We start from the raw sequence: 55427 nt of genomic DNA on the forward strand, positions 1-55427 counted from the left end.
ACAGACATTAAAATCAATGTTAAATTTAAAGTGTAGTCAAAAAAATATATATATCAATAAATTAATATTCTGACATCGCTTCATGGTGTTTTTAGGCTTAAATTACATATTATGCAGTACTGTTTATGCAGTAACATTATGACAGGGTCTACACCTATTTTGACCTCTACCAGTGCAGCAGGCTTGTATTTTGAAACTGCGGCTGGCTTGACCGCAATGACAAATCCACATACGTCAATAGAGTCTCAGCCAATGAGAGCGCTATAAGGTTTTAAACCCCTGTTGCTGTTTAAGTTATTCAAACATTGTGTTCTCTGTCAGTTTCGTTCTCACAACTCAAGTGGTTCGGTTAGTAAACTGTGAATTAAAGTCTTATAATCCTTAAAGTCTTACTATTCTTAAGTGTAAAATCTGCTCGATGGGACCCAAAGACAGCGGTGAGTTTGTGCTTCTGGGGTTGATGTATTTGAGTTAGCCGCATGCTAGTTAGTTAAGCTACGTCATTGCTTACATGTTATGGCTGTGTATTCTAATGATGGAAATCATATTCAAAAGAACTGCAGTTGTAAAATGCAGTCTGTAAACCGTAATTTAGTATTAGACCCAGGGTGGGTAAGCTACAATAATTGATATACCGTTAAATATAAAACATGCTTGTGCTCATAAAAAGATAATCGGTTAAATTATTATAAATTGTTTAACATAACATTAGTGTCTAAGTGTATAACCAAAGACTGAAACAAGCAAACTTGAAAGACTTCTTCTTTTCTTGAAAGCTGAGTTCCTTAAAAACTCTCTTTGTCTAAGAGGCTGAACGGCGCGCTTTAGAGCGCCAAAGTTAACTTCAAAACTACACATAACCTAGAACCCTTAAGTAAATGATATCATGCTGTATGCTTGGTTTAGCATTTGTGTAGTAGGTGTGAGAGAATGTTTTTATTGCTGAAACACTGTGTTTACATTGTCTTATGTACTGTTTTTGTGTAGATTGGGTGGACGTGGCAAACAATGTTTTGTTGAAATGTCACATTAACCTGAGGCTGGAAAGGATGTCGGAGTGTGATGCAAATGTGTTTGTGGCTTTGTATGAGGCGATCCTGGGAGAGAAAGTACCAGGTATAAATGTTGCTTCAGCTCTATGCAAATATCTGTCCGAAAGGTTTTGTGTTTTTGCACTACAACAATAAGAATGAACAGATTTCAAAGTTGCCAGTATATTCTCATCTCTACTTTTAAGTTTATGCAATTGGTGGAAAAACTCACTGCAATGTAAATCGCAGCTTCTCTAAATCTAAAAGAAACCATGTATTACCTCTAAAGCAGTATTGAAGCAAACAAAAACCTAAGATTTCCTGGTTGCAGAAATGTGTATATGCTATTATAATGGACCAATTATGTTCAAGTTCTTACTGAAAAGTAATAATTTCCCTCCGTTAATTTAAGTGACTGTACTTATACTTGGGATCTGTAGTGTTTTCTTGCCAATTTCTTGGTCCGTCTTATTTCTGAAGCTATAGCTTAGAATGTGTTGGGATCACAAGGATTATGTTTACATGGACATCAGTAATTTAATTATTTATTTTAATTTAAATGAGACGGTATTATTTTCACATAAATGGCTTTTAGAATATTTCTTTCATGTTCCTGTTTCTGTGCCATGAGTGGCAGAGAAACGATGCTTTCAGTCGGCCATACCACAGCAGGCTTGTTAGTACAAAAGAGCAAGTACAAAATAGTGTTTCCACTCACCATTCACACATTGACTGTATCGTGGTGATTTTGATTCAACTCTTACCATGTGAGAAACAAACTCAATAAATTGTCTTAAAGAGTTTATTCTTTGTAAAGAAGGTCAGACAGCCATACAGAAACAGTTTGAGGCAGAGTGCGATCAAGCGGGAGGGCAGTCCTCCACTTTTATATCTTGATCACAGCTTTACTTTTGCACATCCTTTTTTTTAAAGCCACATTCTTTTGTTTGCTGTGTTTGCAAATAGTTGACCACTGCCGTGTTTGTTCTGGCTCAAAAAGCATCAAAATGTCCTACACGATGGTAATAGTGTGGTTACGTTGTGTACATGTTTATACTGCACTTTGATAATACGACTAAACTAGGAATACTCCACATCTTAATTCGATTTCTGTTTACTTTGAGTATTACTTTAGTCAGATTAAGCTAATCAAAAATCTCTGTTTACATGGTCTTAATTATGTTAAAATGTAACTACATATACAACATAGGACATTACGTATCAACGAAGGACAGAAATGGTGGTTATTAAATTAGCCAACATGCCAAAGGAGAAAGTTTAATTTTGATATAAACAATGTCAACAAATAATAATTTATCATCTAAATTCAATCTTAGTCATTCCATATGTTACTGAAACTGTATTAAAATGTAATGTGAGTACCCCACCTTTCTGCCGCAATACCATGATGCAGTGCAAACACTTTTTTTAAAATAGGTACTGGATTCAAAAAATCCATGTAAAGCAGTACTGAGCTTTATTACAAAAAACAAACAATCAAATCAAAGCACTGAACAGTATAAAATAAGAGGGTACAATGATAAATAGCGACGAGATTGAACAATTTGTTATTAAATTCAGAGGTGATCTCTATAATCAATTTGACAATAATCACTAGAGATTAAGTGTCCCCAATTTAGCAAGACAGAAGTGACAGCAGCAAGGAACCAAAAAAAAAAACATGGGAGAAACCAGGCTCATGTGTATATAACTAATATATTCATATGAATATTTTAGTTATATAAAGAAATATTAAGATAATTTAAAGACATGCATTCAAACCAAAACAAAAAGTAACGTTCCAAATGAATAAACAACAAACTTGTAAAACAAGAGAAACAATCATTACATTAAACATTTGGCTCGGACTTGCATGTATTTTTCCTTTCAGCCTTGTCGGCAAACATACTGCTGTTCTTTGTAATATAATTGTGATGAATGAGGGGTCTGAGATGTGCGGATCCATTCGCAGGGCTTTATTCATAGACATGTTTGAAACAGGCAGGGTCGAGAGACGCTATACTTTTTATTTAGAAATCAACCAGTATTTTATATATCAGTATTTCTTCTCTCTAACCTGTTTCTCAAGAGAGTACTTTCATTAACATATCACAACAACAATAAAAAAATAAGTTCACATAATCTCACTAATTTGTCCACATTTATTTTTAAGCAGACTTTAAGTTGATCATAGATCAAATTGATCCACCATGAGAAACAGCAAATATATTTGCCGTTTAATGCATTAGAGACGTTGTGTTTTGCTCAGTGCATAACTGATATGTCAGAAGTATATTTTTCATCTATAAATGTTAGAAAGTCCAAAAATCCGTTCTGCTGTCAGGAGTGGGCGAGGCTTAAGGCTGGGACACACCAAGCCGACTCCAATCAACTCACCAACCAACTCAGACGAAAAAGCTGCTCTCAAACATACCGTACAAACTACAGCCAATGGCAAACTAGACCTGCATGAGATGAGTTAGCTCTCTATATTAAAGCTATCAATGGTAAATATTTATCATTCAAACTGAGACACTTGAAAAGGATATATGAGAGAAACCTTCATCCAGTAGTGTTGGCCCCCTTCCTGAATTGTTTGATGATCTGAAACATTGACTTCAATGTTTCAGATCATCAAACAAATTCATACTCACATGGTCCTGTGTGAAAAAAGTGTTTGCTTCCCAACCGGTAAAACCTAACTGTGGTTTATCATACCTGAGTTCATTTAATATCTCTAGCCACACCCAAGCCTGATTACTGCCACACCTGATCGCAATGAAGAAATAACTCAAATAGGACCTGCCTGGCAAAGTGAAGTAGACCAAAAGATCCTCAAAAGCTGTTGAGTTTAAAACAAATGCTGCCTCACTTGTAACCTCAGGGGCAAACATAGCAACTATATCCTGCTTATATTTGCGTTCTTGTTGAAACTATGGGTGAAGGTACTCAAAACCCCGCCAGCAGGAAAATGATCCAAAACACATCAGCAAGTCCACCTCTGAATGGCTAAAGAAAAACAAAATGAAAACGTTGGAGCAGCCTAGTCAAAATCCTGACCTGAATCCTGTTGAGATGCTTTGGCATCACCTTAAAAAGGCGCTTGATTCTCAAACCCTCCAGTGTGGCTTAATTGCAACAATTCAGTTGGCCTACTTCTAATTAAATAAAAAGTAAAATAGCCTACAGAAAAACATATTAGATTGTTTGTGATTAAATAAAACTGTAATGTCATAAAATTAGTATGTTTTGATTTAAAGCTTAAATGAAGAAAAAATATCAAAAGATGACACTATATTAAATAATTATCTGTATACTAATTTATTCATTAATATATTGTTTCATTTTTCTTTTTTTGCCCATTTACAACTTTAGACCAGGGTTTACACATGACACTGCTATTGATATATAGTTTATTTCTAGTTGTTTTAAATGCTTCAATGTACTGTCAAAAAAATAAATACACACACACACATATGTATATTGTATGTTTTACTTTTTTTTTTTTTTTTTTTTATAACATTAACAAAACCATTTGGTGTTATCCACCCAACTGGACCTACACAGACTGAATCAGTCGACTGTTTGTGCCTCAGCTTGGTTATTACAGAGAGATTGTAACCTGTTTGTATCATGATTATCATTTGTTGGGTCTTTTCTTCCACAGATTATGTACCTGTTGAGCGTCAGGAAGATGACATCCACAATGTGCAGTCTGTTATTGATTCACTGGCCTTAGACTACCTTCAGATTAGTTTATCTCACATCACAGGTTGGTCATGTTTCCTTGCGTCAATCTCTCTTCACGTGGTCTCTTCATTGGAGAATGAATGATGCAAAGTTATGTAAAAAGTGTCTATTTTACTATTACAATTTTAAATATGCCTGTTGAGAGCAGTAAGAGTACATGGTATACAAACTTTCATTGACTAGCTCTTTTTACAGTTACGCTTCATGCACATAACACATGCTTTCTGTATGTAGGTGAGAATATAGTTAGAGGAGAAAAGGAATCTATCAGAAACCTGTTGGAGATTTTTGATGGTCTTTTGGACTACCTTGTAGAACAGCAGAGTGACGAGGATCCCCAACATAAAGGTGATTTAAATCTGTCTGATAGAACAACCTTCTGTTTGCCAGTGCTCATTATTTGAACAGAAATGACTGGTATTCCTTATTTATGGGCTGCTGCTGCTGATTAATAATTTTGTGTCATGTTGTCTTCATGCACACTTTCAGGGCTCGATGGAAAGACCAGTGTTGCCAATGCAACATTTCAGCCTCAAAAGCAAGACACGAACGAGACGCAGACCATTCAGTAAGTCTTACACACATAGATAATTGAGGGATTTACTTTCTGAACTTTCTGCTTTTCTAAAGAGAGCTTGGTCTACCACACAGACTCGCCTGAGATCTGTTGGAGCCATTATATAGAGTTGTAATTTTGTTTTTTGGCACTAGAGGGCTTTTTGTTTTTAGTGTATTTAAGTAGTATTGATAAGTGACCTGTGGCACAATGGAAGATCAGCCAAACTTTTTGACTGTGCTATGTTGAGCATACCGTGACCCATAACAGTTTTTCTTGAAATAAAAAAAAAGAAATTTGTATGAAGACTAAGTAAAGTTTATTTTTTATTGTTTGCAATATGATAAATGGACAATAAATTGATTGGCATATCGAAATTAATCCCAAAGGTGGGGATGTATTTTTATTTTTTTTTCAATAAATCGTCTGCATCCCCACACATTTATATCAAAACTTTTGCGTGTGTTAGAAAACATAAAGGTCTGCAGTTTATTTACTAATCATTTAAATACATGCAATGGTCATCAGCCAGCAACAACAAAACACTTTCTCAACCCATTGGAGACATGACATGCAGTGCAAAAGGGTCTCTCGCTGTCGTTGCTTGTAGTGTCTTTCTCTGACACTTTTACATGCTTTTACGCAGCCAACTATAGCACTCGGCTATAGTTGATCACATCATGTTTATTTCCTTTGTGTGTATTGGAACACAAAAAAAGGGAGAGGAAAAAGCAAATTTGACATTGTCACACAAAACTCCAAAAATGAGCTGGACAAAATTATTATTAATATACAAAATGTAATACTTGGTTGCACAATAAGTGAAATCAGCTGCTTCTTAAAACCATCAATAAGCTTCTTACACCTCTCTTCCGGATTTTTGGACCACTCTTGTGCTCTAGGTCTCTCATATCGGAAGGGTGCCTTTTCCCAACAGCAATTTTAAGATCCCTCCACAGGTATTCAATGGGATTTAGATCTGCACTTCAGAACTCTCCAGCGCTTTGTTGCCATCCATTTCTGGGTGCTTTTTGAAGTATGTTTGGGGTCATTGTCCTGCTGGAAGACCCAAGATCTCGGATGCAAACCCATCTTTCTAACACTGGGCACTACATTGTTACCCAAAATCCTTTGGTAATCCTCAGATTTCATGATGCCTTGCACACAGTCTCCACCATATTTGACTATAAGTACTGTGTTCTTTCCTTTTGTAGGCCTCATTCCATTTTCGGTAAACAGTAGAGTGATATGATTTACCAAAAAGCCCTATCTTGATCTCATCTGTTCACAAGTAGTTTGCCCAGAAGGATTTTGGCTTACTCAAGTACATTTTGGCAAACTGTAGTCTGGATTTTTTTTGTCTCTGTGTCCGCAGTGGGTAAATGTTGACGGATAGTTCACGCTGACACTGACTCAAGTCCTCAGACAGTTCTCTTCTCTTCTCTTTCTGTTGTCCATGCTTAGTGTGGCAAACACAGACACACATGGCAAAGTCAACTTCTCTCCTTTATATCTACTTTCAGGTGTGATTTTTATTTTGCCCATACCTGTTACTTGCCCCAAGTGAGTTTAAAGGAGCATCACATGCTTGAAACAATTTTATTTATCCACAATTTTGAAAGGTGGCAACCTTAATAATTTTGTCCAGCCAATTTTTACAGTTTTGTGACATTGTCAAATTTGCTTTTTATATGCTATAAAAAACGTTAATGCACTACTTTTCTGTGAGAAATACTTGATTTTCTGGAAAAAAAATATATAATAGTTCCATTCCTGGATTCTGATTGATCAACAGCTGTCTTTCATTCACGATGCAGCACGGCTATAACACTTTACATTGTGTATTACTGATCAACACTCAACCACTGTTAGCAACGTAAACAATCAATACAGCATAAATCTTTTGTATTATGTATTTTGGCAAAATTAAATGTCTTATTTATTTAATGAGTTATGATTGACACCTTCTGGCGTTATATTGCATCTTTCATCTATAATTTTGAGACTAGCCCTTCCCTGACTAATAAAAGCTTCTTATGCTGATATGTTGTGTGTGTGTTTGTGAGACAGCTTGCATGCATTCATTACCAATAATAGCTTAGTAGCCTTGCCCGCCCATACTGCAGTAGTGATTACATGTGGGTCAAATGTCCACTCATTTTACCTTTCCAACAAGCATCTTACTTTAAATTTTGGCTTGCCCTGAAAATTTGGTTTGCTTTTTGGCACTGCTCCAGATTTTTTCAGAGCTGTTAGAATCTGCAATCAAAACATGCACAAGTTTTAAAGCTTTGCTTTCTGCTTGTGCTTCTCTTGCAATAATTAGCAATTTCTCAACAGTTATGTCGTAGTCTGTAGATGTCGTAGTCTAAAACAGTGGAGATTGCCAGCAATGAGATTTGTATATTAAAGAATTATGTTTAATTAATTATCGATAAGGTATTGCAAATGTTATTGTTACTTGTTCATCATTGTATCAGTGTTGCATTTGCAAAAACAGCATGTTTGTCCTGTTACTATACAAACATGTCAGAAGTCAGTTCAACACTGCCTTTTGCGGTCTTTTCTACCCAATGATTACAAGGTTTAAATAGAAAGGAGGACATAAGAGTAAAGATGAAAGATTGACAAGGTTCATTCACACCTGGCATGATAACTATCAAGGTTATGATAAAGACATACTTCTAAAAGTTGTTCTTAGTATTAAATAACAGCAGAATCCACACCCCAACAAAGGCACAGAGAAAAATATGGTTGGAATCACTTCCAGATTAATTTTTTTTCCAGTTGACAAACAATACAAACACTGACAGCTACTCAGAATCCATCCTGCTATCACATGCTCAATTATTTAAAGAGTGCTTAGAATAAACAGACAATGTCGTTAGTGTGCAGGGTTGACCTTGTTGCTATGGATGATGTCAGCATGCTTACTGACTATGCACACAAAGATTGGCTGATAGGGAAAGGGTCTTTGTCAGAGATTTTTCAATGGAAATATTGTTGAGCAAAAAATATTAATTGCCACATTCAAATAAAGATTTTAAAATGCAGGATTGAAGTACAATCAGGATATAAAATACAAGCAATAAGTATTTTTTATATATCACTTTTAACAATACATATTGTCAAAACACCGAGCAGTATAACATGGTGAATAGAGTGTCAGTAATGACCAGATTAAACACTCACTTTTTTTCAGCTAAAGGCCTTTTATTGAAAGCAAAGACATTGTCTAGATCAGCTCAGTTTCAGTAGGATCTTTAATCAAATCAATGATAATCACTGGAAATGAATTTTCTCTAACTAAGCAAGCCAGAGGGACAGCGGCAAGGACCCAAAACTCCTTCTTTGACAGAATGGAGAAAAAAACAGTTGGGGAGCCAGTTCTCCTCTGGCCAGATGGAACCAATACTTAAATTCCAGTTCAATTTTGTGTCTGTGCATGTGTGATTCCCATGATCTGTCTCTGGAGCTTATCTAGGTGTTCTGGTCTCCGTTGATGATCAGGGCTGTGGTCAGCATCTCTTGGTACTGGTCCACCATCTGATCTGGTGTATGGACTGAGAAACAGAATAAGAACGAAACAGACTAACGTTAACATAGATGCCATTCTTTTTATGATGTACCTAGTACATTGTGTGTTATGGGGAGTGTTGTTTCCGCTTTCAAAAATCTCACTGTGTGAGAGAGTAAGAGAAGAGCAGGTATATGAATAAATGTGACAATGCAAGAGAGAACTCAATTTAGTGCGCTTTCTGAGCACAGACACTGAAGTATGTACATACACAGTACTTTTGAATGGTGAACAAGCTGAGAATTTTGCACAAAATGATGTTGAATTGTCTGTTTTGTCAACCATTTATGTAAACAGAGCCTATTTTGTCTTAAGTGAACATAAATGGTAGGGAGAACATGTATCAGTACATTGCATCCATGAATTCGGTCATGAATAGTAACCTAATTTAATTGCAATTGTCCAAATCACTGATGTTAGTCAAGTTAATCACTCACTGCTCTTGACTGAATCACTTAGTAGTCCTAAAGATTAATCTAAATGTATTTATATAAATTAATATTTCTGCTTGAAATAATGAATCATATGGTAAACAAGTTGTTGCATAAGAATGCATAATTAGCCTATATAACATTGGTATTTTATAAAAAAAAAAGAAAACCATGTTCTTGTTTTTATAAGTGGGTATATTTAACATAATGGCATGTTGTGTGTCACCACAGTTATATCATTGTCTATTAAAAAAACCCTTAATGTCAAACATAATGAATTTGGAAATTTTTGAAAAAAGTAGCTAAATAAAGCAGCAGACGATGCATTTACTGAACATAAATATTAATCAAAGTTATTAAAGTAAATGTTAAACTGTTATCGTTATTGTGAAACGGAAGCTTATTTTTATAGCAAAATTATATAACCAGGAGAGTCTCTTTTTACGCAGAAGACAAAAACTTTAATCAAGTAATGTTATTTTATATTAAAATGTTAATGTGCTGATGTTTTGATGTTCAAATACGAACTTCATTAAGACAAAAAGATACCATACCTAGACTATTATGATTCTGTTATGATAAGAGGTGCATTTCCCAAACGCAACTATGGTTGCAAGTTTTGTCGCTGCCAATATAGTGCAGTAGAAATAACCAGAAAGACCATAGTTAGCTTATGATGGCCCTGCCACAAAACCCCCATGCTGAATTTGTCCCCATCCACCCCCAAAATTCTATCAATTTAACACTTTGACTGGCTAGCACTAAGCCAGAAAAAGACAAGCTCAGGAGAAAAAAAGACTCTGAATGACGTGGAAATAATAAAGTGATACGTACAGATTATTTAACTATTGAATAATCACAAATCAAAAATTCAATAAATAAAATCAAATGTAATTTAATGTAGGCTACTCTTGGGGGGCCTAATTTCACTTAACCCCCGGCCCAAGGCTTATGTCAAGGTATGAGAGGCTGTGCTGTATCTTGAATAAATCACAGCTGAAAGGTGATTTTACGCATGATGCGAAACAGTATTGAAATTTTTTCTTTTAAAACAAGTTTGTTAAATGCAGTTCTTCCACAAAAAAATAGTCCCTGACAGCAACGTTAAATGTTCTAAACATGCCTTTTATCTAATGCAGCTTAAATAAAAACAGAATAGTAGAGAGTAGCTTATCATCCACTGCATCATTTTTTTAAACACCACATATGTGGTCACACATATATCTGCTCAACTCTCAGCATGACAAAATGTATAGAGTAATTTTCCCTCCACATGTTAGAAACTGCAAGCTTTCAAACAGCTTCGCACACTCATCCACATGAGAATCTTTTTAGATTGGGAAGGGAGTGGTCTCAAAATAAAGATGCAACATAACGGCAGCAGGGGTCACTCATTCTTCATTTTAAAAAATAACATTTAATTTTACTGACATATTTGAATAAAACACAGCTGCTGACTAATCAAAATCCAGAAATGGAACTAACCATTTTATAAAAAAAAGCATGTTACATCTCTTACATGTATGCTTTTCAAAAAAAAAAAAAAATATATATGCATATACACTTACAACCTTTCAATTAAGAGTAGAATAATTATGGCTGATAGTAATACATGCAAGTGTAAAACAAACTATTGAGTCATTAACCAAGGTTAGAGTTTAGAAGTCCTAAAGTTTGGATTGACACGCCCATTATTTTTAAGACTACTTATATGATGTTTTGTGAATATGGGCCCTGGTGCACACAGGAACTTGGTGGAAAATAAGACTGAACAGCTTTCTCAGTTTGCGTTCAGTGGATGGTCTTCAAAATGGCACCACAGTAATGCGGAGGAGACCTCAAGATCTATTTTGGGGTTTAGTAACCCTTTAAACTTAAATACTGTCATTCACTGCTGTCACTTAGTTAGTGTACTTAATTGAGATATTACAAAGGTGATTTTAGTATTTTGTGACCTATTTCTCTTTCCCTCAGACTTATCAATAGAGAAAGTTCATTGTCTTGGCAGAGGAATAGAGAGGCAGAGCAAGAACTACATAAGATGTCGGAGAAACTATCACGTCGTTTGGAGGAACTTGACCTGGTGAGTAACTCAATTTGTGGATGTATATTCTATATATTCTATTGATCTTGTTTTTTTTTTTTTTTTTTTTTTTTTTTTTCAAACACCAACGGTACAACTACAATATGCCATCCTTCTAATGGTTGGGTGCTAACAGCAAATTGATGAGTCATTCTGAAAGTAATGGGTATAGAACATTTTAGTTTAATATTTTAATATTTGTTTTGTTGTTTTAATTGAACATTTATATTTGCCAATAATATTGAATAAAACTATTTAAGTTGCTTGACATTATTAAATATACAAATATTTAAAATGTAGAAACAATTTTGAGTCTTTGAGGATAACATATAATGTAATTTTATATGTTTAGTGTTGTTTGAATAATAAAACAAACACTTATGAACTACGTGTAACACATTCTAATATAACCTGACATCAGCTCAGAAGCACCCATAGAATAATTTATCTTTTCTAATCTTTAGTAATCATATCAAGGGGTGGACTGAGACCAAATTTTAGCCTGGGAAATCTCACACTCATCCAGGCCATCTCATAATTCCACAACAAATTTTGAAAAAAGTTTAGTTGTTTGCTTGTTTCATTAATTTTCTTGTTCCTGTCACTTTTTCATCAATACATCATGTTGCAGAACAATCACCTCATTGTAATTTGCACATAATACAAATTTATTTCAGAAAAAGTTGTATTAGAACCATATGTTATTGTTTTATCTTGACAAAATGTCAAAATTAGTACAATGATAGCTACGTCTTGAATATATCTTTACAGAAAAATCTTAAAACTGAACATATTTTTGCATGTCCTAAGTAAAAGTAAACAAGGTATTATTATGACTATGATAAAAGTATGGTAACCATGTGCTGCTTTTTTGGATTGATTAACAATTTGTTTAACTATAGTTTTACTACAATTACCATGGTGAAACATAGTGTGGCAAACCCATTGCTAATTTGTGGTTACACTCTATTAAAAATAAGAGTTTTGGTTCCACAAAGAACCATTCAGTCAAAGATTCTTTAACAAACTATCTTTTATTATCTTTTTAATAATCTGAAGAACCTTACTTAGTCACAAAGAACTATTTCTAAAGTGGAAAGGTTCTTTTATGGAAGCATGTAGATAAAAAGGGTTCTTCTGGTATCATGAATGAAGCACTTTTATTTTTAGTATACTTCAACTATGATGTAGGATCTCAGACTGAATCAGACACTTTAAGATTCAATTGGAACATTGAAACATGAGGAGACGAAATTGAACAAAGAGGACCATGACAACAGGATCTTGTAAATTTAGGGACTAGCAGATCCAACAGACTCTGTCACAGGACAGCTTGCAACATTAACACAGAGAACACTTATTGATAATACCAACTCTGGAAGGAGATTGTCAAATAAGGGTCAAAGACACAGCACATCATGGTAGTAATCAGGATCACAAACTCTTGAGATGGGCCACCCCCCACTCAGAGCCAGACTGAAATACCTTAAGAGACCTTTTAGCATCTGGTCTTTATAGAACTGCTGTTATGTTTGCAAACTAGCACAGGAACTGTCTTTTTCATGTATATACAGGCTCTAAACAGAACTTAATTCACATATATGCATAACTGCATATTATATATAACCCGCACATTTAAGAATCATGTGCTAATCACTCATTGCGTATGTATCTTTAATAACTGGAATGGTTTGCAAGGCCATTGATGTGTGAATTTTAATCTTCTTGCTTAAAACATTTCTTCCAATCAATTCTTAATCATATGTATCTCATTCTAGTTATAGAAATCCTGTCCAAAATTATTCTCTGCAAGAGTAGGAAAATCATCAGACCATATGGCTGATGAGATAACAATTATTGATTAATTTATATGATTTGGCATGAGAAGTATCGCCACACCCAAGCTAGAAGGATATCTTTTGGTTAAAACACCTTTCTAGGATATGGCTAAAACTGAGTTAAAATAGCTTAAGACACAACTCAAATTATGCTCTTAGCATGCTTTTATTCACTTTGGCTCTTAGTATGCTTTTCAGCTATGCTTTTAGTCATGCTGTTCATTGCTTTTTTTGCATTGTTTTTGAGAGCCGTTTCAGCATGCGCCAGCTTGCATGTCTGCTGCTACAGAGCCACAATGAGAAGAAAACCCATCTATTCTCGTTACTTTTATTTTTTTTAGTTCTTTAGTTCTTTTCTTTCCGTGAGAGTTTGTGTTAAGTTTTGCCTGCCATGTCTCCAAGTCTCTGACTGCACTACATCAAAACTTCAACCAGAATGCAACTTGGCTTCTCTAGCCATGGACTTTCTTCAAGGACAACAAAAAAAGGGAATCTAAACGTAATGCAAGTACAAACCTCCAGATTCAGGATGAACTGGTGAATTTAATATAAATCTTAACCTCACGTCAAGTCACTTTTATTGTCATTTCTGCTACATGTGTAGACATACAGTGAAATGAGATGTTGTGTTTCACAGGACCATGATGCTACATACTGGTTAACATAAGTAACATACAACAGTACAGAGAAAACAAAACAGAGTTATACAACAGTTAACCAACATACAGTATAAATACTATACCTAGTTGACATACTATAATTACTGTACCTAGTTGAGTACACATACACAAATGAGACTGTACAAGACATTTACATAAATACTGTACATAAGATTGTGCAGAAGACATATTTGTGCATGAAATAGAGAAAAATGGGGAGCAGCACATGATTTTTGTAGAGCAATGCTCAGTAAACATTTTGTAGTGCAGTGCTAAAGTAGACAATGTTATCTTGTTGTAGACTTTATTTACAAACTCCCTACTACAACGTGTCTTGTGTGCATATAGTGGGATGAGTGCCTTACTACAGGTGGTCTGAGTACACAATTGCACATAGGAAAATTGTCAAAATTGAGTTGGGGGAGAGGGGGGCTAAGGTGTTCATGATTTCAGAGAAGGGTATAAGGAGATTGGAGTTAAGACCTCTTACAACCTGGGGAAAAAAGCTGTTGAGCATGATGGCAGGAGCTGGAAGAGGTTGTGGGAAGGATGGGTGGGTTCCTTCACAATGCTGGAGGCCTTTCATGCAAGAAAATGTCCAGGATGGAGGGGAGAAGGGCACCAATTATCTCTGAGGTAGTGTTCACTGTCTGTTGTAGAGTATTGCGGTCAGCAGCACTTCAGTTCCCATACCAGACAGTGATGCAGGTTTTTTTTTTTTTTTTTTTTTAAGTAATTGACTGCAACTGCTAACATTTGCTAGCAGTTTAATGCTTAACTAAGTAAACAAAGAGACAAAACTACAATTGTCTATTTACAGATGTTACTGACCTGCACTTTAAATCCCAAACAGGACCGTTTTGCCTCTCTGCTATACCTGGACACATCAATACAATCTTCAGTCTTGCATCCTTCTGGCGGATACACAGAGCGCTTGCAAGGCGAATCGCATTGCCAGACAAGACTAGACTTTTATTATTGAATCGCAAATTCGGAAATAAAACCTTTAGTACATTTGGCAGGCAGTAAAAACATTTATTCTATGTTTGTGATTTTGCTACAGTTTTGCTACATTATAATATATGTGATGTATGATTAAAGGAATATTTGCAAGCAAAAGGAACATGCAAGCGTAGTGAACCAACAAATGTTTGTCAACTAGATGCAGAAACCAAAAGCAATGCATCATTTGGATTAATAATATAACTATTATTTATCTATAAAAGAAAATTCTTTTAAACTGTAACTCGGTCTATTACTGTAAAAGAAAACAAGTTTTTTTTCTCATGTAAAAATGTTGAATTTTGCATTACAAAAGCTTTTTATAGATTTCAGGCTCTAGTATAAAATATATAGTGTAAAATATGTTAGTTAATTTGTCTTTGTGGTACAGATGTTGAAGCGTGCTCTAAGTGAAACTGGGCAGACGTGTGAACCAGGGAAGGAAGAGTGTCATCATAGCGACAGCATCATGGACTGTGTCATAAGTATGTCAAGTACATTCTCTCCCACCACTGCCAACAAGTGACGGTACACAATGCAAATAACAGACTTGTGTTTTCTATCCAGGTTCATGTCATTCCAGAGCTCATGAAAACTCATTGCCTCCCTTCCTTTCACCTGTACAGCACTCTATTCAGCAAGATGCTCTGACCAGAGACTCCTACAATACCAGTCACAGCCAACTACAGCACAGAAGCAGCCAGGTACATTCCACACACCAAAATGCATCTGCATACACTTAAGCATTAATAGCCTGATCATCTTGACTGTGTTTTTATTTTCTTTGTGCAGGAGCAAGCAGAAATTACCACTGAGAGACTCGGTGCTCAGAAAACAGTAATTGTTTTTGACTTGTTTTCATTTGTGGTGCAGTTTTTTTTTTTTTTTTTTTTTTTGTACTATTGTTTTTTTTCAAAATACAGTACTATGGAAAGCATTTGCTTTAAGATGGTAATTTAATTTTTCATCTTTTTTTCAGCTGTCCTTAAATGCAACAAGCTATGAATATATTTAACACCAATGAATAGAACAAGCTTATACTTGTCTACTGCTTTAAATTCTGCTTTAAATGCTTGAACTCTTTACAGCAGTGCAGATTCTGATTGGCTGCTAATGTTTATATTATTCATCAACTGAACAAAAAAAAATTGAGTTAATTTTGTTGTTTTTAGCCTTTATGGAGACAGCACAGATCAGAATTGACAGGAGGGAAGAGGGAGAGATAGAAAAAACGGGAAAGGTCCTTGAGTTGGGATTCAAACAATGGACACCCAAAGCACAACAGCACTATATGTTGCCGCACTTCCAAAAAATGTTTTAAAAATGATTCCAACAATATCTTTCTTTGTGCCTTTATTGTTATTTTTGTATTTGGACTCTGCTATTCTTTAATATTGAGAATGAGCCTCCCGACTGAGGCGATGAGCAACACTGCAACAAGTCTTGCATGGAGAGCCTTGTTTGGCAGAAAGAACGGCAGTCAGATCTCTCTATCCTCCCCCTCCTATTACGATTCAGCTTCTTTTTTTTTATACTGATATTGCTGAGTATCATTATCGTTTAAAGCAACTTGCTCATTTAAACAAAACTAAAGCTGAAAACCTTAAACATACCTCTACAAATCTAGTTATCGCTACTGTTTTATGATATTACTGTTTTATGTGTCTGCGTAGGAGATTGAATACCACCAAGCTTTGTGTAGAGAAGCTCCTTCTGTTCACCGATACTACACCAAGTCATCTTGTTCTCGATCTTCTGGAACTAAATTACAACAGACAGCCAGAGGAGATACATATTCCAGTAAGACAGCAACCAGTTGCAAAGCACACGCACATAGACAAACTGGCATATTTTGCAAACTGACACGTGACAGGGGAACTTATTATTATATGTATAGGGAATTTTGACAATCAGTGTTTCCCAGCTGATCAGTTGAATTGCCATAAGTAACAACTATTAAACATTATATAGTAATACCTAATAGTAATATACAAAATACAGTGAAAACACTATTTATTAGTGCATTAACACTAAACAATTTGTAAGCACGAACATTTTTTCAAAACATTTTTCTTTAAATACAAATTGAAATTCATATTTCTATCGAACCGCAAGCTCAGGCTATCTAGGACTTCTGCTGTATAATGTCATGCTTGAAGTTCATAAATAAAGGATAGACTACAAGTTATGGAGCAGTTTCACTGGTCTATGCAATTATGTTGAGCAGACCAGAATATTGTCACTTAAAGCTGTTTTAGGACCACAAGCAGCTGCCGGCATGACTGAAAAGTAGCATTAAATTCATTTTAAACAGCCTTTGGCTGAAAGGTGGTAGTCCTTCCTCTTTACAAGGACCCATAGTGCCTACCTCACACAGGCGCTAGCCCTCTCATAGACAGACAGGATCATGGCTATCTTTAGTAGATGCTTTATCAACCAGCTGTAGACTGTATATGTATAAAATACATATTGTGTATATATAAAACGTCTTTAATATATACAACAGGAATTAAAATATATATACAGTGGCAAGAAAAAGTATGTGAACCTTTTGGAATTTCATGGTTTTCTGAATAAATTTGTCATAAAATTTTATCTGATCTTCATCTAATTCATTGGTATTGACAAACACAATGTGTCTAAAAGTAATAACACAAAAAAATTCTGATCTTGTCTTTATTGAACACAATCATTCAACATTCAAAATGGCAGTGGAAAAAGTAAGTGAAACCTTGAGTTAATGACCTCAAAACAGCTAATTGAACACACCTGGAGTCTTGTTAAGATAATAAGTTTGGAGGTGTGGACTACAGCTACTTTGACTGATAAAAACCCCTCAAACCTTTGGAGTTTGCTCTGCACAAGAAGAACATGATTATGTGAGCCATGCCTCGCCAAAAAGAGCTTTCAGAGGACCTACGATCAAGAATTGTTGATTTACATGAAGCTGGCAAGGGTTACAAAGTTATTTCAAAGACTTTAGAAATTCACCAGTCTACAGTTAGGCAAACAATCTACAAATGGAGACAATTTGGGACTGTTGCTACTCTACCTAGAAGTGGGCGCCCCGTCAAAATGACACCAAGAGCACAACGAACACTCATCAATGAGGTAAAGAAACAACCCCGAATGACAGCCAAAGGTTTGCAGGCATCATTGGAACTTGCTAACATATCTGTTCATGAGTCTACATTACATAAAACACTGAACAAGCAGGGTATCCACGGCAGGACACCGCTGCTTACTAAAAAGAACATTGCTGCATGCCTTAAGTTTACAAAAGAGCACATTGACACTCCACAGCGGTATTGGCAAAATGTTTTGTGGACTGATGAAACTAAGATTGAACTATTTGGAAAAAACACACAGCACTACATCTGGCGTAGAAAGGGCATGGCATATCGTCATGAAAACATCATCCCATCTGTAAAGTATGGTGGAGAAAGCATCATGATTTGGGCCTGCTTTGCTGCATCAGGGCCTGGCCAGCTTGCAATCATTGAGGGGAAGAGGAATTCCCAAGTATATCAGACAATTCTTCAGGATAATGTGAGAATGTCTGTACATCAGCTGAAACTGTGTAGAAAGTGGGTGATGCAACAGGACAACGACCCAAAACACCGGAGCAAGTCCACAACAGAATGGCTTCAGAAAAACAAAATCTGCCTTTTGGAGTGGCCAAGTCAGAGCCCAGACCTCAACCCAATAGAGATGCTATGGATTGACTTGAAGAGGGCCATACACATGAGACGTCCAAAGAATATGACAGAGCTAAAGCAGTTCTGCCAGGAAGAATGGCCTAAAATTCCTCCTCTGCGATGTGCAGGTCTGATCCACAGCTACAGGAAGCGTTTGGTTGAGGTTATTGCTGCCAGGGGGGGTCAACCAGTTATTAATTCTAACGTTTCACTTACTTTTTCCACTGCCATTTTGAATGTTGAATGATTGTGTTCAATAAAGACAAGAAAGATCAGACTTTTTGTGTTATTACTTTTAGACACATTGTGTTTGTCAATACCAATGAATTAGATGAAGATCAGATAAAATTTTATGACAAATTTATTCAGAAAACCATGAAATTCCAAAAGGTTCACATACTTTTTCTTGCCACTGTATATCATCATATAAAATCAAATATGATCTTCTAATATTTGTAGTTCTTAATTATGGTGTTTAGCTTTAGCACTTGCATAGCTAATAATTTCTCCCCTTATGTAAGCCTTAAGTGCTTCCCATCTGATACTTGCTGTAGTTTCATCTGTATTTAGTTACAATACAACTCTCCACAAATATAATAAATGCTGGGTCCTGTAACAAATAAGTTTGTAGCCACCATTTAGGACAATGCTTGAATCTGCCTAAATGAATCTCCATAGATACTGCTGTATGGTCACTAATTACTATACTACTGTACCAGCAATCTTTTACATTAGACAATAAGTCTGCAGATATTATAAAATAATCAATTTGTGAGTGAGTTTTATATGAGCTTGAATAACAAGAATATTTTAATTAATATTTTCCTAGTTTGTATATGAGTTGTAGCTATTTGAGTGGATCTGTCCAATATTGGGTCGAGGGTACAGTTAAAATCACCTCCAATTATATTAAATCCCTCCAAATCAGAAACAGTTCAAAATAATTTCACAAAAAATGATGGGCTGTCTTAATTGGGACTATAAATCAGATTTTTCTTTGTTGTATAATATAATGAAGAAATTAATATATAATGAAATGTAACAATTTGCTTCAAAAATGTCTTGTACATTTTACCTAGTGAGAGTGAAAGACTACAATCTTCTTCCCATTCTGCTGGAGGAGCTACCACAATTGCAGCTCTCTCCTCATACTGTGTCCAGTTTATGGAAACAACAGCTCCGACAGATTGACCAGCTCAGCTCCACCCAAAACCAAAATAGACAGACTCAGTCTAAACTTCTAAAACAAGTGAGACATCACACACACACACACACACACACACACATAGACAGCGAGAGAGAGACACTGTTTTTATGGTCCATATGCTGCTAAATGTAAACTTTTTATTAAACCATTTACATTACATTTACGTAATATTATGAGCATATTGTCAGAATGTCAAGAGCTGCCATCTGCCAGAGCTCTTAACATTTGCTGATACACATATATTGACATGCTGTTGTAGTAAGTAATATATATTGTATAGTCATATGTTGTTATAATAAGCAATAAATCTGGAGAAAGGTTACAGATTTATTTTTACCAAATTGTTACGTGTTGGCTCAATACTGATCAGTGTGCACAAGTTCTTTGTGTTTCAGCACTGAATGGGTTCACTTTGTTTATATTTTTAGCTAGAAGAAGCTCGTAAAAGACATGGCATGTTGGTGCAGATAATCCAGAAAGAAAAAGAACACAACCGTCGCCTGGTAAGGGCATACTTATAATACACAGAAAACATAGACTAAATCACACAAAATTAAAAGCAACTTAGAATCTTATGTCTGTATATTTTTCAGAGAGAGTTCAGGCAGCGGATCCAACAGCAGAAGTTGGCTCAAAATAAGCTTAAAGAACAGAGGCGACAGGTTGCTTGTGCTAAAAAATATTACAGCATCTTTCATGCTCAGCTACGTGCTAGACTGATGCAAACAAAGACACAAGAAGACCAAGTAAGTGCTGAATTTTCAATTAATTAATTAATTAATGTTGTGACTCTATATATCCATTCCAATAGTTAAATGCAAATTCATGATATTAGGAATTCAATTTCAACTAGTAAAAAATATATTTCCTGATATCTGTAATTGTGTTTTCACTAGTTAAATGTCACTGTAGGATGCCATTCCAATTTAATGAGTACAGTTCTTATTAGTTAAAGCCCTTATTTTTTATATAAGAACTCATGTGGGTACTGGTGCAAATGTCTATTCTTGATATCCGCTAGTAAAAATTTTGATAGCATAAAATTCATAGCTTTTGTCATTTATGTCAATATCAAACTAATACAAGCCTAAAAAGAAAAAAAACTCATACTCTGTGAAGATAAATAAACAGTCAGTGATGAAATAAGGTAAGAAAATAATTGCAAGCAATATGACAAAACACTATAATTAATTCATTTACAGTGTAAAGTGTTTTTTATTAGTCTTCACTATGTTAATTATATGCATATATTTTAGATGGAAACAGATTGTGCACGCATATAGCTCTGTAAACAATATCTTAGAATCATTTTACAGCAATTGTTTCAATGGCTTGTAAGCAATTGTTTTAAAATTGCAGAGCTTAGAAATGTGTAAAAAAATGTTTGAATATTTAGGGAAAGTCCATTTCTTTCAATGATCTATTTCAAAAAGTGAAACGTGTATGTTATATTAGTTCACTACACACAAAACATAATATTTCAAGCCTTTATTTGTTTAAATTTGAATGATTTATGGATTAAAGATAAAAAAAATACAAATCCAGTATTTGAGACTTTTCCTCCTTATGGAGGGTGTCAATGAAGGTCTTCTGCGCAACTGTCAAGTCAGCAGCCTTGAAATTGTCTCTGTTTGGCTTTGTAGGTTTCACAATCATGGGGTAGACTGCTGACTTGACGGTTGTGAAGAAGACCTTTATTGACATCCTCCATAAGGAGGAAAAGTCTCAAAAGGCAATTACAAAAGTCGATCAATCAGTGTAGTGACAGAGTGTTAAGAGGAAGGGAGTATTGTGGCCGGAAAAAGGTGCACAAATGACAGGGATCTGGGGGAGCTTCATAAGGAGTGGACTGAAGCTGGTATCAGTGCATCAAGAACCACCACATACAGACGTCAGCATGACATGGGCTACATCTGTAGAATTCCATGCATCAAGCCATCAGAAGCGTCTTTGCTGGGCTACGGAAAAAAAGTACTGGTCTGTTGCCCCAAGTCCAGTTTTCAGATTAAAGCAAATTAAGCATCTTGGGCTACCATAACATTTCATCTGTGTCAAAGACTGATCACCTCCATGCCACACCACCTTGATGCTGTAGTGCAAAATGATAAAACATAAAACAGTACATTAACACACTTTTTTTTTTTCAGCATGTTTCACTTTTTCTATTGACTTTCCCTCAATATTCAAATTTTTTGGCATGTACTTGTACACATCTCTTTTTATTTTATTAATTTTTTTCGCAGTTCATGATGAAATGAGAAGGCTAAATTATTCAAACACTGGCTACGAACATCTCACTGTCGCTGGCCACAATAAAATGTGTACCCCTAGATGAAATCCTGCAGGCTCCCCTGCCGCTGAACGCACCTCTTTAAATGGTTTAAATGGCATGTGAAGCTGTAACACACGGTCAGTGATATGTTTTCAAAATCTCCGGCGATGTAACAGTAAAGCACAATGTTACCCGTCTGAAACTTTTTAATGTGAATATTTAGTGAGCTACAAAGTTTCGTTAATAAAAGAAACAATTGCTTAGCCGTCAAATGTTACATTCCGACCATGCTTTTGCATTTATGCCAATTTGAGTGAATCCATTTTAATCAAGCCATAAGGGGCTTTGTGTTCTGTTTTGCTGGATGGTAACAATAATATTCAATATTTATTGTATAATATTATAGCCGTGTTTTTCAAATGAGTCACACGTACCCTAAAATTAAACTTGGCTTTAATCAATTTGCATTTCTTATCGTCAATTAATTATTCATTAATTAATTGTTCACATCCCTAGTTTAGAGAGCTTAATTGATTATAAAGGAATATGGTGAGATTGTGATCGAGTGACAGCTTTTTCGTGATTTACATGGAAGCACCATTTCCTCGCTTTCTATACTATATTTAAGAAAAGTGTTTATTTTTAATTTTTTTTACATGCTGCTAACAGGACCTAAATACAGGATTCACTTTTGAAATAGCTTGTTTTCATTCAGGGTATAGCCGCCTATACACTACATGATTTTTGCCCCAATTTACCTTAGATTTTAAGTTTGAACAAGTTGACGATTGTTGATGAAAGTGAGAGCCAGTTTGCAGATTAAAGCTGACAGATTACACAGAAAATTGGTTAGTGTATGATAGTCACAGATACACTAATATTTTTAGCTCCAGACTTCTATCCAGTCAGAGGTTATCAGACATTTTTCCATATTTTCAGCCGATTTTAGAGCACATTTGTATTCATGTCACGCATCTCTTAGCAACAAGGCACACGTTTCTGCATCAGTTTGTATTCTAGCATTAAGTTGCTTAGCCTTTCCAAAATTCAATTTTATTTATGCCTTTCTTTTGTTTTAGCACCTAATATCTTATCTGTCGTAGTGAACTTCACTTTTGCCAACCTGGGGGCTCTAACTTGTAGAACCTTTTCTTGATCATTAACACAAGAAGACACAAGTGTAATAAAATAGATTTTATTAACAAAAGAGAGACAAAGGTAATCAACAACTAATGGCAACATCCAACATAATTACTTGCGTTTTATACATCTTACGCACGATTGCTTTGTCAGAGCTACGCTATCTGGAAGGATAAAATGTTGCTACTTACAAAAAGAAATTAGGTGAATAACCTTATTTTGCATCTAACAAATACCTGAAAGTCCGGTGGTAGTGACTTCATCCAATGGGTTGTGCTAGTAACAATGCGGTGGGGAAAGGAGCAGGAATACATTTTTACAGCCCCGAACATAAGGAGATGCTGATCTCCTGGAGCACCAAAGGTTCCTTAAACCTGGAACACACAGATAAGGCCCTGGAGTCGGTGCAGAAGGTAATTGCCTGGAACATGCAAGCAAAGGTGCCTTTAAGATTTGCTCCGTAAATTTTAACCTTGCTGCTGATTTCTGTACGTCTTCTGCCTCCCTGGGCTTGAGACTCAGAACTTGGTTGATCAGCTTTGACTCAGGACGTGCTTGTATCTGTTGCTGCCGTAAAGTTGGAGACCCATGTACCCATGTACTGGATGCTCTGTTAGTGTCTCACACTTGCAGGCCCAAGCTTAGAACCTGGATGATCTGTGTTTGGCCTGCTCATCCTGCCAGAAACAAAGTTAGAAAACTTTCACAAAAGTTTTACCGATGCATTTCTTACTTAACAAATCACAACCAGAATACATTTGGCAATGTTACGAACACATGAAAACATGATGGAAGTAGATTGAACTGTCATACATGCATTAATTTGTTCGTTAACAACTGAGTTTGTGTAAGATGTTGCACTCCACGCCATTGTCACTAATCTGAATGAAGGCGCACCAGTTCCCCAGCTACCTAATTCTACCTAAGTCATTCTATTAATTGCTGCTAACGCACCAATGCTTTAGTGAAATGATGAATTCTATCGCCCACACTGGGGAAAGAGGCTGCCTTGATGGGATTCTTGTGTCTGGAGTCTCCTGCCCACATTCTCCACCAATGTAGCACTCCACTATGGGGAAAAAAAGGAGAACAGTCATAAAATGCAGTGAAGCACCACCCTGGTAGGTGTCTTTATTATCTTCAAGCAGTGCAAATTTAGGTGCAGTCAAACTTAAAACTCTGTGCGTGGTGTAAGTGAGGTGTTCTGTGATGAGTAGAATAGTTTTTCCTTGTTCAGTGATGATAGGGGATAAACCTAAGACACATTAACTAAGACATTAAACACACGCATTCACACATCAGAGTTACCGGAAGAAACTGAGAAAAGAATGAGTTCAAGAGAATGAAAATGTAAAATCCCAAGTTTACATAAATGTGCAATTGTATAGATCTGAAAAATCATCAATCACTTGATTAACCCTCACATTAAGTTATTCAGTGTGGTTTAACAGTGATTAGCACATGATGGTTAATGTGTGGGTTACATCAATCAGTCAATCACTTTATGGTGCTTTTAACAACACTGATTGCATCAAAGCACTGATCAGTATGAAATAAGAGAGCAGAGTGATAGTAATGTATTAATGTAGAGACAGTCTCTGTAATTAAATCAACACTACAGTGGCAAGGAACAAAAAAACCCATCATTGACAGAATGAAGAAAGAAAAAACCTTGGGAGATACCAGGCTTGGTTGAGGCCAGTTCTCTGACTGGACACCCAGCACTTCATTACCGGTTCAATTTTAAGCACAGGATTGTGCAAAGGATCTGTGTGTGTGTATGTGCGTCTGGTCCGTATGTGCGTTATCAGTGATGTCCGACTGGCAATGAACATCATTTTGCCCAATTTGAAAAGCAATCTTACTGAATTTACATTTAGCATTAGCCAACACTTTTAAATTTGCAAAGATGTCAGGTGCTCTGGCTCCTGGTAAACGCTGAACTGTGGTGGCTGGTGTCTGTACAAAACAATGTCTGTACGATTCTATTTTGTACTACAGAATCGCCAGTTACTACAGCACTTTCATAAGGTTTCTCCGTGGGTGCATCACTTAGTGGGGAGAACCTGATTGGTGTTCTGATCAACACAAAAGAAAACTTATTGATTATACCAAATCAGGAAGAAGACTTTCAATTTGGGGCACATAACCAAGATTAATGGTCAAGGACATATTGAGCATCACATGGGTAACCAGACTTAAATTCCTTAAAGAACCTTTTAGCTTTGGGTCTTCACAGAACTGCTTTTACGTTTACAGAAATGGCACAGAACTGCATTTCCATGCATATACTTGCACAGAAACATCTTAAAAAGACTGAGCACCTGCTCACTTATGCATAATTGCATATATATATATCCTGAAGAGGGTATAGAGCTGGTCCAGTGTTCCACGTCCAGGACGAAACCCGCATTGTTCCTCTTGAAGCTGAGGTTCAACTATCGGACGGATTCTCCTCTCCAGTACCCTGGCATAGACTTTCCCAGGGAGGCTGAGGAGTGTGATCCCCCTATAGTTGGAGCACACCCTCCGGTCCCCCTTCTCAACAACCTCAACAACCGCCTTCGACTGCCACCCAAACCACAAGGCACCGGCTCCTTACGGTCCTTCCTGCAGGTGCCGCTGTTTCGGGCTGAGCCCGGCCGGGTCCCGTGGGGCAAGACCCGGCCACCAGGCGCTCGCATGCTGGCCCCGGCCCCAGGCCTGGCTCCATGGCGGGGCCCCGGCTGCGCCATACCGGGCGACGTCACGACTCCGTTTATGTTGTTCTCCATAAGGGGTGATGTGGACCGCTCTTTGTCTGGCTTGTCACCTAGGACCTGTTTGCCTTGGGAGACCCTACCAGGAGCATATAGCCCCGGACAACCTAGCTCCTAGGGTCTGTGAGGCCTTGATGAACAGACACGAACCATAAAAGGGGAAATCGCTCTAAAACCAGGTCGTAAAATCGCGCATCCTCCGCACCCCGGACCATAAAGGCAATCAAGATGGTCCGCAGAGCGATTCAGAGCGCCGCAAAGTCTACCAAACATTCTCAAGGGACTGTCGCTGCAGTGAGCTCGGCCAATCCGAGAGTACCCACGTCAAGATTGGGATGATTGAAACTGCAACATCTGGTCGACAGCCCGATAACCCGTTCGGTGCACTGACCTGGGACCAGTTCTACCAAGTCAAAAGGTGATGAGACTCCCGCCGTGAATCAACGTGTGTTCAGGACAACCTTACACTTTCAACCCCCACAGGGAGGTTGGCTCTGTCCCAACATACATTCCTTAAAAGCGCGCCTTTTCCTTTTCGCTACAACAAAGAAACTGCCAGGACACACGTAAAACTACTAAATGGGGGTGGGGAATTTACAGTGTAAACGCACTATTTATTACAACAATCTAAATGCCTTCCTTTCAAACAAATATAGGTTTATTTGTAAATAACTGTTTAATAAATGTTTTGGGATGTATGTAGGAACCGCTATATACTCTTGGAATAATTCTCTAACAGAGAGCATTCCGTAAGCGCTAGATAGTGCATGTTTGATATCAAATTGAAGCTTATGATGTTTCCAATATCGTGGTGAATGAATATGTGTGTTTGTTCAATGCACAACAGTTTATTCCACTTATAAGCTTTTGATAAGGAACAGAAGTGCAGAATGTCAGTTCTAACTGGGATAAAATATGCACGAAACCGGAGTTGAAAGCAGGTGTGGACACGCCCCTTCGACCTCGGGATTGGACAACTGCCCAGGGCACGGCCCAAAACTTGCACCTCAAAACGCAGGAACAGAGCTTTCTGAGTCGAGAGTCAAAAAAAAAAGTTTTCGGAACCACCAGGAGTCGCAGGGGAATTCGGGTCGCTGCAGGAATTGCCAAGGAAACGGAGAAACTTCGGAACTTGGAGAAGTTAGAAGACTCTGGACGAGAACGACCCGATACCCTCGACTCCGGTCCGCTCCGTTACATCACTCCACGGACACTCACTTACCTTCTGTAACCAACTCGGTTCATCCAAAGCGAACCACCAAGCTAGAGAGACTACATTCGAATGGCCCGGGAAAGCCCGACCGCGTCATCCCACGGACGAGCCTGACCAATCCGGGATTTCCCTAGACAAGCCGTGTGGTAAAACTACCTTTTCATCTCTTTACTGAATCGGCGCAGACACATATAAGCAAAGCTAAAACCTAACTTTGCTTTGTTGGTGCTCTTAGTGCGGTCCCAGAACTAGCTAACAGACTTTGGACAGACAATTATCCATTTTCCCTTCCAACCCGTGAATGTGTGTATGAATGTGTATGAATGTGTGTGTGTGTGTGTGTGTGTGTGTATGTTTAGTCTTCTCAGTGTAGTCTTGTCCAATTAGTAGGTACTGTTTAATAAATTTTGTTTCATTATTACGAATTCTCGTTTGTGTGTTATGTGACTGGAAAGTTAAACTCATGCCCAGATCTGTTGCTACCCGCTCGAGGTAAAGCTAAAATCAGATAAATGAGTGAAGTCCAATTGATTTATTTTGCTGATCACAGAGTAAATTCATATTGGTAACATACATTTAAATTGCCCTAAAACGCTGGACGTATTAGGTGATTTAAAGGTACATTGGAATTGCATACTAACGTGAATCTTTTAAGATTCAATTCCCCAAACTTGAATTAAGAGCTAATTCAAGTGATAATTCATAATTATCATAATTATTAAAAGGTATAATCCTACAGGTCATTCAGGCATTCAAACCCCTCCACCACGTTAAGGTGGTTTTACAGATGCTGGAAACTTTGTTTTCAAAGGAAAGATTGCTATCAAACAGCACACATAGGTATCCAACTGACAAAGTGCTGTACAGTGTTGTAGTTTATTACCTATGGGGTTTTTAGGTCCAATAATTATCACCTATGTTTTATTCATTTTATTCATTTTCTCATATTGATTATGCAATCTGTCAGTTTTTCAATTTGGTGTGTCAACATGTCTTCTGATGATATCTCCCAGAGGTAACATGAAAAGTAAAGGACCTTCTACTGATTCTTGAGGTACTCCATATTTCACTTGTGAAGGATATGATACCTCCTCATTTACTGCTACAAACGGATAGAGGTTAGATAATTTGATGATTTGAACCATGCTAAGGCACTTTTTTGTATGAGGGGACTTTCCTGCCAGGCTATAAAGAATACTTCTAGTTTTGTTTTTCCTCCAGCTGCACTCCAGGTTCTGGGCTGCTCTATTTAGGATGCAAGTGTCCTCATAACACAGAGTCAGGTTGTTTTCTTTTATCTTTCTTAAATGTAAGGGAGCAACTGTATCTAGAAAAAAAAGAGAGAACTTAGTTTCTGTTACATCTTCAAGTTTTTCTGCAGTTATTGAATGTGCTAGCGATTGAGATAAATCAGGAAGATTACTTGGAAAGCACTCTTGTGGTGGAAGTGATGGTTCTACCATACTTGTAATAAGGTGCAGAGTTTACGTTTTAGCTATATGGAGTTTACACAAGACTAGATAATGATCTGAAATCTTCATCATCACTTTGCTGCAGAATTTTAACACCATTAACATCAATTCCACGTGATTCTATCTGAGAAGTACTGCAAATATTGCTCATATGCACATTTTTTGTGTGTCTTTATTCAGAAGCTCAAGCAGATTTTTAAAGGAGGATTGGAACTGCAGAAAGCTCATTTGAGGGAGCAGCATGCATATACTAAAGAACTGCATCAGGAGAATTACCGCAAATACAAAGATGAGATTGAGGCCATGGAGAACTACTACAGAGACCAGGTAAAAACAGCATTTTTTAATGCATGTGATAACATAAGGGACAATACAGGATGTAACAATAGTGTACATGTTATCTATAAAATTAGAAAGTCACATTTTTTGATAATGGACAGTGAAAACTGCACCTGTTCTTACTGCACTTGTGCAAAATTCACATATTTGTAACATGCTGATTTTTTTTTTTTTTTTTTTTTTTTTTTAGAAAAAACTATACTCTTCATGTGCTATTGATTAACAGTATGAAATGATAGAAATATAATTTTTTTCTGCTCACTTTGAATTATGATCATTCTTAATGCATAGCCTATTAATAGACTGACTGATTCAGTGAAATTACACACTGTAGTGTAGAGTTTTATTTGGTATTTGCAATATACTCTTAATTTCATGTTGTCTCTCAAGTTTAGTATTTGCGCTAAATATGCACAGATTTGGCTTGCATGAACTTCAATAAGTGAACATCATTTACAAAAAGTAGCCCACCACATTGGTTAGTGATTTGTTAGTGTTACCTGCCACAGGTGATTTTTACCTGCATTTGGAGGGTGTTCATTTCAAACCCTGTTCTTCAGTATTTTCACCAGCTTTCACATTCCTAAATGGCTTACACACCTCCATTTCTGACTCCTCTTGTCAGTCTGGATTTGGCCTTCTAATTGTCCTTGAATCAGACCAATTTTTAATTATTGAATCTTAATGATCTCTGTAATACATTTTTGTTGGTTTTGTTCTGTTTACCCTGGAGGCTGCTGTGATTTCATGCTCTGTTTATAGCCACACCTTTTAAGGAATACCCTTCTGTGACTTATGGGGGGAACATGGGGGATATGGAACAATATGTATGAGTAATTTGAAATGTATTTGAAAAAAATGGCAATGCAATATGTAAAATGCCAGTGTTTTTCTGTATTTAAAATTATTTTTTTCCATTTCCATTTCCTACACTAGATTTCATATGCATAGTAAAAAAAAAAGTTGCAAAATTTAAATGAAAATGTTTTTTCCAAATTGATTAGATTAGCGTGTAAAAGCAAAACTATAGAGAAATTATAATTTAAATGTTAAAAAATGTTTAAAACTCGAACCAAGTCCAAGTCAAGTTTGAGTCCGAGTACAATAAAAGTCTTATGTATTGGTAACTTAACATTGTTTTATCCTTTACAACTAGAAAAACGCAATGTCCATTTAAACGCATTGTCCATTGTTACAAAAGCAATCATATATTGCATCTTGCCATTTTGATTTTTGCTTGGCAAACTTAGTCATTTAAGAGAAGTTATGACTGAATTGATTTATGTATTGTGACACATTTCAGAGTGAAAATTCATTTGTTGTTAAAGTATGTAAATGGATCGCTTTATTTTACAGTCTTATTTCCATATACTTACTATGTAAGTACATGTGTATTTATCTATTAGTTAATGTACAGAATAAGCTATGCGGTACTCAAGTTGGGGGTATAAACATGGACCCTGGTACATAGTGAGAATATGGAAATAGGACTGTAAAATAAAGTATACTATTTTACATAGAAATTACCAACACTTCCCCTATGAGGATGTGCCTGCTTGTACCCATTTGTCCATGAGTACTACATATTTACAATGTATGTTAAGAATGCACCAAAATTTCGAAAGAGAAAAACAGCCGAAAATACGGGACAAAAATGTTATATATATTATATGGCACGCCCGCCCTGTCATTCTGTGCTTTGACGCTCCGCTCAGTATCCACTCAAATACGCGCCAACAGTAATTTTCTATGTAGTATACTTGTTCCTGTTAGCAGTAGCGCTACTGTGCTGTAACATGCTGTAGTAAAGCTGACTCTACCCTCTTGTGACAGTTGTTTTCTGTTGTATGGAAATGAATAAAAATGAGCAAATACATTTATTACAGTATTTAATAATCTGTCTTAATGTTAATGATAATACTGTTGTTCATGTTTATTCTGAGTGCACTGACAAGCACAATTATTGATTTTAATACTGCTTTAGTAAATGTTGCAATTAACAATAACCAATATTAATAAATGAATGAATAAACTATTGTTCATTATTAATGTTATCAGTAGTAACAATAGTAGTTAAATTTTGTTACTTTCAGTACCAATAAAATTTAGTTAATTAAAAAGTCTTACAAATGAATAATAAATAATTTTATTTATTTTTAGTTTTGGTTTTCCGCCAATTGCATCCAGAATTTTTGGTTTCGGCACAGAATTTTCATTTCGGTGCATTCCTAATGTATACATATTAGTAACTACAGTAAAATGTTTAATTAGTTACCATGTATGGATACTATCTGTAAGTGACCATTCTTACCCACACTTGTCTCTTAGTATGAACTAATTACTATGCATGAATGACGGTTATGTTTCTTATGGTACCATGTACATACACTTCAGGTAAGTACCTTGTGTTACCACTCATTTGCCAGTAGATAGAATGAATGTATGTACCAGGGTAGAATACATACTGTAAAATAGAGTGCTACTACTCTTGCTATAGTTTTTGCTGCTGGCGCAATGTTCTTTTGTTTATGCTTTCAAAAGAGGACACAACTATAAATAAGGTAATAAATAATAATAATAATAAATAAGGTTTGTTCTCTTTATCTGATTGTGCTCTGCTGGTGTAAATTCCTACTTTTTTGCTGTTGAATTTTTCATTATCCAATTTGTCTCGTGCTTACACAGTTGTAGTAATCACCAAGTCAAGTGACACGTAAAAATCAAATATATTAATATTCATCATCTACCCCTAGGACAATCCCAATATTTGCATCAGTGTCAATAGTACCTTCGCACATACGCCAGCCACCCATGCTGTTTGCTCTGCTGCACCCCATGAAAGACGTTTGCTTTTGCTTGTTGCTAATGAAAGACTGGATGGTCTCTTTGGTCTTTGAGACTGAGAATTCAAAATCCATGTTCCCCTAAAAACAAGTTAAAATATGGACTAATTTGATTACACCACATATTTTCAGATTGTCTGACTGTCTGAGTTGAGCTCTGGCCCAGAGAACACAACTGCATTGCTGCATTCTCCTAGAGTAAGCTTTTATTCGAGCTGCATTTCATACAGTGGTTTTCTGAAGTACTCTTAAGTCCATATGGCTATATTTAACAACATAGCATGACAGTTCCTTATCCAGTTCCATCAGAGGACTCAAAAGTCATGCAATTCAGGTGATATTATGTATGGTACAATATTATGTATGGTACTTGGTGAAAGACCATTTTGCATTGTGAAATGTGATTTTCAGCTTTGTTTGCAATGACTGATTCTCCTTTTATATCCAAGCATAATACCTTGACCTATTTCCAATTCTTACTGGAAAACAGTTTAACATGGATATTCTCTAACCTATTTTTTTTTTTTTTTTTTTTTTTGCCTCTGTCCTAACTTTGGAATGTGTTACAACAGTCAAAAACAAAAGTTGTTCGTATTTACAAAATACATTTACATTGGTCAATGTAAATTTGGAATATTTTTATTTTTTTGTACTTTTGTCAATTAAATAAAAGCAGCCTATTTTGTCCTGTTGCAGTTTTCTTTATTGGCTGAAACCTTAGCACATGAAAGGCAGGACGTACAAATCCATAAGAAAGCACAGGAAAAGGTGAGTGCTAACTCCATATACCAAAAATGCCCAATGCTCCAACTTGGATCAAACTCACCTGCCTGTAGCTTACTAGTTATTAGCTGGTTCAGGTGTGTTTGATTGGGGCTAAAATTTGCAGGACAGTGGCCTTTGAGGCCCAGTAAATTAAGGTATTTATAACATGTTGTTTGAATATATTGAAAGGAAGTCTGAATATATGGAATGAAACTTGAATATATAAAAGCTGTTTAGTTTGGTAAAAAAATATAATTCATTAAGCATGTAAATGCAGACAACTGTCACTTAAATACATGATTAAACTGACAGTTTCACATGATTCTGTGGGTTTTTTGACAATTCAAGTGAAAAAAAAAGACACAAAATAGTTAAATTCTGTGCTCATTAGGGCCTAATACATGGATCTAGTTATCTATAATAATCCTAAATTGCCTGGCTATTAAATTATTGCAAAATACTCAGTTCAAGTTTCATGTCATATCATGTCATATATGTCATATAACTTTTATTGTTATACAGACAGAATTCTCAATATACAGTATGGAACAAAAGTCTGTGTTGAAAGTCTATGTTGTATTTCATTTCATTTACTCACATTTTCCTGAATGGTATCCCATGTAAAAGTATTATATATTTATACTGTATATTTGTTACATTTTTTTCCCCTCCTAAATAATTTGTTCTAAAAGTATGCATTTCTTACAGGCTCTGCAAAATATGAAAAGAGAGTTAAGAAATAACATGGAGAAAGAGATTGGTGAGCTGCAGAAGGTCATCATTCACAATAATGAAAATAATTATTTCAGAGACTTGGATATGGAACACTTAAAGAAACGTGTACAGATGGCATCTTTCAAGCACACTGCCAGCTGTCTGCAGTAATCACCAGCCAGTAAAGTTGTTACTGATCTACAAAACCTCTTACATTCATTAATTGTTTGGCAGTTTACCTTGCAAATAGTAATTTAATGAAATTTAATGTAAATAGCTTGAGATATACATAGTTCTTGTGAAACATGAACGCTACTGTAATATTTTACACGTGTATGTTTTTTTTTTAACAACACTTAATGTTGCAAAAGAAATGCTGCCATCAAATAAATAGTAGACTGCTTAAAAGCAATTGTTCATCAAAGTTCATCTTGTATCATGTTTTACAACTAACAACACTAATCATGATTGTATTTTGTTTTTCACATTAAACTTAACACTCTGTTGTTCAATGTTAAATGTCAAGATTTAATAAATTCATGAATGACTATTTATTAAATCTCACATTTTATGAATTAGGTGTTTTTATAAACAAAACTAATTTACATAAAAATCAATCTTTGATGTAAGGGAGAACATTAGCCCAAAAAGGAAATATAATTATCTGAAATATAAATAAATAATTGGTAATTGATTTGGGCATTCTTGACAGAATTTATATTAGACATCACACAAATATTTGTCAGGTTGTTTAGTGTGAATGTCTGTGGATCATGGATCTACTCCCTGCTAATGTTCAACAGATTTCAGCTCCAACCCCAGTGAAACACCTGAAATGTCAAGGTGTTCAGGATTACTTGATAATTACAGACAGGTATGCTAGAGCACCCTGGTGAAAATATTTTATTTGTAATATTTATTCCTTGTTTTAATGGTATGTTCCAAATATATTTACAAAACAATTACTATCTTCAAATATAGAAAATGTATATTAGCATTCTGCTTTCACACACTTTAAAAATTATTGGCATTTTGTTTATTTATAGGTATATTATTTGTAAATGAAATTTACATTTCTAAGTATATTTATTTGAACTTTACTATAAATATTTTGTATCCAGACTAGATTTTGTAATGGTCCCCCCTTTTTCCTGCTGAACGGAATCCAGGGGCCCTGGTCGAAGGGCAATGCGTGTTCGATCTTTTCTTTGCGTCACTAATATTTATTAATCTTTTGGTTTTCCGATTATGTTCACCAGAGACCAGAAAACCTAGATGCGCCCGTCGACAGATCACCAGATCCTGATGCGCGCACACACACACACACTAAATCATTTACACTATCTGACACAGCTGTGTTTAAAATTGAACTGGAAGTTAAGTGCTGGGTGTCCGGTCAGAGGAGAACTGACACCAACTGAGTCTGGTTTCTCCCAAGGTTTTTTTTTCTCCATTCTGTATGGATGGGGTTTTGTTTCCGTGCCGCTGTCGCCTCTGGCTTGCTTTGTTGGGGACACTTAACTTCTAGTGATTATCGTTGAATTGATTACAGAGACTGTCTCTTCATTTAATAACAAATTCGTCACTTTCGTCATTATACATCCCTGTCATTGTACTCTTCTACCTTATACTGTACAGTGCTTTGATGCAACCTGTGTTGTTAAAAGCGCTATATAAATAAAAATGATTGATTGATTGACATAAATATATTTTAACATTTTTAACTGTGTATGGAAATTGATTGTTTTAACAAGGCATTGAAAGTATATATTCAAAATACATTTAATAACCTGATAGTATGTTTTAAGTTACATTTTTGAGAAATTTTTAAGTACATGCTTGGAATTCACTTCATTGCTTAGATATACATTGTTTTTAATAAAGCAAATAAAATGGACTGAAAATTACCCATTTCCATTTGAATGATTGAGCAAATATATTGAGACACACACACACACACACACACACACACACACACACATATATATATATATATATACAGTAAATGTTGAAGATTTCACTTTATAATTCCTTTTGATTTAATGCCATATATCAGGTTTCCTGTTCAAACATAACTACATTGGAATGTAGGTTATTTTGAGGGAAAGTGGTTGCAATCATTTATTAAAACTACATTTAGATGAAAAATGCTGACTAGCTTAGCCTTTTTTATTTAGGTAAATAAAAAGTTTGGAACCACTTACCTTAAAAATATATCTATTATTTTTCAGTGAATATAAATCGTTCATATTAAGCCTACTTTAAACTCTGTTCACACTAAGCACAATAACGATACAGTTCTAAAACTCAAGTTATTTTTAACAGTTAAGTGCAATGCCCAACAGAGTGAAAAGTTTGTTTTAGAAGCCTGATGTAGTGTGGCTGTTATATTAACTTCCGTCCAAAGCACAAGATCTGTTTTGAAAGTTTGATGGGATAGAGAAAACAGAGGACCCCTACGAGTGGAATAAGTCTCAATTGATAAATTTTACCAAAATACTTAAAAACAAAAAGGGAAAAGTTGCTCTTGAATTTTAAGCTGTTGTTACATAATACGTGGTAAGACAAGATTAGAAGAAATGAAAACAAGTTGCTAAATTCTCAAGTGAGCGGCTGTATCATGTCATTGAGAAATTGTGATGCTGAAGAGATCATTTTGAAGAAACGGATAGTGAAATATAGAGAAAATAAATTTCAAAAGTCTGAAACATACCTAAAGGTTTCTAAACCTCCTAAACCTTTCTATGTTTGAAGGAACAGCTAGACGGTTTAAACATGCCAAGTCCAATTTTGAATATGACATGAAGAACTGCAAGGAAACCTTTAGTCAACAAGTCTTCACATGATTCTGTTAGGTTCCCAGTAGCACAATTGGAAACAAGATAGACTGGAAATAGAAATGGAAGCGAGAGGGTTCTTGATCAAACAATTGAAAATTGCCAAGCTGTTGCACAGCTGTCTTTTTATTCTAGACTTTCAAAGTCTTACTATACAACCAATCGGTACTTCTGAGACTGAAAATATGGATACTGTCAAGTTTTTTCAAAACTGGAGATCATTGTGGAGGTTATAGTGTGTCAGACAAAGATGCTTGTAGACTTCTTATGATCTGCATTCCTCATTCATTAACTAGTAGAAACAAACACAGGAATATTCTTAACCTGACAAAACAGAAAGTGAGAGTAAAATCTCAGTTCTTTCCTTAAGGTGCGCGGTAGATATAAGGATTCTTTCGGCAGGCAGAACGAGTGAATAGGCAGGCAGACGGGTAGGTAACCTGCAGAGCTGGGTGCAACCTCGAGATCAGTCATCGAGTGAATAGTGAGAGTGGAAAATAAAGGGAAGCAGGTGAATGATTGCAGGTGTTGGTGAGCAGTAATCTGGTGATTGGGATCGTGACCATGTGACCAGTTCGGATGATGACAGCGGTGCTGGTGTGACATAGACAGTGTTCTTGATTATTACATTTGAGGTTTTTAGGTCCCATAATTAGCATCTCTGTTTTTTTTCCGAATTTTGCATAAAAAAATTACTCATCCAGTTTTTATATTGACTATGCGTTCTGTTAGTTTCTCAGTGGGGTGCGTACTGGGCCACTGTATCATTAGCATAGCAGCGAAAGCTAACACCATGTCTCCTGATAATATTTCTCAGAGGTAACACAAAGTGTGAAAAGTAATGGCCCTAGTACTGAGCCTTGAGGTACTCTATATTTCACTTGTGAACAATATAATATCAGTCTAAAATGTTTATTTATATAGAGATTCTAATAACACAGGTTGTATCAAAGCACTGAACAGAACACTGAAAGTAGAAGAATACAATAATATGTGTATAATTACGAGATTGAACAGTTTGTTATTAAATGCAGATGCGGTCTCTGTAATCAAATCAACGATAATCGCTAGAAGTTAAGTGTCCCCAACAAAGCAAGTCAGAGGCGACATTGGCAAGGAACCAAAACCCCATCCATACAGAATGGAGAAAAAAAAACAACAACTTGGATCCAGGATCAGGAAAGAAACCAGGATCAGTTGGGGCCAGGTCCTCTCTGACCGGACACCCAGCACTTAACCTCCAGTTCAATTTTAAACACAGCTGTGTCAGATAGTGTAAATGACTTAGTGTGTGTGTGCGCATCAGGATCTGGTGATCTGTCCACAGAGTGCATCTAGGTGTTCTGGTCTCTGATGAACATAATCTCTGGGTGCTGATCCACCATCTAGTCTGGATGCAAACTGTGAAACAGATTAGGAAAGAAACAAGAATAATATTAGCGTAGATGCCATTCTTTTTACAATGTCACAAATACATTGTGTTTTATGAGTAGTATTCACGGTTCCAGCTGATCTAATTAATGCAGGCTAAAAATCCTTTAATGGATTTGAATAATAAAAGTGTGTTGGTGTGTTATGTGTAGGCTAGGTTAAAAAGATGCGTCTTTAATCTAGATTTAAACTGACAGAGTGTGTCTGCTTCCCGTACAGAGTTAGGGAGATTGATCCAGAGTTTAGGTGCTAGATGGGGAAAAGATCTGCCACCCGCAGTCGATTTTGATATTCTAGGTATTATCAAATGGCCGGAGTTTTGAGAACACAGCAGACGTGCATGACTATAATGTGATAAGAGCTTGCTCAAGTATTGAACAGCTAAACCATTCAGTGCAGTGTTGACAGAACCAGGCTAATATGATCACACTTCCTAGTTCTAGTAAGGACTCTAGCTGCTGCGTTTTGGACTAGCTGAAGTTTGTTTATCAAACGTGCAGAACAACCACCCAATAAAGCATTACAATAATCTAACCTAGAGGTCATAAAAGCATGAATTAATATTTCTGCATTAGATGTTGAAAGCATAGGTCGTAATTTAGATATATTTTTAAGATGGAAAAACACAGTCAAGCAGCACACCAAGTTCCTAACTGATGATGAAGAATTAACAGAGCAACCATCAAGTGTTAGACTGTGTAAGGGTCCCCCTTTTCTTGCAGAACGGAATCCAGAGGCCCTGGTCGAAGGTCAATGCGTGTTCGGTCTTTTCTTTGTGTCTCGTTAAAAATCACTAATATTTATTTTCTATATCTTTTGGTTTTCCAATTATAGTACTGACCTTATACATAATTTTATCTGACTCCAATCTTTCGTGATTTTATATATATTTATTTAAATGTAACTGCTGATCCCTCTAGTTGTGATTAAATTTGGATCATCAATTAACTATAATATTTCCTAGTTTCGACTTATCGTTCGTTAGGAATCTGGGTCGTTTAGAGACCTTGTTTGGCCAGAACAGACTCACAACACATCTGGGCTAGTCCAGGTCTTAGTCAGAGGCTACCCCGTAGATCGCTTACCTTAATGCAGCCATCTCCTCGATAGACTCAAAAAGAGTAATTTTTTATGCGTTCCCTAAGTTATAGCATGCTAAGCAAGTTTAGTGGCCAGAAGTCAAGATCTCAAAATGGCTCCATCCATCGATCGTTGATCTGACTCACCCTAGCACGCCAACAATGCGGAAAACCTCAGAAGTCACTAACCTACTAGAAAAGTTATTTCAGACAATATTATAAGTTAACCAAGATTAACATTTATATTGCCAGGCAAGAACAGTTTCCAAATTGGTATAATTGATAAACATTTGCACATCTGATCAGCAGTACAAAAATAACACAAAACAAAATAAAACAAACTTAAAAGGTCATTATACCTGGTCTTTAAAAAGTACATAGTGTAGTGTATGAGGACACACACCACACTACGGGCCGATCTGGCTACAGAATCGCGCCTTGTTGTGTTTTGTCACTTTCCTTTGTCACTTTCCTTATATACCTTATATACTATAATGTTGTTTACTCTCTTTTTGAAGTCCTTTTGTTCCTTTGGATATCCCTTCTCAGATCAGTCTTAATGCATATACAGGTTTTGATTCACCTCCCTACAACTGTGTTCTAGATTATTACGTGTGGGGTTTTTAGGTCCAATTATTAGCACCTCCGTTTTTTCAGAATTTAGCATTAGGATGTTAGTCATCACCCAGTTTTTTATATCGACTATGCATTCTGTTAGATTCTCAATTTGTTGTTGTTGTATTACAAATTTATAAAAGGTTAAACACAGACTCCAATATAACAGTATATGCTGAATGTGTATTGTGATTTACATTCTAAGAGCAGGAAGCCCAAGCCCCGAGACAGTTATCTTTTGTCTTTCAGTTCTTGAACATCTGGTAGGCGTCCTAAGTCAAGTGTGAATGCTAATCCTGAGGTACAACTGTGCCTTTTGTATTAGTCTCTACAACAACTATGCATTTGAATGACACTTAGATGCTAAATAGATCAAGGATCGGGAAAGTTCCTGTTCTGGGCTAAGTTCCTGATCGCATTTGCATACTTTTGTTTTACTGGTCTGAGATGTCTTGAAGATTTTCTTGGAGATTGCTTGACGATTTTCTTAAAGATTTCTTGAAGACTTCTTGCAGATGACTACAGCAACGAAATAAAAACGAACTCCTGCTTTACCAAGAATCTCCTGGTCTCTTCTTAAAAGAAGACTTTCAACATCTAATGCAACATCTAATTCTTTTTAGCTGCTCTTCTTCCTATACTAAATACATAAGTTTTTTGATTTTCCTAAAAGTTTTGTTAGTATTATGAACTGCATTACTGCATTGAACTGCTTTATTCTTTATAAATTGTTATTTTTTGCTATAATATTATTGGTTACATCATACAATACTTTACTTATTTCATCACTACATTCGTCTGTGTCTTATTAAGTTCTACTGTAGTAAGTTCTGTGTCACTTGGATATTTAAATATTTGCCTTTTTAAACCTTCATCTTGGAGTTAAAATCACATTATGTTCTATTACACTCAACCCTACCTCACATAAAATTATATAGTGCCTATATACTATATGATTATTGTCACATCCACACACAGGAGAGAAGGAGAGGGTATAAGGTTTGTGGTATTTATATTCAGTGCACAATATATAAGGGTGAATTCGGTAAGTAGGGAATCTGCATCCATAGGAACATAAGGTAAGTTCGGAAACAGAGAAGGTTTCAATGGAGGAAAAAGTACTTTCCTTAAGTCAGGTATTGATACATCCAAAGGTAAATGGGGTACCACATCCTTGGAGCACAGGGAGACCACGAACAACAAAGGAGAGAGTCACAGAAGAAGTGTCCCTTTAACTTCGATTCCAGCCGAGGATGAAATGGTGAGTAAATATAGGGTGTGGTGATTGCGGTTGCAGGTGATCATGAATAGAACTCCGGTGAAGGTTCACGGGTGTGTTGAGTAGGAGATTGTGTGGGCGGTGCTTTATATTATTCTTATCCAAAACATCCCATGCACATTTACTAGCTAAATCTTTGGAAACCAAAGCTAAATCTTTAGCTGACCCAATACCACGTCCCAAATTTATTTGTGTGTTCCTGCCATCATTTAAACAAACTAACCCATTGCTATCTATTCTTTCTTCTACAACACTCTGATTATAATCATCCTCACTACTTCCCCATAAATAGCTGTGAGCTTTAAAATCTCCATACCAAATTATTTTATGATTTCCAGATCCAACAACCTTTTCTAAATCTTTACTTATTCTACTACAAAGATTATAACAATTTATTATTCTGATGTTTAGTTTTTGACATCTATATCAATAACTAAGAATTCATAGTCTTCATTCTCACTAATTTACTTTTTAAAAAAATGGCCACTCTACCTCCATCTTTCTATCCTTCCTTCCAATATTTTATCCTTACAGAAGAAAATTTAATATAGATTTTAACCATGTTTCCTGTACACAAATTATGTTTGGTTTATCAATCAGTCAACCAGTCACTTTTATTTATATAGCGTTTTTTTTACAATACAGATTGTATCAAAGCACTGGACAGTATCAAATTGGAGAATACAATGATCGGGATGTATAATGACAAGATTGAACAATTTATTATTACTGATCCACTATATAATCTGGATACAAACTGAGAAACAGAATAAGAAAGAAACAGACTAATATTAGCATAAATGCCATTCTTTTTTACAATGTAATGTGTATATCATGTTTTATGAGGAATATTCCTGGTTCAGGCTGATCTAATTAATGCAGTCTAACAATCCTTTAACAGATTTGAATAATAAAAGCGTATTAATGTGTTATGTGTAGGCTAGGTTAAAAACATGTGTCTTTAATCTGGATTTAAACTAACAGAGTTTGTATGCTTCTCAGTTTATCATTTAATAAGTTTATAAACTTTTAACATTCTGGTCCATTCGCTATGAAACTTCTGGCATTCCATTGCAGAATTGTAAAAAACATTATTAAGTAGATAAAAAAATCTGTCAAGACAAAGTTTTTAATTGGTGAGTGACATGTTTCACATTGTCCACAGCCCAAGATTTTCACTGCTGGCACCATTGAAACTGACGTTTGGCATTGGCACGAGTGATCAAAGGTTGGCTATAGAAAACCGGACATGTACACTGACCCTGTGGTGGAAACAGGAGAGTTGAAGTGCAACAGAAGGTTTTGGTGCAAATAGGATAGTTGAGGTGCACAATCAATTCTGCAATAAGTTGGGCAGCTGTGGTTTTATGTTTTTTAGATACAGTCAGGGTTAGCACCCGGACATCCCTTTAAGACAGCTTCCTCTTGCGTCCACAGTTACTTCTGTTTGATGTGGTTCGTCCTTCTTGGTTATATGCTGACATTAACCTGGATACCGTGGCTCTTGATACATCACAAACACTTTCTGTCTGGGTCACAGATGCGCCAGCAAGATGTGCACCAACAATTTGTTCTCTTTTAAACTCTGATATGTCACCCATAATGTTGTGTGCATTGTAATATTTTAAGCAAAACTTTGCTATTACTCTGCTAATTAAACCTTGACACTCTGCTCTTACTGGTGGAATATGCAATCAATGAAGACTGGCCATCAGGCTTCAGGCAACACTAAATTGGCCAGTGTTACATTTTCATTGTCCCACCCCTGTATATATTTTTTTAGCACTGTGGTCCTGCAAGACACAACATCTCATTTCACTATATGTCCGCACAAGTACCAGAAATGACAATAAAACTTAACTTGACTTTAAATAGGTTAATCGACATGCCAGGTTCTGTGAATTTCAACATTACTTTGATTTCCTCTTTTTTCCTACTCATGTGATTCTCTTTTTCACTATCTGTAAATGATCCTTAACTATTATTTTCCGATTAACTGCTTTCAACAATTAATTCCCTGTTGAACTCCCGCTATATGATTCATCTTCCATTTCCAGATCACTACCAGAACTACTGTCATTTCCCGCCATCAGTGCTTCAGTCACAGTCCAGTGTTGCCTCTCCCCCAATGACCGGACCAACTCGTTGCGCATGCCGCTGTGTTCCAAGTTTGGTGAACTCTGGCCTGTGTAATTGTATCACGTGAATGCCATATTTGTCTGGCAAAAAGATATATTCGCAGCTGCATATGACAAAGAGCTACACACCCAAAATGCAGTGTGACCGCAGGTGCAGTGTCCACTTCCACCATGAATGGTTGGTTAGGAGCTGGATGGGATAGAGCCGAGCCAAGCAGAAGGCTGACTTAAGTTGGGCGAAGGTCGCTTCGGCTTTAGGATTCCACTGGAGGGTTTTGGGATGGTGGCGTGAAATTGGGTGAGTAAATCAGGATGTCATTGATATATATTAGGACGAACCAGTTGAACATGTCACAGAAGATCTCGTTCATGAAATTTTGGAATATAGAAGGTGAGTTGAAGAGCCCATAATGCCCATATGGCATTACCTGGTATTCATAGTGGCCGGCTGGTTATCCAGTTATCCATTCATCTCTTTTCCGAATTCAAATGAGATTATATGCGCTCCTCAGATCTAATTTAGTGAAAATCTGGGCTTCGCACAGCTCCTCTAAAGCAGCTGGCACTAGGGGCAATGGGTATGCAAATTTAACAGTCTGTTCATTGAATTTGCAATAATTGATGCATGGCCTCAGCCCTCCGTCCTTCTTTGCTACGAAGAAGAAACTGAGCGCGGCGGGTGACTTGGATGGATGGATAAACTCTTGATGTAGGGCCTCCTTGATGTAGTCCTCCATGGCCTCTCTCTCTCCAAGACAGAAAGGGGATATACTCTACCCTTGGGCAGTTTGGCTCAAGGTAGCAGGTCAATGGCGCAATCCCAGGGACTGTGAGGAGGAAGATGTGTGGTGGCTGTCTTGCTGAAGACATCGGCATAAGAGTGATATTCGGTGGGAATGGGCGTAACAGGGTGATTCTGAGAGCTTTCAGCGGTTGTGGATTGGCAAGGCAGATGTTGGGATGGAACTTTGAAAACAGAAGACAAACATTTTTGGTTACATAATTTGCTCCATTGCAGTATCTCACCGGTTCTCCAGAGGATAATGGGTTGATGCAATTCGAACTAGGGTCGACCCAGTACCACATCTACAGTCACCTCTTGGTGATTCTGGAGTGGGTGACAGGCACAGAGGTGTTGAGCCATGCTAGTCGCTTTGCAAAGGAATACCTCTAATCAAACATTGTCATCGTAAATCGCTATCTGTTGGTGAATAGCGGTTGAGCCCTTGGCGAAACGCCAAGTGGAGGGCGGTGTCATTCCACCCGCTGTGGACATTCATGAACAGGTAGGTCTGCCTGCCGGAGCTGGAGAAGTTCATCATGGCCAAACACCTCCTTAAAATGCTCCAGAAAGTTCTCTAGGGAGCTCAGTCTAGGGCTGCTACCCGTCCAGAGTGCTTCCGCCTACTGCAATGCTTCTCCGGTTAAAGAAATAAAAAAGGCAATTTTGCCCCATTCCGTCGGGAAGAGGTGCGGGTGCATCTCGAGATACAGCGAACATTGTAGTAAAAAGCCAGTGCATGAGGCAGATTCCCCGGTGAAAGCGGCTGGACAGGCTATCAGGCTAGCAGGTTTAGTCGAAGCTGTGAGAGTATCCTGCAGTGCTTGAATTAATGCGTGGAGGGATTCGATAGCTGAGCCCTCTTGGGTAAATGAAGTAGTCATCGGCACTTAGCCTCAATTTCAAACATAGAGGTAAACTCAAACAATGATGCAATCAGGTAAGTAAAGTTCTTTCTTTTCTCAAGAACAAGGTCAAGGAACAAGCTCCTCCTGGCAGGCAGACAGAAAGGGCAGATGAGATGACGATCAGAGTTCTAGGTAGGTAACCTTGGGATCAGCTATGGATGAAATGGTGAGCATGGGTTATAAAGGGTGGCAGATGAGTGGTTGCAGTTGCTGGTGATTAAGACTCAGGTGATTGGGATCGTGTCCAGGTGGCGGGTTTGGTGGAAGGCAGAAGTGATGGTGTGACAAACACAGTATCCTGTCTTTGGTATCTGAATCCCAGTCAGCATTACTGTATACTCTTAGGCCTAGTTTCTCTTTGTCATTTTTCCTGAAACACAACTGATGTTTCACTGTACCTTTAAGGTGTCTAAACACATGTTTTACAGTGTTCCAGTGTCATACTGCTAAATGTTGAGAATGTTTGCTAAGAACAAAACTCAAATCAGGTCGTGTACATGTGGATAAGTATATTAAACTTCCCACTGCTTCTCTGAATTTTCTTGTGTCTTTCATCTTTTCGGCATCTTCTGAAAAATCTAGCTTCATCTCACATGGAGTTTCTTTTGGTTTACAATTTTTGCAAGTACCGTTCTAGTATTTTGTCAACATATTTCTCATGTGACATTTTGGCTAGACCTTCTGTTTGGTCAAAATCTATACCAAGAAAATGTTTTAACCTTCCCATGTCTTTCATTTTGAACCTTTCAGTGAACATCCTCTTTACACTCTCTAGAACATTTTCACTGTTGGTTGCTATGATTAGGTTATCAACCCATACAATTAGGATTACCTTCTTGTTGGGCTTTTCCTTTGTATAGACACAATTGTCGGCTGGATTCAGCTTAAAACTATTCTCTGTCAAGCATTTATGAAATATAGCATTCCAGTTTCTACTGGATTGTTTAAGACCATAAAGAGATTTCTCTAGCTTACATACAAGCTTTTCACTTGTTTCAGATTCTCGTTCATAGCCTTCTGGTTGTTCTACATAGACCTCATGATCAATTGGTGCATGCAAATAAGCAGTCTCAACGTCCATCTGATGCAAGATCAGATTTCCTTGCTCTGACTTTTGCATAACCACTCTCACACTTGTCATGTCTGCTGTAGGAGAGAATGTTGCATCATAATCAGTCCCTGGTTTCTAACTGTAACCTTTTGCAACATATCTTGCCTTGTATCTTTCAGATCCATCAATGTCTCTTAATTGTGTAGACCCATCTGCCTCCAACTGGTTGTTTCCCTTGTGGCAACATTGTGAGGGTGAAAGTTTTGTTTTCCTCAAGAGATTTCATCTCCCTGTCCATTGCTTCTTGATAAGTCTTTGGTGCATCACATACTTCTCTATAACAAAAGTCTATGCAAGTTTGCTTTTGCAGCTTTTCTTCTTGATCACCAGCCTCAAAGTCTGTAAATGAACTGGCCTCCTCCGAGTTCTTGACGGGTTCCTCCTGACTGTAGTCACCTCAACTTGCTCAGGCAAAACCTCAGAAATATCGATCTGATGTCCTGTTCTGGCGCATCTCTCACATTTTCATCAGCGTTTGTCTCACTGTCGATTCTTGGACTCATGACTTCATATTGTGGATATGTTCCGAATGTCTGTGTTTTTTTTTCTCTTGTCATCTTGATTGAACTTTACTAATCTGTTTTTCTGGGATCAGGATGAGTGAGGGCTGGGCCGAGCAGAAGGTAGATTTTAACTGAGTAAATACTTGGAGGGACTTCGGGTTCCAGAGGAGGTTCCTAGGTTTGTGACGGAGAAGGGAAGTGAGTGGTGCTGCAATTCTGTAGCTGTTTAACAGAAGTGGGAATGGGCCAGTTACATACCGCCTCTACTGTCTTGGGGTCCATGCTGACACTAGAGGGAGTGATTATGTACCCGAGAAAGTGAATCGTGGTCTGATGATCTTCACACTTCTTGGCTTTTAGATAGAGGTGCTGTGGTTGCAGGCATTGTAGGACTTGAGTGACGTGACGGCTGTGTGCTGACAGGTTGGGTGAATATATGAGTCGTCAATGTAGACTATTACAAATTTGTGGAGCATGTCTCGGAAGATCTTGTTCATAAAATTTTGAAAGATGGAGGGTGAATTGGAGAGCCCATACGGCATAACCCGGTTAAGGCGGTTTTCCACTCATCCCCTTTGCGGATACAAATCAAGTTGTAGGCACTCCTCAGGTCAAGTTTGCTAAATACCTTAGCTTCTCGTAGGTCCTCTAATGTGGTTGGGACTAAGGGTAACGGGTAGGTAGATTTTTCCACCGGGGGGGGATAATGTAATGATTACGAAAAATGTATTTATGATAATAAAATTTAACTAACTTAAAAATTTTTTCAATTACAAAGTAGTTTTTTCATCAATCGTTTTTGTTTTAGTTAAAATAAACCTTGTTGTGACTGTACCTATGTAATTTTGACCATCAGGAGGGCTCGCAAACAGCATCTGCGTCCGCGTGCAGGCAAAAGGCTTGTTAGAGATGCCTGAAATTGTAGGAGTAGGTGGCTGCAGTGAGGGGAGGAGTGGAATAAACGCACTGCCCTCACGGGGTGGAAATAGATGCCTACTGGATCATGGGCAGATATTGCGTTATTCTCACTCTGGCGCTGTGCTGCTGATAAACGTGATACAATTAAATTTTAGTTGTTTTTATATGAAAAACATCGAACATGACTCCATAGCTCTGGTTTCCTAACAGCACACATACTAGTGTTGCCACTTTGAGGATTTTGTTGCCAAATCTAGCTAATTTATTTTTGCTGGTGCAAATTTTTATTTTAGCTGTATTTTAAAAAAAATTGCTATTGTTTTTTCGATTTTTTTACTTGGCCACACCCTGCTTTAAGTCCATGACCTCTCAGGTTTTCTCTCAATTAATGCCACGGCTTCCATGACGGAAACCCCCATTTCATTAGGTGAGTTGACCTAAGGAAAGGCTGCAGCCACTAATAGGTGTATTTCATCATCAAAGTACCGAGGTAGCGATTATAAGGAGCATATGAAACCATCAGCTGGAAACCGTTCTCATGCTACTTTAATGTACTTTAATGCTGCAGCAACGCTTCAAGTCAAACACACCTATTTAAATATCAACCAAGAAGGACTTTGGTGACACCTAAGTGGGTTTCCATTTGGAAAACGAATATGTCAACATTATGTGTCTTCACATAATTTTCATCATATTTGATGTGCTGGCAGATCACAAGAAATTCCTAATTTTACTATTATTATACTTGCTATATTTTTGTACTGTCATCAAAAGTATAAAATATATATAAAAATATATGTGGCAGGTGACGTCTGAGGAGTAAAGTTATGAATGAAGGGGGTGTGGTTAGTTATGTATAAAGATCAATGGTAGGAACGAGAACTGCAGGTGTTTGTTTCTGGCCGGCAGAAATACACTGACACTTCGTTTGTTTGCTAGTGGTTCGCAGGTGGATCTCTTCGGATCTCCTCAGGAGATAGGTATGACTCAATTTGAGATTAAGTGTTTTAATATGTGGTGTGTTTTAGCAAGAATAAAGGCATTTTAATGTGTGTATTTCAGTTTTACGAAACTTACGGCTCATATGCGAGGGATTTGTATATGCCATTTTGGATTCCTTACAAGGGTAGGAGTTTGACGTAGTTCGTTTTAATAGATGATTGTGTAACTAAATAGTAAAGGTATTGTATTATGTCTTTTAGCTCTACGGAGCCCATTTGTTGCTCTTGTGTTACTTTTGAGTTTATTTTTTGGTTTGAATGTTTGGTTTGTGTGTGTGTGTGTGTGTGTGTGTGTGTGTGTGTGTGTGTGTGTGTGTGTGTGTGTGTGTGTTTTTATAAACCTTTTAGGATGCAATCAATAAATCTTGGGGATTTATCTGAAGTGGTGACCTGTTTTTTTTAGTTATTTATTTATTACACACACAAATAGCGACGGCAGCAGCAGCTGTGATGATTGGTCTGTAATGAGGACACAAAGAAATTCTAATACAGAGAATTTATCGAAGTCCAAAGTTTTTTGGTATTGTAGTTTGAAATGTTTCCTGATAATGTTTGGGTCTCAGACACTTTTTAAATTAAATTTAAAAAACATTTTTTGGCCAAATACACAACATATCATAATTTTGCACTACAGTTTTATGTGATGGAAATAAATGTTTTGTCTGAAATATGAACAGCATACTTCAGCAACTTCCTTTTGTTTTCCTGTTTCTCTCTCAGGAGGGCCATCTTGAAGTTTGCTCCTGCTTCGCTTCAGATGACCGCAACTGTACATAAGAAATATTATCTATATATCTCCTTACCTATTAGCGTAGGTTTGATGATTTTCAATCTGCTTTTGTATTATGGCAATGTCCCTAGTATCTGTAAATGAACTTTTTTGTTTATTTGTAAGCGGCACTCCACAGGATGATACAAAAGGAAATGGCGAGTTTTGCAAAAAGGATAGTGTTCAACTGAACATATGGCTAGAGACTTTAGTAAATTTTGTATTCTGCAATTAATTATTATTATTATTTTTTTTAAAATGTGAAACTACTACATTTGACCAAACATAAAATTCTGAACGTATTATAAAATGTAATATTCATGTGAACAAAATTTTCAGCATCATTACTCCAGATTTCAGTGTCACATGATCATTCAGAATTCATTCTATGCTGATTTGCTGTTTAAGAAACATTTCTTATTATCGATGTTGAAAACAGTTGTGAAACCATTTTTCTGTGAAAACCATGGTATTTTCAGCATTCTTTTAATTGAACTTGCAAAAGAGTAGTATTACAAGTTTTGTTTATTTTTAAATTTTAAGAGTTAATCAATCCATCTATTCTGTATGAACCTTTTTTTTTTTTTTTTTTTTTTTTTTAAACAAATCTTTAAAATATTGAAAATGTTTCTAAAATAGAAAAATTACTAGTTATTACAACATATTTCAAATCTATCATGTTGTTGCAAATTATTTCGTGTTTATTCAGAATATCTTCCTATAAAGAGACCTAGTGAGTATCAATGGTTTTCACATTTTTAGGGAGCAAACATTTCAGTGCACTGTAAAGATTTTGTGATTGAGACAGCCCCACAATATTCTTGAAAGAGAAAATTAAAAATTCTTTTAGTGATGAATGGCATCACACATACATCATATGTAACCATGTTTAATAGGAGTTCATGATAAAATTCAATATAGCTCATTATAATCAGTAATGCGGTTTACACTGGTTGTGGCATGGTGTGACAACAAATCCCATGCAAGTACAATTTGCAAATGGGAAAAAAATGACTTTTTTAAGGGGGGTTCTTGCACTTTATTATAATAAATTGATTAATATTTCAATCCCTTGTGTTATAAAGTTTGAAGTCTGTTTTTTTTTGGTTATAAACTGCGTTCATTTGATCATAAATGAAACCAATAAATGTTGTGAAATAGTACTATTATTATTTAAACTAACGTTTTTATGTGAATATGTTGTAAATTGTTAAAATGTTATTTATTGCAAAATTAATTTTTGGAAAGCATGATTTCTGAAGGATCTGTAAAATTACCAACCAAATTACTTTTAAATATAAATAAAATAAATGCAGCAGTGGTGAGCATAAAAAAAACAAATCTGATCCTTAAACTTTAGGTAGAGTATGTTTGAGGTATTACTAACATGTCTAGAGAACATGTCTTCCTCGACAGAGGAACACTTGAACTCTAGTGCATGGGAGAATCTAGGAACATAATCACACAGCCAACAATATGTATTATACAATGTATTTCTAAACATATGTATTATAAATAGCCTACAGCAGTGGTGAAATGCAGAAAATAAAAATAATTTACAGAATATACTAAAAAATGTTTTAATACATTTAATAAAATGTATGTTTTTATGTTTACATTAGAAATGCTCTTGGCTTTTTTTTCTTCTGAAATTACAGAACAAGTGGTATCAATGTGTTAACCATGAAAGATAAAAACCTATTTTAAGTTTCAGGACATGAATGCAAACCTTTAGGCTAATTCCATAGGTAACTCCTGCTCTAATTCAGCGTATACCCGTGGAAATGATCAGTTAACAGTTGGGTGATTTTTCCTCTCCACTTCCTGTAAAGTGACTAAGTATCGATGTTAACTTATTCCCTATGCCGTTAACAGTGGCCTTCGAACTGAGCATGTTAACCCCCTTCGGACTGGAATCTAACTTAAAATGGCAGAATACCCTGTGTATTCCACTTCGCAGTCCACTTACTGTCAAATAAACGCACCTTCTGACAGGCATTTAATGACGTCAATGCTATAATGTCATTGTTTATCAACTCACACGTGATCTAAAACGGTTAGGCTTTCTCCAAAGATACCGCCTCCGAAGGCTGGTATCTCCCCACAAAAATATCTCTGATTAGACGCTGCTTCTTGACAAACTTGATAAAGCAATGTAGCACGGTGTAGTAATACTATAAAAACGAATACTTCCTTGTCCGCATGTTTTTATTGAAATAAATATTTGCATTACATGTTTCCCTGACAATTCGGCAGTTTATGTTACGTAGTTTATGTACTTGGCAAGGTTTGTATATTGTTTAACTCTCGGTTTTTGCTATTAATGTAATACTTCTCTTTTTTATATTTATTTGTATTCTTGAAATTGTTCTGAGATATGTTATTTTTTAAGGTATCGATAATAGTAAACACGTGTTTTTTTATGGACAGTGATTCTCGCGATATCTCACGGTCATCTCACAAGGCCAAACTTTCACAGAAAAACAAAAAAACTAATCTTATATGCAAATAATACCACCCTTTAAAATAACGCTACAATTAGCTGTGGTTTATATAATTCAAAAGAGCATGTTTTCGAGGTATGTGTTGTGTTGACCCAGTGGCCTAATGGATAAGGCATCAGCCTCCGGAGCTGGGGATTGTGGGTTCGAGTCCCATCTGGGTCGGCTTCTTATGTGTACTTTTTGAACCGTACTGTGACATGCATAGCCTAAAATATAAATATGCTCACGATTAATTCATGACAGAATTTGCTATAGAATCTTTTTTGCTCATATCACTGACTATATTTTTTTAATGACATGAAAATCTGTTAGAATCTGCAAGATAAGTATGTAATTCTGAAAGTTCTTTTCATGAATATAATTATTCCCCGCATAACACCTTTTTGGGACATTGCATATGCTTTATTTTATTTAGAAATGCGTAATTTCTTAGGTTATATGGGTCTGTTGTTCAATTTAAATATAAAGATATTCAAATTCAAATTCAAATTCAAATTTTATTTGTCACATACACATACATACATGGTACGACATGCAGTGAAATGTTTTTTACAACCGTCCAGCATCAAAATAGAAAACAGAAAAACAGAATTTAAATATATATAAATATAAAATAATGTATAAAAATATGTATAAAAAAGTGTGCAAAGTTTAAAAAATAAAATGTAAATAAGTGTAGAATATAAAATATAAGTGTAAAATGTAAAGTGGCTGTGCGAATGTCCAGTGCAAAGTGGCTAGTGCAATTGTCCAAGTAAGTGGTTGAATATTATTGAAAGATAGGCAGTACAGTATGGTAAAGTTTTTAAATGCCCAAAACCAAATTTATCATTATTATTATAAATCTTGCACATCTCTCTAGTGAACAGAATTTATACTACAACCTTCATCTTTCAAATGTTCAAATGTTCTGTCACTCCCTGAGCATCATAGGCATAAATCTAAGCATAAATCGCTTTGGATACACATTCAAGGGATCAAATTATTCTTATCACATTATTTAGTGATAATTATTCAGATTATTTGCATTCTCATTGTGTAGCACCGCCTTAAGCTTATAGTGAATATTATGCTCAGCAAGCACTATAAGTAGAGGCTTGTACTACTTGGGGTAGTGTTTTATATAAATTTCAGTTTTGTGCAAAAACAAAATATGAATATGCACAGTGACACTCCATTTGCATTGTTTTCTGTTGTAATTCAAGGAGAATGAATGGGAGGTGCTGTTTGGCTGAACAAGTGTGTGACTTTAGTTTGAGTCAGAAGCACTCTGGAGTGTGAGGGTTAGAGTCCCAAGAACACTGTGTGTGTGTGTGTGTGTGTGTGTGTGTGTGTGTGTGTGTGTGTGTGTCAGGGTTAGAGTCCCAAGAATACCTGTGGGAGTCCCCAACTCACAAAGACCGAAAGGTAAAATTGGGGCTGTTTATTCAAAGTAGTGAAGCCTCTCCTCCATTGACATCCCTTAAAAATAACAGCTTCCTTCTCTGCACCACATCATTAGCGTTTTACAGTGTCAAAGCAATGATAACAAGCATCTTACGCAATGCAAAATAAACATCTTATTGTCTTATGCCACAGATTTTTTCAAGTTGTAAAATGAAGTTCTTCAAAAACAAAGTTTAAAGTACCTAAAATTAATAATTATTGCAAAGAATTAAAATATATAAAACACTACCCCAAGTAGTAAAAGTCTTTACTTGTAGTGCTTACCGAGCATAATATTCACTAAGCTTTAGACAATGCTACGCAATGAGGATGAAAATATTCACAATTAAATAATTAATAACAATTAAATGCCGGTTTCTCAGACAGGATTTAAATTAAGCCAGGATTAGGACTAAACTACAATAGTTAATCTTTGTTCACCCAGAGATTATGTTCATCAAAGACCAGAACACCTAGATGCACTCTGTGGACCGATCACCAGATCCTGATGCACACACACACACACACTACGTCATTTACACTATCTGACACAACTGCATTTAAAATTGAACTGGAAGTTAGTTATAACAAGATATGACCTTTAGGGTCTGCTATACCATAAGAAGAAGGATGGTGACCCTAGGGGGTCACCTATATTGGGAAGGTATTTTTAAAAAAGGCAATTCTTGGTCTCCTATTAATGTGTGGAAAAGTACTGCTGTTGATAATGGTAACCTTGAGGGGTGAGACAAGGTATAAAAGGCAGGACCGCCCTGTCATCTTTGTCGCACTCTGCAGCAAACTATGTGTTTTTCTACGACTGTCTGACCTTTCTGCAAGAATAAAATCCTTTAAAGACCATTTATATTCCTTTCTAGAAAAAAATGGTGTCTGCGAGGATTTCCAATCAGGTTTTAGACCATACCATAGTACTGACACTGCTCTCGTTAGAGTTTTTAATGACCTGCTTCTATCATTGGATCTTGGTTTTATCTCATTATTAGTGCTATTAGATCTTAGTGCAGCATTTGATACTATCGATCACAACATTCTCTTGGATAGACTAGAAAACCATGTTGGCATTAGAGGAAGCACCTTAGCATGGTTCAAATCATATCTATCTGACCGCTATCAGTTTGTAGGTATCATATAACTCACAAGTGAAATATGGTGTTCCTCAAGGCTCAGTGCTCAGTTCTAGGACATTTACTTTTCAACCTATACATGTTACCTCTGGGAGATATTATCAGGAGACATGGTGTTAGCTTTCACTGCTATGCTGATGATACTCAGCTCTATATTTCAGCGCAGCCTGGTGATACACACCAAATTGAGAATCTAACAGAATGCATAGTCGATATAAAAAACTGGATGATGAGTAACTTCCTAATGCTAAATTCTGAAAAAAACAGAGGTGCTAATAATTGGACCTAAAAACCCCACATATAATAATCTAGAACAGAGTCTAACACTTGATGGCTGCTCTGTTAATTCTTCATCATCAGTTAGGAACCTAGGTGTGCTACTAGACAGCAATTTTTCCTTCGAAAACCATATTTCTAGCATCTGTAAAACTGTGATTTTCCATCTTAAAAATATATCTAAATTACGACCTATGCTTACAACCTCCAATGCAGAAATATTAATTAATGCGTTTATGACTTCGAGGTTAGATTATTGTAATGCTTTATTGGGTGGTTGTTCTGCATGCTTGATAAAAAAACAAACTTCAGCTAGCCCAAAACGCAGCAGCCAGAGTCCTTACTAGAACTAGGAAGTATGATCATATTAGCCCGGTTCTGTCAACACTGCACTTGCTCCTTATCAAACATCGGATAGATTTTAAAATCTTATTAATTACCTATAAAGCCCTGAATGGTTTAGTTGCTCAATACTTGAGCGAGCTCTTATCACATTATAGTCCTGCCCATCCGCTGCATTCTCAAAACTCTCCTAAACTCTGGAACAATCTCCCTAACTCTGTTCTGGAAGCAGACAAGCTGTGCCAGTTTAAATCTAGATTAAAGACACATCTTTTTAACTTGACCTACACTACACACCAACACACTTTTTATTATTCAAATCCGTTAAAGGATTTTTGGGCTGCATTACTTAGATTTGCTGGAACCGGGAACACTACTCCTAAAATACGATGTACTTGTGACATTGTAAAAAGAATGGCACCTGCGCTAATATAATTCCTGTCTCTTTCTCAATCTGTTTTCACAGTTCGTATCCAGATTAGATGGTAGATCAGCACCTAGAGATTATGTTCATCAGAGACCAGAACACCTAGATGCGCTCTGTGGACAGATCACCAGCTCCTGATGCACACACACAAACACTTTTACAATATCTGACACAGCTGCGTTTAAAATTGAACTGGAAGTTAAGTGCTGGGCGTCCGGTCAGAGGAGAACTGACCCCAGGTTAGGGGTAGGATTGAATTAGAGTTAGGGTTAGGGTTAAGGTTAGGGTTACGATTGAATTAAAGTTAGGGTTAGGGTTAGGGTTACGATTAGAATTAGGGTTAGGATAGAATTAGGGTTAGGGTTAGGATTGAATTAGAGTTAGGGTTAGGGTTAAGGTTAGGGTTAGGGTTAGGGTAAGAGTTAGGGTTAGGGTTACGATTAGAGTTAGGGTTAAGTTTAGGGTTAGGATTGAGTTAGGGTTAGGGTTAGAGTTAGGGTTAGGTTAGGGTTAGGGTTAGGGTTAGTGTTAGGGTTAGGGTTAGGGTTAGGGATAGGTTAGGTTAGGTTTAGGGTTAGGGTTAGGATTG

The 55427-nt window shown here is 36.4% G+C and overlaps 1 protein-coding gene, 1 long non-coding RNA gene and 1 other non-coding gene across 5 annotated transcripts; all 3 read left to right on the forward strand.

Annotated features, from left to right (window-relative positions):
* The first annotated feature begins 265 nt into the window (after positions 1 to 265).
* LOC122346991 (centrosomal protein of 95 kDa-like) lies at positions 266 to 33901 on the forward strand. 3 transcript variants are annotated; one of them, XM_043241942.1, is made up of 16 exons: positions 266 to 437; positions 988 to 1116; positions 4699 to 4803; positions 5016 to 5129; positions 5271 to 5349; positions 11320 to 11428; positions 15319 to 15412; positions 15495 to 15631; positions 15720 to 15764; positions 16601 to 16727; positions 19705 to 19874; positions 20261 to 20335; positions 20426 to 20578; positions 28869 to 29015; positions 32567 to 32638; positions 33344 to 33901. In XM_043241942.1, exons 1-16 carry the CDS (start codon positions 419 to 421, stop codon positions 33518 to 33520), a joined length of 1752 nt encoding a protein of 583 aa, XP_043097877.1. In that variant the 5' UTR covers positions 266 to 418; the 3' UTR covers positions 33521 to 33901. The 3 variants fall into 3 exon arrangements, with proteins under 3 accessions (XP_043097877.1, XP_043097878.1, XP_043097879.1); XM_043241943.1 differs by having other exon boundaries at positions 32547 to 32638; positions 33344 to 33480; XM_043241944.1 differs by lacking the exons at positions 32567 to 32638; positions 33344 to 33901 and adding an exon at positions 29218 to 32540.
* Positions 33902 to 47836: 13935 nt separating this feature from the next.
* LOC122346517 lies at positions 47837 to 49316 on the forward strand. The gene is made up of 3 exons (XR_006251139.1): positions 47837 to 47929; positions 48012 to 48075; positions 48671 to 49316. It is a non-coding gene; the product is annotated as an uncharacterized LOC122346517 (long non-coding RNA).
* Positions 49317 to 51312: 1996 nt separating this feature from the next.
* On the forward strand, positions 51313 to 51385 carry trnar-ccg. The gene has a single exon. It is a non-coding gene; the product is annotated as a tRNA-Arg (tRNA).
* Positions 51386 to 55427: the final 4042 nt, after the last annotated feature.

The sequence above is a fragment of the Puntigrus tetrazona genome, chromosome 6 (assembly GCF_018831695.1).
Source record: "Puntigrus tetrazona isolate hp1 chromosome 6, ASM1883169v1, whole genome shotgun sequence".
NCBI lineage: Eukaryota > Metazoa > Chordata > Actinopteri > Cypriniformes > Cyprinidae > Puntigrus > Puntigrus tetrazona.

What these genes read in the sequence shown, in the direction of transcription:
- LOC122346991 (XM_043241942.1), top strand. An exon ending in CCTGGGAGAGAAAGTACCAG is followed by an intron (nt 1,117 to 4,698) that starts GTATAAATGTTG and finishes TTTCTTCCACAG; the next exon opens with ATTATGTACCTGTTGAGCGT. An exon ending in GTTTGGAGGAACTTGACCTG is followed by an intron (nt 11,429 to 15,318) that starts GTGAGTAACTCA and finishes TTTGTGGTACAG; the next exon opens with ATGTTGAAGCGTGCTCTAAG.